The sequence below is a fragment of the Cervus canadensis genome, chromosome 18 (genome assembly GCF_019320065.1).
Source record: "Cervus canadensis isolate Bull #8, Minnesota chromosome 18, ASM1932006v1, whole genome shotgun sequence".
Taxonomy (NCBI): domain Eukaryota; kingdom Metazoa; phylum Chordata; class Mammalia; order Artiodactyla; family Cervidae; genus Cervus; species Cervus canadensis.
The window spans coordinates 7344854-7416786 of NC_057403.1; the positions used below are offsets into that span (position 1 = coordinate 7344854).

Below are 71933 nucleotides of genomic sequence, written 5' to 3' on the forward strand. Positions count from 1 at the left end.
GCTGTGCTCAGTCACTCAGTTTTGTCTGACTCTTCAAAACCCCATGAACTGTAGTCTGCCAGGCTCCTCTTTCCATGGGGTTTCCCAGGCAAGAATGCTAGAGTGGGTTCCCATTTCTTTCTCCATTAATCCCAGAGTTACACGCAGGGTTACTCTTTATTGCAGTGCAAGGATACACGCTAGAATCAGCAAAGGGAAAAGATACATGGGATGAAATTCACAAGAAACCAGGCTTAGATTCCCCATGTGTTTCCAAGGGAAGTGACATGAAGATGATGTGAGTTTGCCCTGCACAACATGAGACAGTACACGTGTTGTTGTTGTTCAGTCTCGAAGTCATGTCAGACTCTTTGTGACCCCATGGACTGCAGTATACCAGGCTTCCTTGTCCTTCACTATCTCCCAGAGTTTGCTCAAACTCATGTCCATTGAGTCGGTGATGCCATCCAACCATCTCATCCTCTGTTGTCCCCTTCTCCTCCAGCCCTCAGTCTTTCCCAGTATCAGGGTCTTTTCCAATGAGTCAGCTCTTTGCATGAGGTGGCCAAAGTATTAAAGCTACACATGAAGTGTTGCCAACCTAGGAAGTTCAGCTGAGTCTAGGTGCAGGGCTGTCCTAGAGGTCAAGAAGGTAGCTTTGAGGACTCATGTGACTGATGTCTGCTACTCAGACCCCAGACCTTGAGAGCAAATGGCTCTTCATCATAAATGGCATCATTAGGATTAACTTCTCTGGTCGCACTGGTCTTGTATGTCCCAATGCCTCAAGTATATCAGAACACTCTGGCTTCTTTTTGTGAACAGAGTTTCTTAAAATTAATAAATCACAATTTATCAGCAAAAAACAAAACAAAACAATATTCTCAGAAGAATATTCCAGAGTTCAAAAGTTATCTTCCAGGAGACAACCAGTGCTGAAGACAGATCTTTCCTTAAAATTTGCAAGGATTAAGCACCAAGATTTGCTGAATTTACCCTTTCCTTCATGGCCATAGTGGATGTTTTTCTTGTTCTTTTTTGTCTAAATGATGTCTGTGAATTTACTGATCAGGTACAGTGGCACCAAGAGAAGCACTATAACCTGAGAACTATGAAAAGCCATGAATATGATGATTTTTGCAAAATATATTGTCTACACTTAAAGCTTGATTCTTTAAGACCCCACAAATCTGCCTCAAAAGAGAAGTTCTTGAGGGAGGGGTACAGAGAGAATGGAATTGGATAGAGCTGACTAAACTAGGGCAAAATATAGATGCACAGGGAGGGGGTAGGCCATGGAGGGCAAGGATTTGCCAGCTGAGGTGCTGGAATTAGTGGGAGTATAGAGTTGTCAAGGGATTCAAAGGGGGCATATAGAGTGGAGGTGAAGTGTGGAAATAGAAGGGCCTGGTGGGGGTTGGAGAGGAAAATGTAGATCATGGGCTTGGAGAGTGATGCCAAAAGCACTGAGAAAGAGATAAAGACGTAAGGAGTCGTGGGGTGAAGGTCGTTGGGTAATATAGATACAGGGGAAGCCAATATGGAAATGAGGCTGCTAAGTCGCTTCAGTCGTGTCCAACTCCATGTGACCCCATAGACGGCAGCCCACCAGGCTCCCCTATCCCTGAGATTCTCCAGGCAAGAATACTGGAGTGGGTTGCCATTTCCTTCTCCAATGCATGAAAGTGAAAAGTGAAATTGAAGTAGCTCAGTCATGTCCGACTCCTAGCGACCCCATGGACTGCAGCCTACCAGGCTCCTCCGTCCATGGGATTTTCCAGGCAAGAGTACTGGAGTGGGGTGCCATATAAGGGGGATGGAGTTATTTAGGGCAGATCTGAGGGTCACTAACTCATGCCCCATTATTAATACCCTCATTTACAGTGGAGTCACAAGTCACTCATAGGCCATTTTTTACAAACAGACCTTGAAGTGATTAAACTGTTCATATCAGATACTCTTGGGACATCCCTAGAAGTTCAGCAGTTAGGACTCCACACTTCCACTCCAAAAGCACCAATTCCATCCCTGGTCTGGTAGCTGAGATCACACATGCCACATGGCCCGGCCAAAAAAAAAAAAAAAAATACTCCTAATAATTTTTTTTTATATTCATTAGGTCCCTAGGTAGAAGTTTGAGTGAATACCAAACCATCACTAATTTACTCATCTTTGGTATTTCGGGCATGGGGAGTGACCAGGATGGGCCTGGCTGGAGCATCTCTCCTGGTCCGGGGTCCTCAGTGTTGGCAGCAGGAGACCTGACTCTTACCCAGTACGATGTCTTCAAGAACGTTTGTGCCTCTAACTGATTTAGTGAGATTCCCCTTATTTACTTTAGTACTTTTAAGATTTAATACAAGCTTTATATAAGAAATAACACGTAACTAAACAGTATTAAAAAAGTGTAAGTAATGTTTGTTTTTTTGTGTGAGACCATCCCAAGAAGTAATCACTGGCAGTAGTTCTATGGATATGATCACAATTGAAGATGTTCTTCATTTAAAAGATTTGTAGTGCTATAGTCATAGTCAGATCTCCTTCCCCTGGTGTTAAGCTTGGTGGCTCATGTCATGTTAGAGGCAGAAGGGTCTTTGCAGATGCACCTAAGGTTACAAGTCATCTGACTTTAACATAAAGAGATTCTCCTGCATTATCTGAGTAGGCTGTTTGTAGTCACACAATACTAAAGAACATAAAAACCACTTAGAAGGAAATGAAGAGGAAGAGATTGAAAACAGGAGTGGGCGATGGGGTTGGTGGTGTTCAGTGTGTTGACGCTGGCTTTCAAGATAGAGGGATTCACATAGAGATTATGAAGAATTCATAAAGATGTGAAACGGCCAGGAAATAATTTTCCCCCGGAAACTCCCATTAACAGCCCAAGAGAGGAGACCACTTGACTTTGACTTTCTGTCTTACCCGTGGGAAAATAAATAAGGGTTATTTTTAGCTGCTAATTTCATGGAAGTTTGTGACAGCAGCCATAAAAACAGAATTATAAGATAAACAATAAATAAAATTAGGTAAAACTCCCATTTAATCTCCCACAGCTGATAGTACTTTACTCTTGGCTGTCACAGTTTTCTTCAGTTTCAAGTTCATTCTATGTTGAAATGTGGTTTTAGAGTGTACTTAGTAGTATACCTGAAATGGCATAAAAATTAATTTTTAAAGTATTATCTTTTGGTTCAGTATTTAAACAAATACTGTCATACTGGACTTGCTTTCCAATCAAATTGCTCCACCTAATCACTGGTCTATGATGAAGATATTTTTAGTACCATAGGAATAGATCTAGAATATTGTTGAAACATCACCATTATTACATGGAGATTATTTTTAATTTTAATTTTTAAATTGAAATATAGTTGATTTATAATAGTGTATTTATTTCAGGTTTACAGCAAAATGACTTAATTATTCATATATGAATATTTTTCAGATTATTTTTCATTGTTTTTTATTACAATGTATTGATTATAGTTCTGTATGCCATATAGTAAATCCTTGTTGCTTCTCTGTTTTGTATCTACTAATTTCCATAGTAGTTTGCTAATTTCGAACTTTTAATTTACTCTTCTCCCTGTACCCTTTGGTAATCACAAGTCTGTTTTCTACGTCTGTGAGTCTTTCCTGTTTCATATATAAATTCATTTGTATTGTCTTTAGATTCCACATATTATCCCAGTTCACACTCTGCATCCGTGGTCTCAGCCCTGTAGTCCTGACCTTTTGTCCTGGGCTCTTGGGCTCCTTCATACCCCTTCATACCCTTCTCCAGGTCTCTCATGTCCTGGTCCAATTATTTCCCCCGAACCCATCCCCTTTCCACACGCTATCTCACTAGGACTGTTATCTCTACCAGGACCTGCCTACTCCACATGAAGTCACCTTCTCCCCATACCATATTTTATAAACCTATCCACCACTGATCTTTGCTCACTTTTGTCCATAATGTCTTATCTCCACTAAAATTTTTCTTCCCATTGCTCTGTGTACCCCATATCTCCCCAGATCACCAAGATCCCCATATGGTAACTTCTTACCCACTCTGTTCACTTGTATATTCATCACGAGGCCTGCACTTGAATACTTAACCAACATTATACTGCCTGTGCCTTTTTTCTCTCTGCCCTCTTTCTTCCCTTGCCCTCTCTTTAACCCTGTGCCCCAGGTTCACTCCACCACCATCTTATCCTTTTTCTTCCTTTTCCCTGTGGCCTATTCCTACTCCATTCTGTCACACACCCACACAGTCACTACCCTAAACACTGCAAGTTGCCTAGAGTGTGTCTTGACATCAGGTGTCAATATTTACCACATATTTTAGGTGCTGTGTATTATAGTAAATATCGTCCTTTTGACTGTTACAGGGTTGATAGGACTGGAAAGTGTAGGAAGGCTCCCATTTTGAGGCATTCAAAAGTTTGCAGATAGAACTGTTCTTCTATGGAAGATCATGTCACTGAGACACACATGTGCATTGTGACTGTGTTTTTAAGAAAGAGGGGTATTCTGAGTTCGTGTATCTATGATTATTTGTATCTATGCATGGGAATTTCCATGAAGTGGGTTGCCACTTCCTTCTCCAGAGGACCTTCCTGACCCAGGAATTGAACCTGTGTCTCTTGCATTGGCAGGAAAATTCTTTACCACTGAGTCCTCTGGGATGCCCAAGATACTCCATACTTGCAACAAAGAGTAGGATGACTATAAGAATCATCTGATCCTGTGCAGTATCAGTCCTGAATATTCATTGGAAAGACTGGTGCTGAAGCTGAAGCTCCAATACTTTGGCCACCTGATGAGAATAACTGACTCATTGGAAAAGAACCTGATGCTGGGAAAGATTGAAGGCTGAGGAGAAGGGGACGACAGAGGATAAGATGGCTGGATGGCATCACTGACTCGATGGATGTGAGTTTGAGCAAGCTCTGGGAATTGTTAACGGAGAGAGAAACCTGGCACACTGCAGTCCATGGGGTCACAAAGAGTCGGATATGACTGAGTGACTGAACTGAGTGACTGACTGAAATTAGAAACCATAGGAAATGAGAACAGGTTTTCAAAGAGATATCTGCAATCTCATGTTTAGTACAGCATAGATATGGAAACAAATTGTTCATGAAAGAATGATTATATATATGTATACACACACACACACATAATGGAATTCTATTCAGTCATGAGAAGGAAGGACATCCTGCCATTTGAGATAAGGATGAATCTTGAGGACATTACACTTAGTGAGATTATTCAGACAGAGAAAGACAAACAGTGTATGAAAGCATTTATACATGGAATGTAAAGAAGCCAGGCTCATGAAAACAGAGGAAAATGGTGGCTACCAAAAGTAGGGAGGTGGAGGATTAGGAAAGTTGTCTAAACTACTTGAAACTAGTAGACAAGTTAAGTTCTGGAGATCCAACACAGTACAGTGAAAGAGGTTCACGCTATTCACCCTATTAAATGTATGTATAATGTTTATGTATATATGTATGCACTGTGTTATACGCAGCCAATGTAATTGTTCTAACAACATAAAAGAAGTGATGGTTATTTGGTCTGGCAGATATGCTAACGCTCCAGTGGTGATTATATTACAACACATAAAAGCATGAAATGAAATGTACAGCTTAACTTTACAGTGTCATATGCTGCGACCAGCGCAGCAGGTAGGGCTTGAAAGTGGTTGACCCACAGTTTGGGAAAAAGAAACTTTAAGGATGGGACCGGGGGACTCAAGACCTCTTGGATCAAGAGTCCTGTTCCTTGGAGCCACATCACTTTTATTTAGTGTCTTGGCAACAGAAAGTATCTGTTGTGCACTGATGAAGTCAGCCCCCTGTGTCCCTGGTCACGTCTCCCATTTTATTGATTACTTTAAATTATCTTTCTTATTTTCTTGTACAAGGGGAATCACCTAGCTGGAGGTCATAGACCTGTATATGCCTTGGGAAGACATCTTGGTGTGTGCACAAGCACCGTTCTGAACTTGCACTGACCCAGCGTTCCAAGGACTGCACTATGCTTTTCCTTAGCTTAGCAGGTCATGACGACCCCAACTAATGAACCTGATGTACTTTTATTTGTGTTATGCTGTATTACTATATTTTGCTTTTATTCTTTTCCTGTAGTGATTTTCTCATGGCTTAGCCAGAGTAACAGCCAGATGAATATTAACCCCTGCATAGACCCCTTTGTGTTTTTGTAGCAGAAGATATGTTGATCTCGCAACTTCTTTCTTCATTAGTTCTCGGAGGGCTTTTCACATGCATCTGAGGACTAAACAGAAGATTATAGTGAAACAGTAAAACATAGCTAGTGTTCCAGTGAGACCACCTCCGATGCCTTTGATCCACTCAAGAGGACTCAATGAGTTAAGGCCCTCTGCTATTCCTTGAAGTGTATCTGTACCTGGTAATAGTCTAAGAGAAGCATGCTGCATGCCAGTGATTTTTGCTTGTAGCTTTCTAATATCTAGAGTAAGGTTGTCGGCCATTTAGCTCTGCAAGTGCTGTCTAACTTTTTCCCAGGAGTGTTCAGATTGGTTATATTCCTAAGTGTTACACAGAAAGTAGTAATGTTACAGTCACACTTTAAATATATTTGGAATTTAAGATTTTGTACTTCTTCTCCTAAGAGTAACACTGCATTTTCTAAATTCACCAACCTGTTGTTAATGTCCTCATCTATATGAACTTAGGCTCCCCAAGTGGAACTGGCATTTTTATGCCACTCCTGCACAAAAATGGTGGTTTGTACCGTCTGATGGAGAGCTATTCCCACCACTGCTGCTGTGGTGGTGATGGCAATAATGCCCATTATGGCAGCAATAAGGAGCCAAATAAAACGTTTGGATCTTTTCGAAATAGAATTTAGTACTATGAGCACAGTATGCATATCAGGGGAGAGTTCCCAAGGCCTATTTTGAGTTAGTGACAGCCAAGCTCCTAAACGTCTGCACAAAATCACATAGGAATGGTTCGAGTTAAATAATGAAGTGTTCAAGCAGGTATGTGGTTTGCAATCCTGGCAGGTCAGGTTTCTTTCTGTCTGATTAATAGTTATAGTGCCAGTCATAATCACATATGGATCCTTAACACAAGCTTGAGTATAAAACGCCCAATTTGTTGATGTATTGAATGACAGAGTATAATTTGTGGAATGAGAATAATTTCCATCCCAAATTTGATACTTTTTCAGGCTTATGGCCAATTTTCACACTTCTGTTTGAACCCTACCTAATTCGAACTGTGGCTGTGGTGGAGATATGCCACTGCCATGTCAGATAATGGGATATTCTGAATGTGCGGTAATATTAGTGTGATGCCAACGCAACTTCTTATAAGGATTTCAGGATGAGTTATGTTGTGAGCAGTTAGAGACTGCATACCCCTTAAGGGACCAGTCCCAGACAATTCCATAGGACCCATTAAGTAAGATCACCCCTTCAATCCCATGACAATTATCCCAGTGTATTTGATCTTGTCGATGAGTCCATGTGTGTCTGCTCTCACACAGGGTCTATCTGGCTTGGTTAGATTAATTTGATCAGTCTCTTGATATCCAAATCTCAATCCAGAAAGTAAATGCAGCTGAGCTTTAGTGTGATTTCTGTTCAAAGAATTTACAGAAAGCCAAGCCTGCATTGATAGATTAAGATTGCCCTGGTCAGCACCCAGACAAACAGGCCAAGTGTTAAAACCTAAAGTGCTATTGAAGGGGATCCCCTCTTCCTTTTTATGAATGGGAAAACGCTTGTCTTCTGGACCAGGGATCCAGGAAAAGTCATTAACATAAACAGGGATAGATCCTTTACCCCAGCTAACAGGCCTTAGCAATGGGAAATGACATACATAGGCCCAATAGATATAATTCTTTGCTTCTGCCAAAGCCAGGGTATACTCACTGCGATGGTTATCAGGGCAAACATAACCATGATCAGGTTGCCTGGAATCACGGATTGTTTCTGCTCGGTTTTACTCTACAAGCTGGAATCCGCACAGGTTCTAGACCTTCTCCTGGGGGGATACAAGCAAACCCTCTTCCCCATGTAATTAACTTCCCCGGTGACCAAGTGCTTGTTAATGGATCTTGCCACCAAATCACAGGCTTACTTGTATTTGCGGATGTAGCCTGAAAATGTCACTCAGCTGCAGTTTGCATAGTTTGTGCCGAGATATTAAAAATATCCAAAGTAAAAAAGCTTTCATCAATATTGTTTACTGTCCTATGGCATCTCTCCGTTTTTGTTTTTGAATGATATGTAGAAGTGATTGATTAGTCCTCTCCATTATAGCCTGTCCTTTTGGGTTATAGGGAATGCCAGTAGAATGTTTTATAGACCAAATTTTAAGAAATTGTTGGAATGCTCTACTGGTATAAGCAGGGCCATTATTAGTTTTTATAGTTTTTGGTAGTTTTATAACAGCAAAACAAGCATATAAATGTCTTTGTATATGTTTTGTAGTCTCACTGGAGTGAGCAGTGGCCCATATAAATTGAGTGAAGTCGCTCAGTCATGTCTGACTCTTTGTGACCCCATGGACTGTAGCCTGCCAGGCTCCTCAGCCCATGGGACTTTCCAGGCAGGAATGCTGGAATGGGTTGGTTTCCTTCTCCAGGGGATCTTCCTGACCCAGGGATCGAACCCGGGTCTCCAGCACTGCAGGCAGACTCTTTACCAACTGAGCCGCCAGGGGAGCCCTGTATAAACTGAGAGAATGTATCAATAGTCACATGTACATGAGAGAGCTTGCCAAAGGAAGATATATGAGTTACATCCGTTATAACTGTGGATTTCATATGGAGCTGTATACCATCATTAAATCAGTGGCTCAGTTTTATATTTGATAACATAAGGGACATTTCTTGAAACAGGCAATACAGAAAATAATATAGTTAGCAATAATAGTAAAATCATAAGTAAGAACTTAAGAACTTTTATAAGATAGAGCCCAGAGACATCTTTAAGTCATCTGACTTAGTTTGTTAAATGACTATAGCTTGTTGTTAGTTTCCTGGTTGCAGATCCTGGAGCATCTGATCTTTATTTAAAGACTGGTTATTGAGATAAACTTTAGAAACAAACTTAGAGTGTCCTTTTTAATGAAGCACCCTTTTAGTTTAACTTAATAAATGTCCTTTTTAATTTAACTTAGTGAAGCCTGTTAGCAGTGTAACATAACCACAAGGAGCTATATTAGAAGTGAGTCTTAGTAAATACAGGCCTTAATTAACAAAACTAGAACTTACTATTCAGTGAAACATATTAGATGTCCTAGGCCTGACATCAGTTGTGCGGATATTTCTTTTAGAGCTCCCCAGTATACTCTGAGATTTTTGTATATGTCTGGAGACAGTCTTTTTTACCTTGACGAGGCTGTTTAGAACTCAAATGTCTCCAATTTCTGGATGGACAAGGCAGAGAGAAAAGAAAAATGTTTTCATTTTACCCACAGGTGTAAATCACTAAATTGTTTTAAACCATCCGTGACTTGAGGAGAACATTTTTATATCTGAAAACAAAGATTAGAAGCCAGTAACATGTCAGACAAAAAGTCATGGAAATTTTAGTCTTACTTATCAGCCTGTTCAATCTCATGTAACCAACCCCTTTGCTTTGTGGTCCTTGCCTGATGACAAAGGACGTCAGTGAAGGTGACAGTCTCTAAGAAGCTCATGAAGTTTTTGCCAGTATCCATACAACTTGCTCAGCAAAGTGGGTGCCCTGATCACTAGAGATCACAGAAAATGATTTTAACCATTTCTTCCCTTGTGATATATTAACCTTGCAGCCTGGAAAGGCTTTATCCTATCAAATAAAAGTGAGGTTTGTCAGGGAGCCGGGAGAAGCTGAACAAGCCGTCTTGGGCTTCCCATAGCCCTGATGTTTGGTTAATAGCCATTATTTATCCATTTTAAATTTTCTTATGAGGGGTTAATTTTGTAGAAGCAGAATGAGCTTTGTCTATGTGTGCCATAGTCTCCACAGATCATTGTGAAATAACACTCATTTATTTTATCAAAGTAACAAGATTTTAAAAGCAAGTATGAGTCATTTAAAGACAAATTTCCATAGCCTGTTATCAAAAGCCTCAATAGTGGAAGAACCAAGTCCTATATAAACACTGTACTACCAGGGAATTCCCATTGGTCTTGAATTGAGTGAGTAGCACTGGCTTATCTGACAGTTACAGAAATAGTAGAATCTCCCTCTTAAACTATCTGCTCCTGGTTCTTTTATTTTTGAGGGACTTTTTAGAACCTTCTCTTTTCTATGGATATTAGTCTGTTTCTGCTTCCTATCACCTAGTGTTTAGTTACTCAGTCATGTCCAGCTCGTTGCGACCTGATGGACTGTAGCCCAATGGACTGTACCCAGTGGACTGTAGGATATTTGGCTCCTCTGTCTATGGGGATTCTCCAGGCAAGAATAATACTACAGTGGGTTGCCATGCCCTACTCCAGGGGATGTTCCCAAACCAGGGATCAAACCCAGGTCTCCTGCACTGCAGGCAGAGTCTTTATCAGCTGAGCTACCATGGTAACCCTCCTATCACCCTAATTAGGGTCAATATCAGTAAAGTTTGGTTTCCTAACAATTTACATATTTATTGATATTGAGTTGTACAAATGGGTGCACTGATATCTAATGTGGATTATTGGCACCACGTCCTTCTTGTTACTTTGATTTGCTTTGAAAGCCTCAGATATTTGGACAAATTCCACTTCTTTGTTCTTAATTTAATTGATCCAGCTCAATATATGAAATTGGGAAAGAATTGTTCTGAGTACAGTTTTTCAGCGAGATGGAACATCCTTTGAGATTCGTACTTGCAACCAGCCCCTTACATGTCAGTCCTAAGTTCTTCCTGCTTACTCCCTGAGGTGAGCCTGTTTGCCTCCTGGGATCATGGAAAAGTGATACTTGATCACAAACACTCCAATGGTTGCTTACAACGTATTAGCTGGAAACTTCTTATTGCTCTTGACAATTAGCAACTGGGGTACAAGGATTTACTGTATGGCACAGGGGAAATATGCAATAACTTATAATAACTGATGATGCAAAATAATAGGAAATATATATATATATATATATATATATATATGTAACTAAATCACTTTGCTGTGAAACTAACACAATAAGTCACCTATACTTAAAAAATAAAAATTAAGTTAAATTGAAAAATAATCTCCAATGAATAAATAGTGATGATTCAGATAAAATTGTAGATCTACTTTTATTGGACTAAATATAGACCCATGACAGAGGAAAACAATTTGATTAGAAAGTAAGTCCACTATGACAGTATTTGTATAAAAATATAACCAAAATGGAATATATTAAACAATTCATTTTTATGCCATTTTAGGTAAATCTAAAATCAGGTACAATCTGAAACCACAATATAAAAAAAGAGTATGTCTAAAACTAAACAAAATTATCACACATCAATAACAAAATGCCATCAGCTGTAGGATGATAAATGAGAATCTTAATTTTATTGTTTGTATATGATTGTGTTTCCATGGGAATCAGATTTCTATTGCTGCTGTAACAAAATGCCATGATATCAGCTGCCTAAAATAACGCTCATTCATTTTCTCACATGTCAGTAAGTCAGAAGTCAAAGTCAAAGTGTCTGCTCCCCTGGACTCTTTTTTTTCAAATTGAAGTATAGTTGATTTACAATCTTGTGCTAGTTTCAGGTGTCCAGCAAAGTGAATCAATTACATATATACATATCTCTTGGCTTTTAATGTGTACTAAAGGACTTCCTTGGTGGTCCAATGGGTAAGACTCCACCCTTTGAGTACTGAGAGTATAGCTTCAATCCCTAGTCAAGGAACTAAGATCCCAGAAGGTGTATTGTGGATTCAAGGGGGAAAAAAAGGTTGCTAAATTTCTAGATAAAAGTTAACACATACTTCAGTTCAGTTCAGTCTCTCAGTCGTGTCTGACTCTTTGCGACCCCATGAACCACAGCACGCCAGGCCCCCTGTCCATCACCAACTCCCGAACTTTACCCAAGCTCATGTCCATTGAGTCGGTGATGCCGTCCAACCATCTCATCCTCTGTTGTCCCCTTCTCCTCCTGCCCTCAATCTTTCCCAGCATCAGGGTCTTTTCAAATAAGTCAGCTCTTCGCATCAGGTGGCCAAAGTATTGGAGTTTCAGCTTCAACATCAGTCCTTCCAATGAACACCAGGACTGATCTCCTTCAGGATGGACTGGTTGGATCTCCTTGCAGTCCAAGCGACTCTCAAGAGTCTTCTCCAACACCACAGTTCAAAAGCATCAATTCTTCGGCGCTCAGCTTTCTTTATAGTTCAACTCTCACATCCATACATGAATACTGGAAAAACTGTAGCCTTGACTAGACAGACCTTTGTTGGCAAAGTAATGTCTCTGCTTTTTAATATGCTGTCTAGGTTGGTCATAACTTTCCTTCCAAGGAATAAGTGTCTTTTAATTTCAAGGCTGCAATCACCATCTGCAGTGATTTTGGAGCCCAGAAAAATAAAGTCAGCCACTGTTTCCACTGTTTCCCCATCTATTTGCCATGAAGTGATGGGACTGGATGCCATGATCTTCGTTTTCTGAATGTTGAGCTTTAAGCCAACTTTTTCACTCTCCTCTTTCACTTTCATCAAGAGGCTTTTTAGTTCCTCTTCACTTTCTGCCATAAGGGTGGTGTCATCTGCCTGTCTAAGGTTATTGATATTTCTCCTGGCAACCTTGATTCCAGCTTGTGCTTCTTCCAGCCCAGCATTTCTCATGATGTATTCTGCATATAAGTTAAATAAGCAGGGTAACAATATACAGCCTTGATGTATTCCTTTTTCTATTTGGAACCAGTCTGTTGTTCCATGTCCAATTCTAACTGTTGCTTCCTGACCTGTATACAGGTTTCTCAAGAGCCAAGTCACATTTTAGGTGCTGTGTTTTGTACTAAATATTGTGATTTTGATTGTTGCAGGGTTGGATGGACTGGAAAGTGTAGGAAGGCTTCCATTTTGAGACATCCAGAAGTTTGCAGATAGAACTCTTCTTTTATGGAAGATCATGTCACTGAGACATGCATGTGCATGGTGACTGTGTTTTTAAGAAAGAGGGGTATTCTGAGTTAGTGTATCTATGAATATTTGTATATATGCATTGGAATTTTCATGTGTTCAGTATGTGTATTAATGCTGTGAATGTCCATTGAGATTTAGGAGGATGTGGGTGTGTATATGCATAAGTATGTGAATGTGTGTGACTATATGTTTGAGTATGTGAATGTCCATGGATGTATTCTTGCATGCCTGTTTAATGACTTTGTATGTGTATGTGTGTGTAGAATGGGTGGTCCACCATTACGGCTCTAACAACTGACTTGGCAATTGGGAGTAATTGTATAGTGAACCTGGGTCAAAGATTTGTTTGTGAATGGGATCCCCTGATAGCTCAATTGGTAAAGAATCTGCCTGCAATGCTGGAGACCTCAGTTCGATTCCTCAGTCAGGGAGATCCTCTGGAGAAGGGTTAGGCTACCCACTCCAGTATTGTTGGGATTCCCTTGTGGCTCAACTGGTGAAGAATCTGCCTGCAATGTGGGAGACCTGGGTTCGATCCCTGGGTTGGGAAGATCCCCTGGGGAAGGGAAAGGCTACCCGCTCCAGTATTCTGGCCTGGTTCTCAAAGAGTAGGACACAACTGAGTGACTTTCATTTTTGGTTTTCAGGGAAAACCTAAATAATTCAACTCAATATATAAATCTTTTTTCTTGACCCATTAGAAATGTGCCTCTTAATTTGAAAAGCAATCATAATGTTCTAAGAAAAATTTTGAACCAAAGAAAGTGTAGAGGACTGTTTTGACATTTAATGGTCTTGAATTAAGTGAATAGCATTGGTTTCTGCTAGTTACAGGAATAGTACAATCTCCTTGTTAATCCATAGATCCTGGTGCTTTTATTTGTATGGGGTCTCTTATAGCTTTCTCTCTTTCTTCTATGGAAGGTATCTCCTTCTGCCTCTAAAACTACTGAAGGTCATTAGCAAGAAAGTTTATTTTCCTAAAAATTTACATATTCATTGATATTGAGTTTTATATATGAGTACAGTGATGTCTAATGTAGATTGTTGAAATCATGTCCTTTTTCTTACTTGTGTCTATTTTGAAAACTTCAGATGTTTGGACCAGTTCCGCTTCTTTGCTCATACTTTAGTGGGTGGTACAGCTCAGTGTATGATTTAGTAAAGAGCTGTCCTGAGTAGAGTTTCACAGTGAGGAAGAATCCCCATTCAGATATATAGGTGCAATGAGTCCCTTACAATCCGAAATTCTTCCTGCTCCCTGCATGTAAGCTCTGTCTGCTTCCAGGGATCATGGAAAAGTAGGCATCTGTCACAAACACTCCAATAGTCTCTTAAGTTATATTAACTAGAAAGTGATCATTGTCCCTGGTAATTAACAAATGGGAAAATATTTTCAAAAATAATCCCAGCCCCCAAGCCTGTTCCTGCCCGTGCTGCTACAGGTGGTGTGATAATTGCAGTTCTGAAGGAAGGTGAGGTCACAGAATCACAAACTCATATCTCAGGGTCTAGCAACCCTCTTGCACACAGACTGATTGCTTTGATCTTGGTGTTGAATGTCCGCCATTCAGTCAGCAGGAAAAACTTGGTGGGTTTTCTCTGTATTCATATGAGAAGCAGAATCTATAAGGGAAGGATTTGTATCATTAATGAGGTAAGTGAGCATATCTGACAAAGAGAATCTTCTGTGTATGAAGCTAGTCCTGCAGGAAGGTGGGATAAATCCTGAGACCTGAACTGAGAGAGAAAAGGGAGATGGGCTCCTAGACCTTTCTCCGATCCCTAATAGCTCCTAATGTAATGTATGTAATCCTGGCTGACTGTGATTTTTGTGGTTTAATGTAAGTGATCATGAAATCTGAAATTTCACATGCTTAATGACTACATTTCCCAAGTTACTTTTCAGGAGTCATAGACATAAATTTCAGGTTTCAGAAGTGAGCACAAAGTACTGCATAGTTTTTGTTGCTTGGCCTCTAAGTCGTGTTGGTCTCTTTTGCGACCTTATGGTTCAGGCCCTTTGAGGCGCCTCTGTCTGTGGGATTTCCCAGGCAAGAATAATGGAGTGGGTTGCCACTTTCTTCTCCAGAGGACCTTCCTGACCCAGGGACTGAACCTGTGTCTCTTGCATTGGCTGGCAGATTCTTTACCACTGAGTCCCCTGGGATGACCAAGATACTCCATACTTGTAATGAAGAGTAGGATGACTGTGAGAATCATGTGATCCTGGGCAGGTGTGTGGGCAGTAATAGTGTGTCTGCCTGCCATTACTGAATATGAATGTGTCCTCTAACTGTGTGTGTGTGAAGTGCTTGTTGTTGTTCAGTCGCTAAGTCACACTGACCATTTTTTGTATAGTTGTTTTATGGATTCTTGCCACCTTTTCTTAATCTCTTCTGCTTCTATTAGGTCTTTACTGTTTGGGTACTTTATTGTGCCCATGAAGTGTTTAGAGGATTTAATATTTGTTTCTCTGTGGATTATAGAGAGACTCTACTCGCATAATGTCAGGGAAGCCACATTTAGGAAAATAGAACTTTTTATATTTCAGCTACCATTTTTAGGCTGAAATGTGTCTTGTTGCATTTCTGAGGGCTTTATATGTCACAACACCCATCCCCAAATGTATGTCATTTATACAGTATGCAAGTTGCTTGCCTTCATATTCTATTTTGCATGTGTTTGTATCTTCATAGCTTTCACAAACCTTGCCTTACTACCAATACTCTCAGATATTGACTCAGATACTAATTATAAATAGATATGTATATGATCTGGAACTAGTAATAATTTTGTTTCTACCATGCACTATTAATCAAGGATCAGAGTTTCCTTTCCCATGGTTCCTGTGACTTGTGTTACAAGTCTCCTGTGGGAGAAATATCAATAACCTCAGATATGCAGGTGACACCACCCTTATGGCAGAAAGTGAAGAGGAACTAAAGAGCCTCTTGATGAAAGTGAAAAAGGAGAGTGAAAAAGTTGGCTTAAAGCTCAACATTCAGAAAACGAAGATCATGGCATCCGGTCCCATCACTTTATGGCAAATAGATGGGGAAACAGTGGAAACAGTGGCCTTAGCCTGGGCTTCTAGACTTGGTAACAGAGCTTATTACCACAGTATGAAATTTCTAAAACTTTTATTGATAGTAGTATTATTATTTTGATCACACTGTAAGGCATATGGGTACTTGGTTTCCCAACCAGGGATTGAGTCCAGGCCCCCACAGTAAAAGCTCTGAGTCCTAACCATTGGACCATTAGGGAATTCTTGGTTTTGTTCTTTAGCATGATTTGGCAGTGGTCTCCAAGGCCATCTTCAAGGTTGATGATTCACAGAAGGACTCCCAAGATTCAGAAGTGTTTCACTCAAGGTTACTCTTTATTGCAGTGATAGGATACAGGCTAGAATCAGCAAAGGGATACGGTACATGGGGCAAGTTTCACAAGATACCAGTCTTAAGTTTCCACATGTCTTTCCCAGGGAAGTGACACGAAGATGATGTGAGTTTGCTCTGAACATGTGACAAGTATACATGAAGAATTGCCAATGTAGGAAGTTCACCTGAGCCTTAGTGCAGGGTTTTCCTGGGATTCATGTAGGTAGCTCTGAGGCCCCATGTGACTGACGTCAGCTACTCAGACCCCAGCCCTCCAGAGCAGAAATAGCTCTTCGTCATAAATGGCATTGTTAGGATTAACTTCTCTGGTCCCGCTGGTCTTGTATGGCCCAATGACTCAAGTATATCAAAAACACTCTTATCAGGAGAATAGTCCAGGGTTCAGAGGTTATTTCCCAAGAGTGAAGCAATGCTGAAGACAAGTCTTTCTTTAAAATTTGCAGAGTTTGATCAGCCTACATCTGCTGGATAAACCCTTTCCTACATGGTCATAGTGTATGATTTCCTTGTTCTTTTTCTAAATGATGTCTGTGAATTTGCTTATCAGGTACTGTGGCACCAAGAGAAGCAAAATAAATTGAGCATATGGAAAGCTGCCATGAATATGATGATTTTGGAAAAATAGATTGTCTCCACATAAAGCTTGATTCTTTATGAGAAAGCCCCACAAATCTGACTCACAGAAAATAAAGAAAAATAGGGGAAAATAAAGATCCATGAGGAACAGGGAGGCCATGGAAGGCAAGGATTAGCCAGCTGCAGTGCAGGGACTGGTTAAGGGTATATAGTTGTCAGACAGAGAGGATTCCAAGGAGGGGTAGAGTGAGGTGGGGTGTGGAAATAAAAGGGTCAGGAGGAGGTTGAATGGGAAAATGTAGATCATGGGCTTTGAGGGTGATGGGACAGGTGCTAGAGATGGATAAGGAGCTAAGGAGTCATGCAGTAAAGGTCTTTGGGAGATGGAGGGGGAGGGGGAGACAATTTGGATTATAAAGGGGATGGAGGTACCAGGGCAGATTGGGGATCACTAATTCGTTCTCTATTATTAATACCCCCATTTACAGTGGAGTCAGAAGTCATTCATGTGTCATTTTTTTATGCTTGACTCATGAAACAAAAATCCTGCTCATGCCAAATACTCCTGCGACTTCCCTGGTGGCCCAGTGATTAGGACTCCACTCTTCTGCTACCAGGGGCATGGGCTGATCCCCGGTTGGGGAACCAAGATCCTACAAGCCACATGGCATGGCCAAAAAAAAAAATCCTCTTAATAATGTTTTAATATATAGTAGGTCCACTGGTAGAAATTGAGAGAATACCACAGCATCAGGACTTTACCCCTCCATGGAAATTTTGGGCATGGATGGTGACTAGTATGAAAGCTGGCAGGAGCAACTCTTTACTGGTCCTGGGCCTCAGTGTTGGCAACAGGAGACCTGACCCCTTCCCCATTTTATGTCTTCAAGAGCTTTTATACCCCAAACTGATTTGATGAAATTCCCCTTATTTTCGTATTTTTAAAATTTAATACATTCTTTATATAAGAAATAAACTGTAACTAAACAGTTTTGAGAAATTGTCAGTGATGTTTGTTTTTTGTGTGAAACCATTCCAAAAAGTAGCCACTTGATATAGCAATAGTTTTTTGGATATGACCACAAATATGTTTTTCACTGAAAACAGTCCACCATTGTCGTAGTGAGGTAGGCAGATCTCTATCCCCTGACATTATCCTTTGGTGGTTCATGTCACATTGCAGGCATAAGGGGCTTTGCAGATGCACCTAAGTTTACAGGTCCTCTGACTGTAAAATAGGGAGATTCTCCTGCATTATCTGGGTAGGCTGTTTGTAGTTACATGACCCTAAAGAACAGAAAGGGTGGTTAGAAGCAAATGAAGTAGAAGAGATTGAAAACAGAGGGTTGGTGGGGGGTGGGGTGGGGTGGGCAGTGTCAGTGTGCTAACACTGGCTTTCCAATAGAGGGAGCCATGTAGAAGAGATTGTGAAGAATTCTTGCAAAGACATGAACCAGCCTGCAAGTAATTCTCCCCCAGAGGCTCCAGTTAAGAGCCCAGGTGAGCAGACTTCTTGATTTTGGCCCTGACTTGACTGACCTATCAAAAAATGAATGAGTGTTGTTTCAGGTGCTATATTTCATGGAAGTTTGTTACAGAGACAATAGAAAGAGAATAATAAAGGAAAAATAAATGAAGTAAAATTCTCATTTATTCTTCTACAGCTGATGCCATTTTAATATTCAAGTGTAACATTTTTTTGTTTTTCATCTATTCTTTTTAAAATGTGGCTTTAAAAAAGTATACCTGATATTATATCATAATTGGTATAAAAATGAATTTTGTAATATGTTGTTTTGCTTCAATGTTTACATAAATATTGTCAGACTTGTTAATTTTTCTCAAGTTGCTTACCTCAATCAGGTTGTTTATGAAGAAGATATTTTTATGTCAGTAGAAATAGCTTTACCATCTTCCGCCAAACACAACAATTTATTCAACGGAGAATATCAGTGAGTCATCTTTATCAAAACAATCCCTGTTTATACCTTTAGAGTGTTGAATCACAGTGATCACACACTTTGTGGGATGTTAAAGTAGGTCTCATGGAACTGTTCATTCGTGGGTTTTCATTGGTAGCTGTGGCTCAGCGGTAAAGAATCCACCTGCAATGCAGGGAACACATGAAATACTGCTTTGATCTGTGCTTTGGGAAGATCCCTTGGAGGAGGAAATGGCAACCCACTCCAGTATTCTTGCCAGGAAAAATCCCACGGACAGAGGGGCCTGGTGGGCTATAGTCACGGGGTCACAAGGAGTTGGACACAACTGAAGTGACTTATCAGGCATGCATACAAAATCCCTCTGGCTTTTCTCTTTCTGCCCTCTCTATAACCCCAGGCCCCCAGGTTCACTCCACCACCATCTTATCCTTATGGCTCCTGTCCACTCTATCACACACCCACACACTGTGACTTGCCGAAACACTCCAAGTTCTAGAGTGTGTATGAACACCAGGTAGCAATATTCGCCACATATTTTAGGTGCTGTGCATTATGGGAAATATTGTCTTTGTGACTGTTGCAGGGTTGGAAGGACTGGGAAGTGTAGGAAGGCTCCTATTTGGAGGCATCCAGAAGTTTAGAGATACAGCTATTCTACTCTGTTCGATCATGTCATTGATGTACATGCATAGTGACTGTACTTTCATGAATCAGTGTAATTGTGAGTTTGTGTGTGTGTTTATATTAATGAGTATTTGTATATTCAAGAGGGAATTTTCATGTGTTCAGTGTGTGCATTCATGGTTGTGAGTGTGCAGTTGAAATTGTATGAGGACATAAGTGATTGTGTATGTGTACAAGTATGTGAATGTGTGCAAGTATATATTTGAGTGTGAATGCCCCTGCATGTGTGTGTAAATGAGCTTGGGTGTTTGTGTGTGTGTAGGATGGGTTGTGGCTCTAACAGACTTGACAACTAGGAGTGAATGCACAATGAACCAATAAAGAGTTAATTTGTAAGGGAAACCTGTAAAATTAAATTCAATTCATAATATATAAACATTTTTCTTGACCCATTGAAAATGTTTCTTAATTAAAAATGCAATCATAATTCCTTAATGAAAAATTTCCACAAAACTGTGTAGAGTACTCTGTTGACCTCACCGTAGTCTTGAATTAATCAGTAGCACTGGCTTATCTGACTGTTACAAGAATAGTAGAGTCTCCCTCTTAAGCCATCTGATCCTGGTTTTTTTATTTGCGTGGGTCTCTTTTAGAGTCTTCTCTCTTTCTTCTATGGATAATATATACTTCTGCTTCTAAAACTACTGAAGGTCCATATCAGTAAAGTTTCTTTTCCTAACAATTTACATATTCATTGATATTGAGTTGCATATATGAGTACCACGATGTCTAATGTAGATTGTTGAAATCATGTCCTTCTTGTTACTTGTATCTGTTTTGAAAACCCCAGATGTTTGGAGAAATTCCGTTTCTTTAATTGATGGTCCAGCTCAGTGTATGAAATTAGGAAAGAGGTTTCCTGGGTAGCATTTCTCAGTGAGGCAGAACCTCCTTTGAGATATATACGTGCAGCCAGTCCCTTACATGTCAATACTAATTTCTTTCTGCTCCCTGCATGTGAGCCCAGTCTGCCTCCAGGGATCATGAAAAAGTAAGCATCTGTCACAAACACTCTGATAGTCTCTTAAGACATATTAACTGGAAACTTATAATTATCATTGGCAATTAGGAACTTGCAAAGTATCATCAAAAACAATCCGAGCTCCCAAGCCTGTTCCTGCCAGCGCTGCTACAGGTGACATGAAAATTGCAGTTCTGAGGGGAGGTGAGGTCACAGGTTCACAAATTCATATCTCAGGGTCCAGCTACCCCTCCTGCACACTTACTGATTGCTTTCACCTTCACACTGAGCCCACCATCCAGGTAGCAGGAAAAAGTCAATGGTTTTCTCTGTAGTCACTTGAGAAGTAGAATCTGCAAGGGATAGATTTGTATCAGCAATCTGGTAAGTGAACATATTGGGCGAAGGGATTCTCCCTTGTGTAAAGCTGGTCCAGCACCAAAGCCCTGCAGGAGGGTGGGGTAAATCCTGAGTCTGAACTGAGACAGAAAAGGGAGATGGGGTCGTAGAACTTTCACCAATCCCTGATGCCCCTAATGTGATGTATGTATGTCTCACTGTCAGAGATTGTTGTGGTTTAATGCCAGTGTGATATTTTATGTACTTAAGGACTGTATTTCCCAAGTTAATATGATGTTCAGTCTACTTTCCAGGAATCACGGACATAAACTTCAGGGTTCAGAGGTGAGCACATAAAAGTCCAGTCTATAACAAAGAGTGTGATGAGTCTGGAGGAATCATCTGACCCAGTGCTGTAACAGTGTGTCTGGCAGCCATTGCTGGAGTAGAAATGTTTCCTGTAACTGGGTGTGTGAAGTGCTGAGAAGATTTAATTATTGTGACTCTATTGATTATGGAGAGACTCTTCCCAATTAAAGTTAGGGAAGCAGCATTTAAGAAAAATAGAACTTTATACATTTCAGATATTATTTTTAGGCTCCAGTTTAATCTGTTATTATTTCTGCCACTTTCAGATATTGTAATACTGATCCAACAAAGTATGTGCTTTGTGCAGTACACAAGTTACTCACCTTAACATTCCATTTACATGTGCCTTATATTTTCATATCTTGCAAATCTTGCTTTACTGGTAATACTTGTATTTGACTCAGGTATTAAAAAATAGGTAGATGATGTGAAATTAGTACTAATTTTGTTTCTACAATGCACTATTAATCAGGCAGCAGTGTTTCCTGTCCCATACGTCCTGAGACCTGGCCATTGTGCTTTTGTCCTGGAATGAGAGTAAATGAGTCTTTCTGTTTCCATCCTAATATTGAGCTGTTCTTGTGTATATTCAGTATCATGGTACAGGTGCCTGCAGTTTATATTGCAGGCAGTGTATTTACATTAAAAAATTTTTTCTTTTGGCTGCTCCTAGTGGCATGTGGGATCTTAGTTCCCTAACCAGGGATCAACCTCATCCTGGGCCATGAAAGCAGGGAGTCCTAACCACTGGACAGCCTGGGAAGTCCTAAGGGCATCTACATATAATTAAGATCTCTTTATTCAAATTTTTTAATTGTGTAAGTGGAGATTTGTATTTGTGTAAGTGGAAATTTGTTAGTACCTAAATTTTTAAATAAAATACCAGCCACCTAAATTGAAATGACAAGGTGAAAAACCAAACTAAATTTAGATGTGCTTTATTTGAAGGACACAGGTGACTGGTATTTGAGTATGTTCTGGATTAAATGCACCATTGTTGTTATTAGCCGAGTCAGGGTCAAATCCCCACTAACCATCTGTCCCCAAACAGTGAGTGAATTTAAACCAAATACTTCATTTCTCTGTGCAGACGTTTGCCTCATTTTTATAAGGAAGATAATAGTGTCTGCCTCATGAATTTGCGAAGAACAAAGACATTAACGCATGTGTGTCTTTCATTGCAGTGATTCATACATTTCAAGTGTTTTTTAATGATTATACATTCAACCCTTGGAAGCCTTGACCTGACAGGAAAATTTTAAGTAATTATTTCTCAGTAGAAGTATTTGTAGGGGCTCCCTTCGTAGCTCAGTCGGTAAAGAATCTGCCTGCAATGCAGGAGACCCGGGTTCAATTCCTGGGTCGGGAAGATCCCCTGGAGAAGGAAATGGCAACCCACTCCAGTATTCTTGCCAGGAGAATCCCATGGACAGAAGAACCCGGCAGGCTTCAGTCCATGGGGTCTCAAGAGTCAGACATGACTTAGCGACTAAACCACAGGAAGTATTTGTAAGCACAGAATGTCGCCTTTCAGTTTACATGGTACCTGTGTTCCACACCTCATGTTCCCATTCAGGACCCTCTAGCTCAGAAGACACCCATCAGTCACCGAGATCTGCCAGCATGGCTGCTGGTGACTTGGCAATAAGAACGGTCTTCTTATCACAGACTCTGTTTGGAATCCTGGGGAATGTCTCTCTTCTTTACCATTATCTCTTCCTTTATTGCACTGGATGCAGGCTGAGGACCATAGATTTGATTGTCAAGAACCTGATTGTCGCCAACATTTTGGTTCTGTTCTCTAATGGATACCACAATACAATGACAAATTATGGGTGGTACCACACTGACAGTGACTTTACATGCAGGTTTTTCCCATATGTTCGTGGAGTGAGCAGGGGGGTGTCCATTGGCACCACTTTCCTCCTGAGTGTCTTCCAGGCCATCACCATCAGTCCCCAGACCTTCAGGTGGGCAGAGCTTAAAGTGAAAGCTCAGCAGCTGGTTTTCCCTTCCATTATCCTGTGCTGGATCATGAACATGCTGGTAAATGTTGTGTATCCTATGTATATGACTGGAAATTTGAGCAACAAAAACTTCACAAACAGAAAACGTTTTGGACACTGTTCTTCTGTTCGTCATGACCAAACCGGAGACTTATTATATGCAGTGTTGATATCATTCCCTGATGTCTTATGTTTTGTGGTCATGATCTTGGCCAGTGGCTCCACGGTTTTTATCCTGTACAGGCACAAGCAGAGGGTCCAAAACTTTCACAGGATCAATGTCTCCTCCATATCCTCTCCTGAGTCCAGAGCCACCAAAACTGTCCTTCTTGTGGTGAGCACCTTTGTCTGTTTTAACACCCTTTCCTCCATCTGTTATATTGTTTTGAGTGTTTTGAAAGATCCTGGTTTGTTCATTATGAACATCTCTGCCATAATCACCGCATGTTTTCCAACTATCAGCCCCTTTCTGCTCATGAGTCGTGACTCCAGAATATCCAGGCTCTGCTTTGCTGGGAAAAGGGATACAAACTCCCTTACCCTTATGAGAAAGATGTAAATGGTATATATTTGCACTGTGGGTCCAAAACAGTCATAGGATCAATGTCTCCTCCATATCCTCCCCTGAGTCCAGAGCCACCAAAACCATCCTCCTGGTGAGCACCTTTATCTATTTCAACAACTTTTCCTTCATCAGTAATATTACCATGGCTTAAAAAAAAAAAACCAGTATTTTTTTTTTGTTTGTGAAAGCCTCTGCAATAATCATTGCATATTTTGCAACTCTCAGCTCTGCTCATGCTCCAGAATATTCAGGATCTGTTTTGCAAGGATAAGTAATAAAACATCCTGTAATCCTGTGAGAAAAATGTAAAATGGATGTATTTGGACTATGTTCATTTCATAGTCACTTCCCCCAGAGTCCTAACTGAGATTATGAGTGGTTGAGCAGAAATAGTATGTCAGCAAAACACGGTGAGCATCTTCTCCAAGTAAACGCAGTTATAATGGTAATTGTAATTAAAGATATATAAGTACTTATGGAAGTTTCACTAGTGCTTGCATTGGAGGAGTTCAGAATTTATGCACTAATAAACAACAGGTCCTAAACAATCTGGATACTATGGAGAATTGTGTGAGTGTGTAATTGTATGAGTGTGTAATTGTATGAGTGTGTCACAGTATATTTCTGAAAAATGAAGTTGACCTGGAATATTAAGAAAAGGTCTGTGGAAATGGAAGAGAATGTGGCAGGCCATGACTGAAACTGAAGATAACAGTGCTGGAGGGGAAATTCAGTGCTTGAGTAAAGCTTTTTGGAACCATTCATGAGGTTTGTCCATTGTGTCCCTAGAGAGATGCCAGTTATGTACTTGAAATGTGATGCTATATAGGGAGATGTGCATGTTTAAACATTTTCAGTTAGAAATGTCCAAATTGAACTGGAGTTGGGCAAATGAGTGCATAAAATGACATTTTACCATAGTTTGAAACAATATCTGGTGATGTGAAAACTGAATAAGATGTGAATTGCATGAAATTGGGGTTTGCAGAGGCACATTTCTGTCTTTTGTGACGATGACTTGGGCAAGTTGTCAAGAAAGACATTTGGAGGTATTGTTCATGTCCCTAAAGTGATGAAATTTATTTCTACTGTTGTTGCTCAGTCACTAAGTCATGTCTGACTCCTTGCGACCCTGTGGACTGCAGCACTCCAGGCTTCCCTATCCTTCCCTATTTCCTGGAGTTTGTTCAAACTCATATCCATTGAATTGATGATGCCATCCAACCATTTCATTTTCTGTCATCCTCTTCTCCTCCTTACCACAATCTTTTCCAGCATCAGGGTCTTTTCCAATGAATTGGCTATCTGCATCAGGTGGCCAAAGTATTGGAGCTTCAGCTTCAACATCAGTCATTCCACTGAATATTCAGGGTTGATTTCCTTAAAGATTGACTGGTTCGATCTCCTTGCTTTCCAAGGGATTCACTCACAAGAGTTTTCTCCAGCATCACAATTTGAAAGTATCAATTTTTCTATGTTCAGCCTTCTTTATGGCCCAGCTCTCACATTGTACATGACTACTGGAAAAACTGTAACTTTGACTGTATGGACCTTTGTTGGCAAAGTGATGTCTCTGCTTTAGAATATGCTATCTAGGTTGGTCATAACTTTTCTTCCAAGGGGCAAGTGTCTTTTAATTTCATGGCTGCAGTCACTGTCCTCAGTGATTTTTGGAGCCCAAGAAAATAAAAATCTGTTACTGTTTTCATTGTCTTCCCATCTATTTGCCATGAAGTGATGGGGCCAGATGCCATGATCTTCATTTTTCTGAATGTTGAGTTTTAAGCCAGCTTTTTCACTCTCCTCTTTCATCCTCATCAAGAGTCTCTTTTGTTCCTCTTCACTTTCTGCCGTTAGAGTGGTATATCTGAGGTTGTTGATATTTTCTCCTGGAAATCTTGATTCCAGCTTGTGATTAATTCAGCCCAGCATTTCATATGATGTACTCTGCATATAAGTTAAATAAGCAGGGTGATAATACACAGCTTTGATGCACTCCCTTCCCAATTTTGAACCAGTCCATGTCTGCTTCTAACTGTTGCTTCTTGACCTGCATACAGATTTCTTAGGAGACAGGTAAGGTGGTCTGGTATTCCCATCTCTTTAAGAATTTTCCACAGGTTGTTGTAATCCACACAGTCAAGGACTTTAGCATAGTCATTCAGAGCATCACATGAAGATCCATTTGAAACGAAAAGACATGAAAGACACACAAAGATCCATTTTGTGTATACAGAGTTTGGAATTTGGGGTTCCTTGATTTTTTTTTTCTCGTCGAGCTGCTCAGTTTCTAGGATCTTAGTTCCCTGACCAGGGATGGAACCTGGGCCGCCTTCAGTGGATGCTCAGAGTCCCAATCACAGGACTGCCAAGGAATTCCCTGGAGCTCCCAGATTTTCAGTGAGCAATGTGGATATTGCCTCAAATTTAGGAGAGATTTTGATGTGGTTTTCTCTGTATTGATGTTCTGAAACCAGTGAAAGTATTGATAATTCAATGGTTTGAAAAACAAAAAAATTATTTTCAACCAATTGATATGTAGATTGAACCTTGTATCCAAATAGAAACCACTATTTCTTTCTCACATGAGACACTTAAATATTTACCAAAAACTGGATTACAACGGAAGAAGAAAAAAATGAAAGAAAAACCTATATATGTGTATATATGTCTGTGTGTGATATGTGTGTATATATGCATAAAGTCTGTCATGTTTGTTATCCATCAGTCAGTATGTTGGAAAGTTGTACAGTAAGAAAAATTGAAAATACCACTAATTACAATAACAAAACTCAAAGTGTATGTTATCTAAGGAGTATGTTGCCATGTTAGCTGCTTCTTAAAACTCCATGAATTTTTTTTTCATTTTCCTACTTTAATTCTATTATGTGGCCATATCTCCTGTAAACTCATTCATGAATAAGGTAAAAAATTTTCAATTAAGAAATTGGTCTATATAAATTTAATGTAATAATTGATATGTTTGCTGTTAGAGTATTTTCTTATTTTATCTATGTTAGCTTCTTTTCTATTAATTTCTAAATATAATTCTATAATATAATTTATATATTTTCTTTGAAAAGTTGTATCCTACGTATTCATTAGCTTTTACCCAGAAATTACAGCATATTTTCCAAAGGTAATCACAGTGTCGTTGTATCTAATACTGTTAAACACCACCTTTGTAATATGAGGACGTTGCAACAGTAATGTTTTCTGTATCCCATCTTTTTTTTTTCTAGAATGCTCCAAAGAAACCTTTATTTATTTACTTGCTTATTTAATTATTTACCTTTGTTTCTGCTTTTTATTTTTAAAATTTAATTTTTAAAGATTGAGGTATATTTTGTTTACAATATTATGTAAGTTTCAGATCTACAATAGTGATTCACAATATTTAAAGTTTATACTCCACTTATTATAAAAGATTAGTTGTATATCCTGTGCTGTACAATATTTCCCTGTACTTTATTTATTTCATACAAGTCATTTGCAGCTCTTATCCCCCTACTCTCTGCTTCCCTTTGGTAGCCTTGTTTTCTATATCTTTAAGTCTGTTCTTTTTGTTATATTCAGTAGTTTGTTCAATACTTTAGATTCCACAAATAAATGTATCATACAGTGTTTGTCTTTCTCTGACATATTTACTAAAGCATAATACCCTCTAAATCCATCTGTATTGTTGCAAGTGGCAGGATTTCATTATTTTTTATTGCTAACTAGCATTCCATTTTGTGTGGTATAGATATATTCCATCTATATGTATCACATATTCTTTATCCATTCATCTGTTGGTAATGCAATTTGCTTTCATATCTGGTTATTGTAAATAATGCTGCTATGAACATTGAGATGCACATATTGTTTTGAATTAGTGTTTTCATTTTCTTCAGATATGTACCCAGGAGTGGTCTTTGATGATGGTCCTTCTCATGACATATCCCAACTTGTTGATTGGTGATATGTATTTTAAAATATTAACTGTATTAACATGCAGTTTATACAATCAGAGCTCAACAGAAATTCACAGAATGAACACATTTCTGTGGTCTGTACCTAGATCAGTAAATGGAATATTGCCAGGCCCCCAGAACCCCCGAACTGTTCCTTCTCATTCATTGCTCCTCAGGATAACCACTGCCCTGACATCCAGCAACATAAATCACTTTAGTCAGTTTGAATTTTATATAAAGTAAATAAACTATTCTTGTATTTGACTTTTGTCATTTCTCATGTTCTTTGTGAATTTATTGCTGGGTGTTGTCATTGATCATTCATTTGCATTGCTGTGTAGGGTTCTATCATGTGAATAGAAAATAATTACTTTAATCATTCCACTGTTGGTTGGCATATGGATTGTTTTCAGTTTGGGACTATTAGGAGTAGTGCTTGGTATGTAAATCGAGAACAAGTTTTGATGAGACACATGCTAGTTTCTGTTGGCTGTATATTTAATAACGGAGTTGTTGGGTGACAGATTTACATTTTTATCATTTTTAAAGGTTGTTTTTGATGTGAACCATTTTTAAAGTCTTTATTGAATTCCTTATAATATCGCTCCTGTTTTATGTTTTGGTTTTTTGGCCATGAGGCATCTTAACTCCCCGACCAGGGACCGAACATGTACTCCCTGCATTGTAAGGCTAAGTCCTAAACACCAGACCACGAGGGAAGCCCCTGCATCTTTACCTTTTAGGGGCAGTGCCAAAGAGGTCTGGAAAATGTTTGGACCAATTTCCACAGTCACAGCAGTGTAGGAGATACTCTTCTTGGCTTACCAACATCCTTGTCAACACTTTCTGTTTATTTTTTTTTCATTTTGGACTTCTAATTGGTGTGTGATGGTTTCAAGTGGTGATTTTATTTTATTACAAAAGTGAAGAATGTTTTCACATATTTATTTATCTTTATTGGGAAACCTCTTTCTGAAGTATGTGTTAATTTATTGTATCCATTTTTTCTATTGTATTGCCTTTTTCTTATTGATTTATAGTAGTTCTATATACCTGCTGGACATGATGTCATTCTTGGTTTCCTTTATCTCATGCTGTCTCTGTCTTCCTGTGTGTGTGTGTGTGTGTGTGTGTGTGTGTGTGTGAGTGTGTGTGTGCGAATGAGGAGGAAGTGTTAATTTTAATGTAAAAATATTTACTTCTCAATAACATTTATTAATCTGCTTAATAAAATTTTCCCCATTCTAAGACTAGAAATGTTTGCCTTTGTTTTATTTTTAAATTTGTATTTAGCTTTAATATTTAGATTAGTAATCCATCCAGAATTGACTTGTTGCATGTGTGAATACTGAATTATATACTTTTCTGATAAGTGAACAAATTTCAATTTATTCAGATATGTGACATTATTCTTTCTTTTCATCTGTTCTCACCTCTCACTGCTCATCCAGGTTAATACCACCTCACCCATGAAGTCTCCTGTTAAATCTGTCTCTTTCTGCCTCCTCCGGCCTTTTAATACCACCACACAGGTGGTGCTAGTGGTAAAGAATCCACCTGCTAATGGAGGAGACAAGAGAGATGCAGGTTTGATCCGCTGGAGGAGGGAATCACAACCCACTCCAGTATTCTCGCCTGGAGAATCCCATGGACAGAGGAGCCTGGTGGGCTACAGTCCATGGGGTCAGAGAGTCAGACACGACTCAAGGGACTTAGCACAGCAGCAGGGCACAACCAAGGTCAGTTTTGGTGTCAGAAATCTTCAATGAATCTTTTTGCTCAGTCACTCCCAAAAGTTGAAGGGAAAGGTGTACCTTATTGGGAGACAGTTCTCCATGACCCTCTCATTTTATTTTTCATGTTGTATACCAGCTTCTGTTCTGGACTACTTTGAAAGGATTTTTCTATAACCTCCTTGGAATATGGCAGTAGTGTCTGTCTTGGGCACAAGGGCAGATTCATTATCTAACTAATATAATAAACAAAATGTCTTCCTTGGAAGAAGAGTTTGATAGATGTACTTACAATCCACACTGGAAGATTAGGATTTCTTAAGCATAATGTTCTCCATCTGTGACACAGACCCCTGCTATGGGTGTGGCATGCCCCTGGACTTCTTTGCACAACCCCTGTGGGGCTTGTGGGAACAAAAGGGACCAGGTATGAACTTGAAGCTCTTGCTGCCTGTTGTGCCACACATAATAATGGCTTCTGTCTCAGGTCTAGGCGTCTCACGTCTCATGCCAGCATCCATGAAACTGGCAAGGTAACTTGGTTTGCAAATGGGATAAAATCTTACACCCTTTACATTTCTTGACAATTTTGGAAATGAGGATGGGGTAGTGACTGAACAAACACAACAAACAGCCTTCATGTATTATCACAAAAGCAGAGGGAAGCTAAATAGATGAGGTAGTTGGGGCCTATCTCAGTCTGTTTGGGCTGCTGTAATGCAATTCCAGACAGCGGGTGGTTCATAAACATCAATTTATTTCTCTCAGTTCACAAGGCTGAAAGTCTGAGATCCGGGTGACAGCACGGTCAGGTGAGGGCCCTCTTCTGGGCTGCAGACTTCTGGCTGTATCTTTCCAAGGCAGAAGAGGGCAAGAGAGCTCGTTCAGGCCTCTTTTGAAAGGTCATTATAATCCCATTCATGACCTAATCTCTTTCCAAAGCTCCATCTCTTAATACCATAACCTTGGGAGTTGAGTTTCAGTGGAATTTTAAATTTTGAATATGAATTTTGAGCGCACACAAACAGACCATAACAGGATCCTTTGGAAAAATTCAGCATCCTGCATCAGAACATATCAGAAATTGTGTGATATGCTTGTGTTTCCACATCCCACAGAGGTGACTGTTCCAGTAAGGGGAGATGCAGGTAGACAAGTGTTAGTGATACATATTACCTTTTTACTTGCCTCCAGCAAGTGGTGAGGATTTTGGTCAAACGCCACTAACATCTGATGTACAAAGTTTTCATTATATAAATTATATTCTCTTTGTTGGCAAGTTAGAGGCCCCAGCCTCCATAGCCTTGTCTAACTTGTCATCACATCTCTGCCAGTTGGGGTAGCTGATATAAGCTGACCAAATTCAAGTCCTATTTTCCAGTGAAAGTTTAATGGGATTCTTTGGGCAGATTACCATGCTCAATCGTTCCATCAGTGAAAAGAAAAACTATTGTCTCTTGGACTCCCCATTAGCCAAAGGAGGCCCAGAACTCACTACACTGCTGGGACATGGGAGACAATGTCCTAATGATTTTGTCAGTTAATACCTCTGGCAAAGGGATGCAGCCTCCACTTAAAAGTCCCCACTGCTTTATGAACTCAGGGCCACTCTGACACTACCAACAGGTGCACTGCTTATAAACAGCAGTAATTAGGTTGCCAATAAATGCACCTCAAAACTGAAGCCTGATCTGTAGAAGCCTTGCGATTCTCGGGCTTGATATTCCAAATTTGGGGATGAATCAACTTGGACTCCACTGCCACCAAGGTACAAAGGGCCCCCAAAGTCCTGCATCTTACGGGAATCACTTATTTGAGAATGAACCCAGACTGGCTCCAGCAGCATCCTGGCTTTATAGGAATAAGTGGCATCTATCCCTTTGGGGGAAATTTTCAGCTCTACACTATTGCCAAAGCCGCTGGCACTTCCAATGCTCAGTCCTCTGAGCCCTCCCTAAATGCATGGTCTGACATACACGGATGCTTTAGGCAAGCTGAAATCTAACGGTGCTCCCTGGGCTGCTGTGGTTCTGCAGTATTAGCGCCAGCTGTGCAGAAACAGAAAACAGACGTGGTCAGACACCTGACGATTGCCAGCGTGTCCAGGTGGCACACAGCGTTTAGTGTGCCTTGGACATCCCTCTTCTAGGATGTGAACTGTGCAAACAAGCTGTTGTGCTGAGAGAACTGTTTGGGTCACTGGCTGAAATACCTTTGGTCAGGGTCTTTTCTGTGAAGAGTCTGACCAGAATCAAGCTGCTGACTGCATCTATGAGCTGCATGCAGAGGCTGTCTCTGCATGGCACACTTGGGACTCTGGTGGGGGGGAGCTTTGTTGAGGTGTAACTGACAAAATTATAAGATATTTATAGAGTGCATCCGTAGCTAAGGAGATTTATAGCCTCCACGAGTTGGCAGAGTAGGGGTTGGGGGAAGATCCTGGGAATAAGATGTTGAAGCTGAAACTCCAATACTTTGGCCACCTGATGCAAAGAGTTGACTCATTTGAAAAGACCCTGATGCTGGCAAAGATTGAGGGGAGGAGAAGAGGACAACAGAGGATGAGATGGTTGGATGGCATCACCGACTCAACGGATATGGGTTTAGGTAGACTCTAGCAGTTGGTGATGGACAGGGAGGCCTGGCGTGCTGCGGTTCATGGGGTCGCAAAGAGTCGGACACGGCTGAGCGACTGAACTGAACTGGGAATAAGGAGGAAAAGACTGAAATATGCAACGTCTCCCCGGCTCAACCCCCGCTCCCTTTTATAAGGAGCAGTTTCCTAACTGGAGTGGGTCTTTAGCAGATTCAGCTAAGGGATACGAATTTTGAGAGAGAGGGAGGGAGGGAGAGAGATTGACTGACTATGAGGCTCTGGGGGCTTGGCCAAGACTGAAGAGAGGACGGGAAGAGGATATACGTAGAGATCTGACGATTTAATAGGAACTGCTTCCCAGATAGAACGTACAGTTTGGGCAAAGGCTTGTTGGCATGAAAAAGCATGATGTGCTCAAGCAGTTAATTTTCCAAAACTGCTGAAGAGTAAAAAGGGGAGGTGGGAGACAGGCGTTCAGGAATCAGATCCACGCCTGAGGGGCGCTGGGTTTTACCCAGAATAAGGCAAGTCGCCACCCTTCTCGGGGCCTCAGCAAAACAAGGCATAAATCAAAGACCCACTCTCTCCTCCTTTCCCACAAAAGTTCAGGAGTCCGCTTGCCAGCAAGAGGAACTACTGCCTCGCAAACCAAAACCTGCAGATAGTTCTAGTAGCCCCGCCAATGACGTCATGCATTCCTAGCAACGCAGGCGCAGAAGAACTCGGAGAGACGCTGGCTTAGCCACCTCCCAATCTTGCTCTTCATTGGCTAGAAACAACCGCTCGTCTAGGCCGATGTTAGCGGCGACGTAGGCGGGCCCAATCTTGGTCGCTAAGATACCACGTACTTCCGTTTCCTCCTCCCCCTCTCCTAGGCTCCGGCAAACTTAATCTCGTCCCTTCGGCCAATGGCAAATGGGCGGTAGGCGGGACCTTATTTGTTCGGACCAAAGAAACGCAGGCTCGGCCCGGAGTATCGCGGCCAATGAATGTGGGATAGCCCCTGTAAAGTGGCTCGGGCGTCCCCACGCCTTTCTTTTCTCCTCCCAGCCCAACCCCTCCCTATCCCGGTTTTAGCACGGCGCTGGCCGCAGTCTTGACAGGAACGGGACGGGCCCAAGATGGCGGCGGCGGACGGCGACGACTCGCTCTACCCCATCGCGGTGCTCATAGACGAGCTCCGCAACGAGGATGTTCAGGTCCGGAAGCAACGGGAACTTGAGGAAGAAGGGAAAGGGGACCTGGGGGCACGGGCGTCCCTCGCGGAGAAGGTTCAGTGTTCGCTGGGAGTGGCGGAAGGGGCGGCGGCCAATCAGCGTTCCGTTTTCATCTGTTATGGTCCCCGGACTCGATGAGACGGCGCCCGGGATTGGGTGTCGGCCCAGCGGAGGGCGGGCGCGAAGGCGAGCTTGGAGGGTCCCGGGCCTGCCAAGTGCGCGCGGGGCCCCGGGCCTACGAGGCCGCGGCTCTGGAGAGGGTCGACCGATTGGGTGGGGGAGAGGCGAAGGAACGGCTCGGTGATTGGCGGCAGCAGCCCTTGAATGGCGCCTTGGGGATGGGGTGGGCGCGTGACTTGCTCCGAGTGGGGGAGGGGCCGCCTGCTTGGTGGGGGTCCGGGTAGTTTTCACCCTTCAAGGTTTCAGCGGCTAAGGCTGCGCTGTGGGGTAAACTTTCCAAATGGAGACTCAGACGTGAAGACTGACTTTCCAATTCCTGCCCGTCCACTCTCTCCAGTTTTGGTGTAGACCCCCGAAGGGGAAGGGGGCAAAAAGCTCCCTCCCAAAGCGGGAACTGGCCAAATTCAGGTACGAATTACGAGGTGAAAACTAGCCCCCTTTCCGGGATCCTCCCGTTGAGTGGAGGGTGGGCAGTGTACTAAACGGACTAACATTTCTAATGTGTGGGAGCGGGGGTCTCAGATATCTGAGCCCAGCAGGCGAAGGGTTGAGAAGAGGTAGGGTTCTAGGGTTTGCCTATCCCAGCCCTGCCTCTCATCCGAATGACCTTGGGCCGATTACTTCACCGATCTGGGCCTTTGTTTTCCATAAACTGGTCTAATAATAGTCCTGGTCTCAGTGGTAGGTGGTAAGGGGCTGAACGAGTTAATAATACGAGTCATATAGAACGGCGCCCGGTCTGTTGTCAGGGCCCAATAAATGTTAGCTGTAATTGTGGGGAGTGGTGATTGAAAAGTTTCGATCCTCCCTGTGGGCCTCAATTTCCCCATTTATAAAATTGTGCGGGTTACACTGGCCCAGCCTCAGTGGTTTGGGCTCTTATGACCGTAGTTCGGGAGTCAGAACAGCAAGGCCAGCGTGGTGGCTGCACACTGAATGTCGAAGTGGTGGCAGATGAGGATTAATCCAGAGCTAGATCAAGTGAGGCCTGTGGACCAGCAAGGCAAAGACTTTGGTGAGGTGGAGGAGCCAGTGCCAGGCTTTGCTTAGAGGAATGACATGCTGTGACTTCTCACCCTCGAATAGGGGCCAGGCAGGATCAGAGAGCCCTATCTGGATGCCACTGCAGAGCAGCACCAGCATTGGCAGGATTAGGGGTATCTTGAAAAGGAGGGTTGTTGAGGTTTGCTGGTGGTTTCCATGCTGCCGTGTGGTGAGTGATGGAGGAGGAGGAGGAGTCAGGATGACTGAGCTTTGAATCCTAGCGCTCCCTGTGTGCCCTGGGCCAGTCAGTGCCTTGCCTGTTCTGGGTCCAGATTCCTCATCTGTAAGGAATAGTGATGAGTGAGGAGGAAGCAGCACCTGTCTGGTTGGGAGGTTGCAGTGGAATTGGCCCTTAAGTGGCTGCCTCAGAGAAGGCATTCAGTGATGACCTCATTCAGTTGTCATAGCAGTTTATGGTTTTCTCTTTGGAAAGTGAGGTTCAAAGAAATTGCTTCCTTAGCCAGTAAGAAACAGTGGCTGGGTTGCATTGTCTCAGGGGTGTTTGGGGCACCACATTTCTTAAAATGTGGTCCACTGGTGGAGAAGCCAGGTTTCTATGTTACTTATACTGTTTGCTTCAGTTTTCTCACCTGTGAAGTGGGAAAAGGGAATTCCCTGGCGGTCCAGTGTCTGGAACTCGGCACTTTCACTGCATTGGGCTGAGTTCAGTCTGTGGTTGGGGAATTAGGGTCCTGCAAGCCGTGCAGTGGAGACTCCCCCCCTCCCCAAAAGTAATACTTAGCACTTCATAGGGATGTTTCAAGGATTAAATAGGTTAGTACAAGGAAAATGCTTAGAACAGTGCACGACATGTTTTAAGTTTTCATTAGTCTGCTGGTTGTGGTAAGGTGAGAGCTTCATCTCTCTCAAAGGTGAGGTGCTTCAGGCATTTAAAAACTGTTCTCTTAATGGTTACTATAGAGCAGTGGGTCTTAACAGGTTGTCACGACTGGTGGTGGGGGAAGCTCCCCAACATCCTGCACTGCCCAGGCCATCCCTTCACAAGGGATGGTCCAGCCCCAGAGGTGGTGCCAAGGCTGAGAAACCCTGCTGTATGCCGGCCTGCTAAGTGCTTTATGTGTGTTTGTTGAGTCCTCACAGAAGACATCTGAGATAGGTGCTGGGTTTTTTTCCAGTAAATGATTTTTGATTGTCAGATCTCAAGCCACAGAGAAAATAGTACCAAATCCAGTTTTTAAAAAAATTTTGTCATGCTTTTTCACCTGTTTCTCTTCCTCCCCCTCCACACTTTTTTTTTTTCTTGAAGTATTTTAAAAATAAAACCCACGCCCCAGATACTTTGTCCTACATACTTCATTATGCACCTCTAAAACCATGGACTTTTTTTATTTGGCTGTGCGGCACAGCATGTGGGATCTTTGTTCCCCTACAAGGGATCAGACTGCAGGGTGCCCCCTGCATTGGAAGCATGGAGTCTTAACCTCTGGACCACTAGGGATGTCCTAAAACCATGGGCATTTTAATAACCACATTGCCATTATCATACATCAGTTCAGTTCAGTCACTCAGTCGTGTCCGACTCTTTGCGACCCCATGGACTGCAGCATGTCAAGCCTCCCTGTCCATCACCAACTCCCAGAGTTTCCTTAAACTCATGTCCATTTTGTCGGTGATGCCATCTAACCATCTCATCCTCTGTTGTCCCCTTCTCCTCCTGCCTTCAATCTTTCCCAGCATCAGGGTCTTTTCCAATGAGTCAGTTCTCCCATCAGGTGGCCAAAGTATTGGAGTTTCAGCTTCAGCATCAGTCCTTCCAATGAATATTAAGGACTGATTTCCTTTAGGATAGAGTGATTGGATCTCCTTGCAGGCCAAGGGACTCTCAAGAGTCTTCTCCGACACCACAGTTCAAAAGCATCATACATAACAAAGTTTTTGTAGTGATCTTTGATGTCATCTAACAGTCGATTCATACACATAATCAGATTTTCCTGATTGTTCCAGAAGTGTCCTTTTACAATTGGCTCCTTTAAATCAGATTCTGAATCTTCAATCTGAATGTTTGGTCGTTGTCACACAACCCAATAAATACTGAAATAGGACTTATCACCACCAAGCTGGGCCCTGTGGAGACAGAGTAGGCCAGAGGTGACACAGAGGTGGCAGTGCCATGAGTGGAGGCAGACGAGGGTTTCGAGTCCTGGTCTGGCAACTTTATGAGTTACTCAACCGTTCTGGGCCTTGATTTTCTTGTTAAGTGAGGAAAAGGGCGGGAGACACACCTGGCAGGGCTGCTGTGAGGATTAAATGAGATAAACTATGTAAAGACAGCAGGTTCTTACATGGTCTAAGACATTTTGGGTGCCCACACCTTAGAAATGTGACATCACAGGGTCCGGCTTCTTTTCTGGAGTGCACAGAGTACACGGGGGTTTGAAGCAGAGCTCAGGAATCAAGTTGTGCTCTGAGAGTTTAGTTGGTGTAGGGTGATGGTGAAGAACATGGGTTCAAGATCCACGCTCTGCCGTGCCTTCTCTGGATGACCTGCATTTTTAAAGACTTGAAAAATATTTATGCTTGTGGTTTTTGATGTGCCCAGCCCTGTACTTGGCTTAGGAATCACCAGCTGGTAATAGTCATGCCCCTTCCTCATCCCAGAGACAAGTCGCCTTCCAAATGGGGGAGCAGGCACCTCCATAATTATAAGGCCAGGTAAACTGCTAGGGAAGAACTCGTTTGTGCTGCGGTTTCCAAGGAGGTGGGGAGAGTACTTTTTTCTTTTCTATTTCAGGTTAGCTATTTATTTTCCCTGCTCAAGAAATAAAAATATGTGAGAAATAATAAGAATAATGGTTAACACTTGAGTGCTTGCTTCGTGCCAGGCCCTGGGTCTTCCTTATTTGATTATCGCAGCAGTCCTGAGAGAGGCATTGTTGTGATAGCCATTTTACAGTGAGGAAACAAGCTCTGAGGTGCCCAGGGTTTACCTGGGCACCTTAGCTAATTGGTGAAGCCAGAATACATACTTGTTCATTCTTTACTTAAAAAAAAAAATCAAATGCTCCAAAAATAGAGATTGTGGTCCTCATTTCACTCTCTGGTGATGCAGAACTTTTCACACCCATCTGCCTGCACACACCCACACACATAATGTGTGTGAAATGAACATTATGTTCATTTAAAAACACAATTCTTCATGGAATGAGGTGGAAGGATGTTAGGATTTTATAGGAGTTGAAGAGGCTCTTGAGTCACTCAGTAGGCGTCTCCGGGGCTGAGGCTTGTTGTTCAAGCAGCCACCTTGCCGCGCCCACCACCCTGCTCATTCCCAGCCACCGGCTCTACCAAAGTAACAGTTTGGAGCAAATCCCCCCAGGTTCTTTTCTTCCCTTCCTGTAGAAATATATGTGTAACCTTAACTTAAAAAAATTAATCCAGCATTTATTGGACTCTTCTTGTTTGCCAGGCCCTGTCCTGGGATTTGGAGGCACAGAGTGCAGAAGACAGAGTCCCTGCCTTGTGAAGCCCATTCTAGTGCGGAAGGAGAAACAGTGAACCAGGAAGTACAGTTGGCCCTTGAACAGCACAGGTGTGAACTGTGTGGGTCCACTTACATGCAGATTATTTCAGTAGGAAATACTATGGTACTCCGTGGTCTGTTGTTGGCTGAGCCCACAGATGGGAAACCTGAGATATGGAGGGTCCACTGTAAGTTATACTCAGGTTTTCAAGTGAGCGGATGGTGGGCTTTGGAAGGTGACTTGTCTCTGGGATGAGGAAGGGGCGTGACTGTTACCAGCTGGTGATTCCTGAACCGAGTACAGGGCTGGGCACATCAAATACCGCAAGCATAAATATTTTTCAAGTCTTTAAAAATGCAGGTCATCCAGAGAAGGCACGGCAGAGCGTGGATCTTGAACCCATGTTCTTCACCATCACCCTACACCAACTAAACTCTCAGAGCACAACCTGATTCCTGAGCTCTGCTTCAAACCCCCGTGTACTCTATGTACTCCAGAAAAGAGGCCGGAGCCTGTGTTGGAAATGATGAGTTAAGATGTGTACAGTGATGGGGGCTTGCTGGTTTACCCAGGGCAGGCATTGGTGAGGACTGAACAGAGGCCTGAATGCAGTGAGGGGAGCCCTGGTGTGTCTTGGGAAAGGCTGAGGAAACAGCACGTCAGCAAGTAAGAAGACCTGACCGTAATGTTTGTGTTCGTTTTAGTTTCTGTCGAGGGAGCTACTGTGACAAGAACCCAGGGAGCAAAGAGAAGGAATGGGAAGTGAGGATGAACCTGTACGCAGGAGTCAGTCGTGTTGGGCCTCGTAGTCCATAGGAGAGCTTTCGGGTGTCACTCAGCATGAAGCAAAGACACACTACATGTGGGATTGGATCTGTGTGGTCATATCAGGGAAACTCTGTGGATTGAATGTGGTGTGGATTTTAAAAAGTGGTAGTGTTTCTGTGTGGATATAGTGGTGAGAAGGGAGTTTTTATTTATTACGTCTCATGTACTAGGGTGAGGGCTGCTGGGGACACAAGCAGCCCCAGCTCATAGTGATACGTGTGGTCGTGGAAGCATGGGTGTGAACAGAGAGGTTCTTTTCCTCCTCCTGTCTCTTGTCAACGAGGAAAATCTTTCCTGTACTTTCCTTGGCCGGCTTGTCCTTATGTCTTTCTGTCCAAAAAGAACTCAGTCACTGATTGGGCTAGTTAGGATTAAGGTTGGCTCTAGTAGTGTTAGTCACTGTCTGACTCTTTGCGACCCCGTAGACTGTAGCCCGCCAGGCTCCTCTGTCCATAGGACTCTCCAGGCAAGAATAGTGGAGTGGGTAGCCATTCCCTTCTCTAGGGAATCTTCCCGACCCAGGGATTGAACCTGGGTCTCCCACATTGTAGGCAGATTCTTTACCGTTTGAGCCACCAGGAAGCCAAGGTTGGCTGTAACTAATAGGAAGACTCTGAATAAATGATACTTAAATGACATCAGTAAGTCGGGCGGTAGTCCAAGCTGGGTGACACTGTAGGTGTTAGAGTCCCAGGCTCTCACACGTTGTTCTGTTTGTTTTCCATCCTGCCCTCCGCAGTCCCAGGTTACCTCAAGGCCCCAAGATGGTTGCTGAAGCCCCAGCTATCATAGGCCCATTCCAGATAGGGAAGGAAGGATGAAGATGTGACCCCCCCATCTCCCCATAAGAGCACTTCTAGAAGTCACACACACTGTTCCCACTTGGATTTCACTGGCCAGACATTAGTCTCATGGTCACATCCAAATGCAAAAGTGATTTTAAAAAATCTTTGCAGGGACTCACATAAACAGTTGGAAACCAGAAGTCCTACATGGCAGTATAGCCCAGTGCAGGAGCTCTTAACCTGGGGTCCCTCGGGCATTCAGGGCATGTCCATGACTGGGTAAGAGAGAGAACATCAGGGAGCACCTGTGTACTTCCCACTCAGATTTCACTGGCAGTTCATGTTACCGTATTTAGTTGTTTATATGTTTCTGTAGGTCTTGCTCTATATACATTTAATGTTTGGCTAAAAAAAAAAGATGCGGGGCTTGTGATACTTAATCTGGAGACCCTTTTGCTGCCAGGCAGGTGAGTGAGTGGACCACTTCAAGCCCAGGTGGTCCAGAGACCCAGTGACACTGTATGAAAAGTGAGATGTTTTTCTGAGGAGAGGCCACCATGGCATTTCTTCAGGCTGTCATCACTGTGGTTCCCAAAGAGAGTCTAAGCTCCTTCAACCAGAGGGGGTGCGGGGTCCCAGGCACTTGCCGCCCTCTTCAGTGCCACATGGCCCGGGGATGAGCAGGCCAAGGGAGCCCTTGCTGCTCCCCCTTGGCCATGCTCCCTTCTTGTTCTGCTCCTCCTCTGGGGAGGAGTCCGGCTTGTGCTTGGGCTGGCGAGGCTGACTGGCTTACTCACCACTGGGGCGTCGCCTTGCACTCTTCACACAGGAGCTCATGGCTGCAGCCCCGCTGTCAGGCTGGAGACACGGAAGGGAGATTCCCAGGTGGCCAGGCCACCCAAGCAGCTGGGGTTGGGTCCTGGCCCACTCAGTGCTCATTCAGGCAGCCGTCAGCACCCCCAAGCCTGCCTCCACGCTTGTGGAAAGCTGCCATTAGTCGTGTTCCCTGGGATGAGGGGATCAGATGAGGTCCTAACACTAACATACTGAGCCTGAGGCCCGCCTTGTGTTAGCAGAGGGTGCGATTTCCCGGGTGGCCACGACAAAGCCCCGCAACTTAGGTGGCTGCAAACAACAGAAAGGGTTCTCTCTCAGCGCTCTGGAGGCCAAAAGTCCGAAATCAGGTGTTAGCTGTATTGGTTCTTTCAGGAGGCTCTGTGCCTCTCCCCACCTTCAGGGGGCTGCCAGCCGTTCTTGACAAATTCCTTGACTTGGGACACAGCCTCAGCTCCCTCCCTTGTCTTCACACTGCCTTCTCCTCTGTGTCTCTTCGTCTTCTTTCCTGTCTCTTGTAAGTCACTACCGTTGGATTTCAGGCTGTGTCTCTCCTTTCCTCTCACACCCCTCCCACACTTGGCACTTCTGACACCAGATGGCCTTCCCCCTTCCTGATCAAGCAGTTCTTGGCAATACCAGCTGGATGTCCTACAATTCACATCAAAGCAGGCCCTCCTCCGTGGATTTGATTATTTGCTAGAACAGCTCACAGAACTTGAGGAAACACTTGCATTTACCAGTTTGTTATATAATAAAGGATGCAATAAAGAGTCTAGATAACAGCCATGTGAAGAGATGCAGAGGGTGAGGTCAAGGGAACTTCTGTCCCCAGAGGTTGGGGTGCATCACCCTCATGGTATTTGGGGGTGCACCCCAAGCCCCATACTCTGAGGTTTCTTACGGAGGCTTCATCACATGCACGTGACTGATCATCCAGTCAGTGTCCCTCTCGGGGGAATGGGGCTTGGGGCTGAAAGTTCCCAGCTTCTGAGCATGGCTTGGTCTTCCTGGTGACCAGCCCCATCCAGGAGCCCACCCACAGTCACCTCATTAGAACAAGAGACATTCCTATCACCCAGGAAATTCCAAGGAATTTTGGGGCTCAGAATCAGGAACCAGAATCGAAAATCAAACATCAGAACAAGAGATGCTCCTTGTGTTCCTGTCACTTAGGAAACTGCAGGGGTTTAGGAGCCAGGAACGGGGGGTAGACACACACTTTCCTAATGTTTCACAGCACCACCACTACCCCCTGCCCCAAATTCAGGACGATCTCGAGATGCTTACTTAATTACATTTGTGTATTTCACATTTACCAGTACTGGGGTTAGGACTGGGACGTACCTTTCTGCAATCACTGTTCAACCCACCGTACTAGTGGAATTACTACTGCTAATGCAGGTCTTGTTTTTATAGCAGTGTCATTATAATATTGTTTGTTCTGTTATCATCACTGGTAGCCGCCGTCTACCATCTAACCCATCACTGGGTTACAACCCCCGCTCCATGCCACAGAGCTCTGTGACTCTTAGAAGGGACTTTCACGCCCTGAGCCTATTTCCTCTTCTGGAGTAGGGCCCATAACCGTCTGCCTTTGGCTTGTTGTGAGAGCTAAATGAGACATGCAAGTGCGAGCTCTGCCTGGGACTGGGCCCTGAGTAAGCTGGGAACGTAGCTGCTGCTGTGAAGAGCACAAGATGGAGTGTGTTAGTGGCACAAGTAGGAGGGTGGGGAGCTTGGGCATGCAGACACAGTGTCAGACAGAGTGATCCTGGAAAGTACTGAAGCGGGTGTTGGCTCAGTGAGACCCATCGGATGCTTTTGCTGAGGCTGCCGCTATAATTTAACAGCTCAAGGTCACAGAGTCACTTGGTAGGCTTGCATTACTCAGTACCCCACACGTGCTTAGCGAGGCTTCCAGCAGCTGACTGAGTCCAAAACTATCACCTTAAGTCTGGGCTTGCTAACTTTTCTCCCTTCCTTTTCTTCTTCCCCTCATTAGCTTCGCCTCAACAGCATCAAGAAGCTGTCTACCATTGCCTTGGCCCTCGGGGTCGAAAGGACCCGCAGTGAGCTTCTGCCCTTTCTTACAGGTACAGTGGAGTCCTGGGGCCCACATTGAGTGGGGGCTTCTTGGGGTGGTTCCTGCCAGATAAGAGAGAAACCTCTCTGTGAGTTTAACAGCTTGTAAGTGCCGTGTGCTGGGCGCTGGGGGCTGGTGCAGGGACTAATGGAAGGGGTCTGAAGGCTGATGGAGCCTGGTTTGAATTGCAGCTCCAGCTGCTGGTGACTTTAGGTAAATTACCTAACTTCTCTGTTCCATAGAGTTTTTATGTATAAAACAGGCATGGTCATCATGTGCTATAGCATTGATGTGAACATTAAATAATAGTAATAATAGCTAATACTTACTATATACCAACCATGTGCCAGCCAGTGTTCTGAACCCTTTCTTGTGAGAATTAAGTTTTTTCACCCAGAGCTTGTGCTCTATGACACTGTTGTTGTCCAGGATTATCTCACAGTAACTTCTTAAGGCAGGTGAGACTCCTGCCCTCATTTTACAGATGAGGAAACTGAAGTATGGAGAGATGAAGTGACTTAATTGGCCATGTAGTTCGAAAGTGACTCAGAGGGGATAATCTATCAAGTCATGCTGGACAGTATTGATGAACTTGACAGTATTGATGGTCTCTCTTCCCTAGCATCCCACACCTAATCACCTATTCCGGCCCCCCCCCCCCCAACCTCTGCCCACCCAGGGGGAGGGTGGCTGCCAAGTTGAGGAAGCAGAGTGGAGCACGCTTGTTCTGGGGAAGTGGGGGATCAGCTGTGGGGCGGAACTGTAACCCTGTCTGTCTTGTTCTGCAGACACCATCTACGATGAGGACGAGGTCCTCTTGGCCCTGGCGGAGCAGCTGGGCACCTTCACCACTCTGGTGGGAGGCCCCGAGTACGTGCACTGCCTGCTGGTGAGTCCGGAATCCGGGGAGGGCCCCTGCCTGCCCCTGGGGGGTCAGAACCAGGGTCCTCGCAGGGAGGGGAGAGTGCAGGCCAGGCCGGGGTCATCTTCTCTGAACAGAGGGGCCTTGATCATTAACTTTAACCCAGCAATCAGCAGTGGCATTTACTATATTTGAACGAAAATGCACCCGTCTTCCTCACTGTTGACTGGGCATGTCTGAGCAGTGCCAGGCCCTGCCTGGCCCTCTATGTGTGAGGTTTTCAGTTGGGAGTCAGGCTCCACTTACTTGCTGTGTGACTGGTAAGTCATCTGACTTCTCTGTGCTGTCCTCTCTTCATCTGTAGACAGGGAGTCCTTAGCACTTACATTGAGGATCATCTCAGGAAGCCTTAGTGCAGTACTCGGCATGTAGTGCGTGCTCACAGATGTCCGCTCCGTTGTCATCCTGCCCGCCCTTCGGGGTAGGGACGGTCACACCGGCTGTGGCCATGCCACCCTGGACGCGCCCGATCTCATCTCATCTCGGATGCTAAGCAGGGGTCGGGCCTGTTTAGTACTTGGATGGGAAGACAGTCACACTGCTAGTGAGTGGCAGAGCTGGGATTCCAGGCTTGTCTCTGTGACTTTTCCTGTGTTCCTGTTCATGTGACCCTGTGTTGGGTGATGGCGGAGGTCAGAGATGGTCAGATACTGAAAGTAACGGCTCTTTGGGAAAAGGGAAGGGAGGAGGCGCTCCAGTCCTGTGGCCTGGGTTGAAAGAAGCTTGGAGGTTCTCAGTTTTCACTGTTCTCAGAACCGCCGTTTTCCCTCTGTAATTCTTTCTTTCATGATCCCTAAAGATGCATCTTCATACTTTGGCATCTGCACTTGATGATGTTTTGTAGTTAGTCTGCAGGCTTGCTTTTAGTGGTATATGAATCATTGCCACCTTTTTAATGAGATTGTAAAAAATTTGTTCTTAATTTTTTTTTATCATGGTGAGTTAGTAATAATTAGTTGCCATTATTAATAGTACCATTATTAGTAATAATTGTAATAAATAGTTACCATTATTAAAAAATAGTTACCATTTTAGCCACTTTTTCCCCATGACATTAAGTACATTCACACTGCGGTGCAGCCATCATTACTATTCATCTCCAGAACTTTCTCACCTTCCCCAAAGAAACTGTACTCATTAAGCAGTAACTCCCCAAGCTCCTCACCCCACCTCCCAGCAACCACCATTCCACTTTCTGTCTCTATGAGTCTGACTACAGACATACCTCAGAAATTGTGGGTTCAGTTCCAAACTACCATAATAAAGAAAGTGAATGTTGTAATAAAATGAGTCACATGAATGTTTTTGTTTCCCAGTACATATAAAAGTTATGATTATACTTTACTGTTGTCTGTTAAATGTGCAATAGCATTCTGTCAAAAAAAGATACATATCTTAGTTAAAAAGTACTTTCTCGTCAAAAAACACTAACCGTCATCTAAGCCTTTAGCAAGTTGTAGTCTTTTTGCAGTAGTAACATCAAAGGTCACTGATCACAGATCATCATACTAAATACATTAATAATGAAAATGTTGGAAATATTTTGAGAATTACCAGAATGTGACCCAGACTGAAAGTGAGCAAATGCTGTTGGAGAAGTTGATGTTGACAGACTTGTTGGACACAAGGTTGCCACACACCTTCAGTTTGTAAAACTCGGCACCTCACATAAGCATACATTCTGTAGTCTTTTGTGAAAGGCTTATTGTATTTAGTATAACGTCTTCAAGGAATTCATCCACGTTGAAGCATGTGTCAAATGAGATTTTATTCACATGTAAGGGCCTGGCCCTTTTGGCTGCTTTTGGAAAACCCCAGATTTGCTTTCCCTGGCCATGTCTGCCCGTGACAGTTGACAGACCTGGACGCGGGAGGCAGCTCTGCTCCCTGGCCTGGACGCTCTCCAGCCAGTCGCTGCCTTTGCTGTCACTGCCCGTCGCTCCCTCTGCCGTCCCCGCCTGTTGCTGCCTCTGCCATCCCCGCCTGTCGCCTTTGGCCCTCGCTGCAGTCAGTGACCTGCCTGGGCCCTGGAAATGTCTCCATTTATGATTTCATTCTGCTTTCTGTCCCTGTCAGGCCAGGTTGGACTTCAGACCGCAAGCCTCCACCCATATCTTTATTTGAACAGATAAGGATAACAATTGAGTCTCGGTTCTTTCAGTCAGTAATTCCTGCTCTGTGCTAGGAGGTCTGCTGGGCTCAAAGGACCCCATGGTGAGGCAGTCACATGTCCCTAAAGGAACATGATCACTCCAGGCCTCACAGTAACAAGAGTCTCGAGCCCCAGGTTCCCCAGTATTGTGAGATCCTGATGTGGTTGCCTGTCAGAAACTGCAGCTCTGCCTTTCAGCCCTTTGGAGGTTCTGGAGCCAGCTGGCCCAGTTTAGATCCTGGCTTATCGCTGTTACATCTCGGGCAAGTTAGCCTGGCTGTGCCTCAGTTTCCCCTTAGTTTATAATGGAGACAGTAACAGGACCTGCTTCATAGGACTCAAGTGAGTTAGAACCAGCACCGCTAGAGCCATGGCCCTGCTAAGAACATGCAGTAAATAGACGCTGCCGTCAACATCAGTGATTATTACTGCACTTGGAGATGCCAGGGACAGCTGTGGCCCTCTCAGAAGGTGACATGTACAGCTTGGGGGTTTGTAGACCCCACTGAAGCACCTCCAAGGACCTGTGCGTGAGGTTCTCTGTTGTGGTTCTTCAGGGAGGAGACATTGTGTGCATGTGGGCCTCTGCTGATCAGGGAAAGCCTGTCGGAGGAGCTGAGTCCCTGAGGGGGTGCAGCCGGGAGCTCGGGGGGGCTGAGGAGGAGCCATGTGCTGACCTGTTCTCCCCACAGCCGCCCCTGGAGTCGCTGGCCACAGTGGAGGAGACGGTGGTGCGGGACAAGGCGGTGGAATCCCTGCGGGCCATCTCCCACGAGCACTCCCCCTCCGACCTCGAGGCCCACTTCGTGCCCCTGGTGAAGCGGCTGGCGGGCGGCGACTGGTTCACCTCCCGCACCTCAGCCTGCGGCCTCTTCTCCGTCTGCTACCCCCGCGTGTCCAGTGCCGTCAAGGCAGAGCTTCGACAGTGAGTCCCCTGGCCTCCGCTGGCCTCTGGGCCCTGGCGAGACCCTGCCTCCCACTCCTGCTTGGTCCCCTTCTCTTGAGCCTCAGACTCCGTTAGGCCCATCCAGCGCCTAGAAGCCCCCGCTCTCTGCCAGCCCTCAGAGAGCTAGTGTCTGGACATAGCCGGGTGTAAGTCCAGGCACTGCCTCCTGCTCATTTAGGAAACGGAGACAATCATGGTTCTTCCTCCCGTTGGTTATGTAAAAGAATTACTGTGTATAAAATGCTTAGGACAGGCTCTGGTACATGCGGATGCTCAGCCAGTGACGTGTGGTGCAGTTGAAGGCCTGTCTCGGTGTGGCAGATGGGAGGCCGCCGCCTCCACCACCTCCACCACCTCCACCACCTCCCTCCCTCTTGGCTGAACCCCAGCAAGTTGCTTGCCCTTGAGATTTGGCCTGTGGAAGAACCAGTATTTTTAATTGGATTAAAATCTCCCATTAATCTATGTTTCTTCCCGTCCCTCTGGACTCCTGTCCTTCCACCGCTGTCCTGAACCAGCCCCTGAGCCGTCACTCCGGCCAGGACAGCAGCGTACAGCTGCTCGTGGGTGCTTGGAGGGCTGTGCTGGGCTCCTCGCGTCTCTTTAACTGAAGGCATTCGGTGCTGCAAAGGAAACGCTCTGAGCAGCTTCAGCGCAGCCTCTTAGCTGAGCAGTTTTATGTGGTCATAATAATAGAATCAGCACCTGCAGTTCGCTGTAGACCTACCTGCAGAGAGACGGCTGGGTGTCTCACACACGTCGTCTCGTTTAAACCTCAGTGGCCCAGTAGGGTGGGTTCTGTTAACCAGTTCCTTTGTGTAGGGTTGGGGAGACTCAGAGGCTGTCACTTGGGTCAGGATCACCCGGGCAAAGCCAGGTGCTGCAGGACTGCCTGGGATTCCAGGGGTTCCTCCTCCTGAGCCCACTCTACGCCCCCCTCCAGGTACTTCCGGAACTTGTGCTCAGATGACACCCCCATGGTGCGGCGGGCCGCAGCCTCCAAGCTGGGGGAGTTTGCCAAGGTCCTGGAGCTGGACAACGTCAAGAGCGAGATCATCCCCATGTTCTCCAACCTAGCCTCTGACGAGCAGGTGGGGCCGCCTGCCCGCCCCTCTCCTGCTTCTCCCCGTGGTGGACCCGAGTCTGGGGAGGAGGCCCGGGGCTGATGGGGCCTCTGCTGACCCCTCCTTGTTCCCACCCTCTCCCCAGGACTCGGTGCGGCTGCTAGCGGTGGAGGCATGTGTGAACATCGCCCAGCTCCTGCCCCAGGAGGACCTAGAGGCCCTGGTGATGCCCACCCTGCGCCAGGCTGCTGAGGACAAGTCCTGGCGTGTCCGTTACATGGTGGCCGACAAGTTCACAGAGGTGCGTGCGGGGGCTGTAGACAGCATCTCACAGATGGGGAGACGGAGGCCTTGGGAAGGAGTGGAGTCACATAGAGGACCCGGGGTTTAGTGAAGCCCAGTGGGTCATCCGGGCATTGAAGCAGGAAGCTCTCTGTTGTCATTTGATTAGCTCACCTGTCAACCCTGGTTGGTTGATAGTGGCAGCTTGAAGTGCTTCCTTGAGGTTTCTGAGGCCAACTTAAGGTTCTGTGGTGGGGAGCCACAGGAGCAGAGAAGGGTGGCATGTGTGTGTTCCCGACCTACGAACCTTGTCTCCTTTCACGGAGACATCTTTCCTCGGCCATGGGCGGCCACCTTCTCCCTGTACCTTGCCTGTGTGTTGTGTTCTCATCTCCTCTTCTTGTAAGCACTTTAGACACTTTAGCTTAGAGCTCACCGTAATGACCTTCTTTTACCCTGTTACCTCTCTGAAGACCCTGTGGCCAAGTACAGTCACAGTCTGAGGTCCTGGGGTGGGGAGTTAGGACGTCAGTGTGTGAATTTCAGGGGTGGAGGGATACAGTCGAGCCCCCAAACACGGCCCAAACGTTTGAATGGTCGGAGTGATGCTGTCAAGCAGGCAGAACAGATGCCACATCTCTGAGGACTGTGCTCTTTCCATGGAGTCTCAGCGGCTCATTGCACAGACATGTTTGTCGGGCTCCAGCTCGTGGCTGGGTGTTGGGGATCCAGTGAATTCAGCACATTCCTGGCCTTCAAGGAGCAGGCAGCCTGAAGAGGGGACAGTCAGCTGAGACAGAGGAGAGGTAGTGAGACCGTGACTGGTGCAGGGCCGGCCGGTGGGGGTGGGTGTGGAAGCGCCGAGACGAGGAGGTGGTGCTGCAGCAGGTTCTGGGGGACGAGAGAGCGCCGGGGCAGGACCTGCGTCCCGTGTGTGCAGAGGGCCTGGGTGGTGAGAGGAGCACAGGCAAGAACGTTGGGCAGTGGCTCTCAGCGGGAGAGGAAGCTGGAGAGCTGGGCAGCAGACCCCTTTCCTCACAGTCAGGAACCACCCTGCTCTCCCAGGTCCTCACAAAGCAACTTCACAGCAGAACCTGTGCGTTTTTCTTTGGTTTCCTGGAGGTGGGGAGGGGATGGTACCCTAACCTGTATTGTTTTGTTTTAATTGCAAAAGTAATACGGACGCTGGTAAACAGTCTTAACACAGAAATAATACAAGTGAGAAAGTGACAGGGGTCATACATCATTAGACTCTTTTGGGATCAGGGACAGAAAACCCAGCCCGAGTAACCTGAACAGTAAGGCGATCTGTCGTTTTAATGCAGACAGCAGTACTTTGCAGTAGGTACCCTCGTGGTTTGAGGAAGCAGAGACTCAGAGAGGTGCAAGCAGTCATCCAAGGTCACACCGATGATAAGCAAGAGTAAGAACTTGAGCCAGGCAGTTGGACTCCGGGGCCACACTCGTGACCACTGCCCTGCCCAGCCCCTCAGCACCATATACAGTTCATCACCGCACAACAGGGAAACCGAGCTTCGGAGAGGCTCTGAGACCTGGCTGAGGCCGCCCCTACAGCACCCACGTTACATCTCAGCAGTGACGCCAAGGGCTGTTGTTGCCTCAGTCCAGGTGCCTTGAACTTTGATTTTGTTCTCATTCACCGAAGGTACCCAGCAAGCCCTCTCACTCCCCCCGCCCTTCCTTCCCTTCCTGTAGCTCCAGAAAGCAGTGGGACCTGAGATCACCAAGACGGACCTGGTCCCTGCCTTCCAGAACCTGATGAAAGACTGTGAGGCCGAGGTGAGGGCCGCTGCCTCCCACAAGGTCAAAGGTTGGTGCTGGCGACCAGAACACAGCAAGCGGGCGTGCGGGTGGTGGGGCGGGTGTCTGAGGGGCTGCAGGCAGAACGGGCACATCAGGTCTCACCTCCCGCCGCCTCCCTCTCGCTGCCCACAGAATTCTGTGAAAATCTCTCCGCTGACTGTCGGGAGAATGTGATCATGACCCAGATCTTGCCCTGCATCAAGGTAACAGGGAGTTTGGTGGGAGGAGTAGAGCATGCCTGAACTTTCTGGAAGGAAGGGTGGAGATAGGGCGTGAGGGGCAGCCCGACGCAGACCGAGTTCCCAGCCTCCTCAGACCAGGCAGTGTCAGCTTTAGAGCAGTCAGGAAGCCTGAGGGAATCTGAGGCTCCGGGCTGAGCGTGGTGGTGGGGCGCTTCCTCCTCAGAGCTCACAGCGTCGCCTCATCCACAGAGCTTCGAGTTTGGGGCAGAGGTTCCTGGGGGCAGGGGTCGTTGAACTCCAGGCACGCCGAACACGTAAGGCGCTCCAGTTCCCCTCGGGTACTCAGCCTGGATCGAGAGGACAAAAGCAAGCAGTGTCTCGGGGCTTCGTAGGAGTGGAGTCTCTCAGCCACTGACCCCATGGCTCCCGTCTTCCTTCTCCCTCCCAGGAGCTGGTGTCTGATGCCAACCAGCATGTCAAGTCGGCGCTGGCCTCCGTCATCATGGGCCTCTCTCCAATCCTGGGCAAAGACAATACCATCGAGCACCTGCTGCCGCTCTTCCTGGCCCAGCTGAAGGATGAGGTATGGGCGCCAGGGGGGGCTCTGCACGCGGCCGTGGCGGGTGGGGCAGCTCCTCTCCAGGTTCACCAGCACCTTCAGCAAATGCCCAGGTCACCAGGGAGTTGAGTGTCTGTGGGTATGGTGGGCTGCCCATTGGTTTATTTGGCATTTGTTTCACATGCCTTTATTCTGTACTAGTTTTTTTCCTGGGCATTAGGGATACTGAGCAAAAAAAGGAACAAGGCACTTGATCCTCCAGCACCTTCAGAGTGGCAGTGGCGAGGGGCAGACGGGTGGTCCCTTGACTCCCTGATCATACAGGTGCATGTCTCTCCCAGTTCAGGCGAAGGTGCTTACTAGGGATCCCAAGGTGCTGTGGATTAAAGAAGGTAGAGAATCGTTTCTCTCAGAACAACCTAGGGGCGGGGTGGACTGACACTGAGGGGCTTGTCCCTGCTGACCCCCGAACCTTGTGGGTCTGAGGTGGCTGCGCTAATTTGTTCTGTCTCAGCCGTTGTGAAGGGAGGGCACCAGCCAGCAGCAGGCCAGTCCTCTCAGTCAGACCCCAGAGGGTGCCCGTCCTATCTGGTGATGGCTGACCTCAGGTTACAGGTCTCCAGCCTCTGTGGAGGTCAAGTTGATGCCACATGGCCCAAGGTCCTCACCACAAGTCACATTATTAGCATGATCTTTTTGGCATGGCCCAGGGCCATTTTTTATTTCAGATACTGAGAGATCATCTCCCAGAAGCTGGTGGGGGGCCAGTCCTCTGGAATGTGTCAAGTTTGAACAACCTAGCCTTGTCCAGTTAATAACCCTTTACTGCACACTTGATTATTTGCTTCATTGATTTATTTCAGCGCATGCCTCTTCACCCCACAGCTCCCAGAGGGAGATGCAGGAAAAACTGACTGTGGTGTCTGCCATCCAGGAATATATGATGTTGGACAAGGAATTGATTGTATTTATGTGCCTTTTCTTAGAAGTTGCTTCAGAGATTTTTGGAAGCAGATGGGGATATAGGTTCCCCCTCTGTGCTAAGATAGAGCACTACTATAAACCTGTCATAGGTCGAAATGGTGTAGAGTGAAGCAGCAGTTTTTTTCTTTTGTAAAAGCAAAAATCCTGTTTGGGTTTCTTTTGGTTAGTGAAAGCAGGAACCAGTGTAGGTCTTTCAGAGTGGTGTAAAGTTAACTTTGGAAAAATGAGGCTAGCTGTGTACATGAGCATGTGTGTTTGTGTGTGTTAGTCACCCAGTCGTGTCCGACTTTGCAACCCCATGGACTGTAGCCCACCAGGCTCCTTTGTCCATGGAATTCTCCAGGCAGGAACACTCGAGTGGGTAGCCATTCCCTTCTCCAGGGGATCTTCCCCACCCGGGGATCAAACCTGGGTCTCCTGCATTGTAGGCGGATTCTTTACCATCGGAGTCACCAGGGAAGCCCATACATACATGTAGTGTAAGTCAGAGCCTTGCCCTGGGCTCCATGTGCAGTGCATCTTCTCAGACCCTCCTGTCCTCTCCTCAGTGCCCGGAGGTGCGACTGAACATCATCTCCAACCTGGACTGCGTGAACGAGGTGATCGGCATCCGGCAGCTGTCGCAGTCCCTGCTCCCTGCCATCGTGGAGCTGGCGGAGGATGCCAAGTGGCGGGTGCGGCTAGCCATCATTGAGTACATGCCTCTGCTGGCGGGACAGCTGGTGAGAGCGCAGGCCTGGGCCGGGCCCGGTGCCTGGGGCCTGGGGGCTGTGCCAGCGGACTTGGGGACCCTGAGGGCCCAGTGGTAGGTGTGAGGGCTGTCGGGGGAGTAGAGGGGAGAGATGGGAAGAAAGCCCGTCAGGTGAAGTGGAACAGTGCCCAGCTTTTTGGGGGGGGTGTGTGGTTTCCCTGGGCTTCCCCAGAATTGCCCAGTCTTGACTCTGATCTTCTGTCTCCTCGTCTCCTGCAGGGGGTGGAGTTCTTTGATGAGAAACTCAACTCCTTGTGCATGGCCTGGCTTGTGGATCATGGTGAGCACCTCCCCAGGACCTCTGGGCAGAGACTGGGGCTCCAGAAGGGTGCTGGGGTGGGTTGATTGGGGCAGGTGGGGGGAGTGGGTGTCACCCCACTGCTGTCAGGTGCATGGAGCAGCTCCCCTGCTTTCTGGATTCCCACAGGAGGGCAGGGTACGAGGTGGATGTATCAGGTCACCCGCGGCTGCCAGGTCCAGTGGAGACTCTGAGGGTCACCCGGCAGACACTCCGAGTTTGAATCCCACTTCCTGGCTGTCAGAGCTTAAGCACGTCACTTGCCAGCTTTGAGCCCACACTCTCTGTGAAACATAGGGTGCCTCATCCCAGTCTTTGAAGGCCATTGTGAGAACTGTGCATTGTTTTCACTAGGAGTGGCAAAAATAAAAGTTAACGTTTGTCTGTAACAGGCTCCATTCCGTGTACTAAGTTGTTCGCTTGGGCAAATTCAGAGCCTCAGCCTGCCTGTCTGTGCCTTGGAGCTGTTGAGAAGGTGCTCCGTGAAAAGAAAACCCTACATCCAGTGCACACGGCCCTCTCTTTCTCTGCGAGTTTATGGGTTCTCGCAGTTTATGTGGCCTGGTACCTGGGGCTGCTCTGCAGGCAGAAGCGAGTGTGACTGTGAGTCCCCACCTGCATCAGCCCTTCACCTCCTGAGTCTCCCTCCCTCCCTCCTCCTTCCACAGTCTACGCCATCCGCGAGGCGGCCACCAGCAACCTGAAGAAGCTGGTGGAGAAGTTCGGGAAGGAGTGGGCCCATGCTACTATAATCCCCAAGGTCTTGGCCATGTCTGGGGACCCCAACTACCTGCACCGCATGACTACGCTCTTCTGTATCAATGTGAGCATGCCACCGTCCCCCACTCTCCCTGGGGGAGAGGAAGTAGGTGGGAGAGGAGGAATGGAGAAGGTCCTTGGGAGAAACCTGGCTTGGGATTTGGGGCTGTAGGGGTGAGTCCTTGGGGAACTGCAGGCCAGAGCATGGGGCTCCTTGGTCAGAGTCACAGGGCCTTTGTGGGTGGGGATCTGCATGGGGGAGACTCGGGACTAGGGAGATTTGCCCGGCAGAACAGTGATGGCCAGGTCTGTCTGAGCACCCCTCTCCTTTCCCACCAAGTGTGTAATATTTATGATATAACGGGTAAATGTACAGTTTCTAGAATGAGACCTACTGTTTAATTCTAGCTCTACCATATATTGATTGTGCACCTTGAGAAAATTACCTTACTTCTTAGTGCCTCAGTTTTCTCACCTGTAAAGGGTTCATACCAGTCATCACAGCCCCAGACTTCTGAGGCTGTGAGATTAATCTGGTTATACAACTTAGAACAGTTGTTAATATGTAATGTATATATAGTGTGTGTGTAATATGTATATGTGTGATAAATACAGTAGAAAGTGCTTGTATCTAGTCAGTTAAATAAACCGTACACATAACTACAAATTAAAGAATGAGATTTAAAAGTTAGCATAAAATTATCTGATAATCCCTTCCTGTGCATCACTCTGGAGACCGTGGCACTAAGGAAGCGCTCCCAGGGTGAGGAGTCCAGTTGCATCCCCAGGGATGAGGGAGAATCTGAGGAGGGAGCCGGGATGGGACAGTGTGGGCTGGGGGTTTTCAGGGCAGGGAGACGGTAGAGTCAGGAGGGTGTTAGGAGACCTGGGAACTTGTGGAGAATCAAGGCCCTCAGGGTGGGCGAGTCTGAGCTCAGAGTCCCCTGATGATCAGCTAGCTTCACCCTCAAGCCTGACGGCCGCTAAGTGTCCTGGTCAGAGGGAGCGAGGACTCTGGGGAGTCACCCTCTGCCACTCCCTGGCCTGCAGGTGCTGTCCGAGGTCTGTGGGCAGGACATCACCACCAAGCACATGCTGCCCACTGTGCTGCGCATGGCTGGGGACCCTGTCGCCAATGTCCGCTTCAACGTGGCCAAGTCCCTGCAGAAGATAGGGCCCATCCTGGACAACAGGTGAGGCCTGCCCCTCCTCCACACACAATTGCATTTGACTCAACTTCAAACATCGATCAAGGGGGACGCAGGTGATAGAAGTGAGAATGGCGGTTATTTTTGGGGGAAGGGCCTTGTGGCACCTGCACCTCTGTCTGTCCAGGACACAGCTTCACCCCTTAGTTTCTCTCTGAAGGCCGCCTTCAGCCCCCAAACAGCTGACTGCCGCTGCAGAAGCATTTCCCTCGGCCCTTACCTCCCTGGGCCCCTGTAGGGCCGAGTCTCTCCCTTGGTCACTCACCTCTCCTGTATTCGTCGGCAGTTTGATCTGCCTTCTCCCAGCCTGGGCTCCATGTGGGTGAGAATCAGGAGGGTTGGGTTTTCCACTATGTCCACACCTGATGGGCCATAGACCTCAGTAGATAATGTTACACAAATGCAAGGCGTCACGTGGCCAAGGCTCAGAGACTTGAAGGTTCTGGGTTCTCTGCCCCACTTTTCCACACCACCTCACCTCCCTGTAGCTATTCTGGGCCCCCGAGGCCTCTGTCCTTGTTTGTGCGACTTCCAGCCTTCCGAGTAATGGTTGCTCTGGCCCCTGAGAGCTTTCATTCATGTGTGTGTCTGCATCTGTGCACAGACACCCAGCAGCCATGCCTGCCTGACCCCTAGCCTTCCCCTTCTCTCCCCAGCACGCTGCAGAGTGAGGTCAAGCCCATCCTCGAGAAGCTGACCCAGGACCAGGATGTGGACGTCAAGTACTTTGCCCAGGAGGCTCTGACTGGTGAGGCGTCAGGAATCCAAGACTCCAGCGGCAGGGGGTGGGGGTCTGCGAGGGCGGCGCTTGGCTTACGAGTGGCCGTGGGCAGCGGGCTGGCTGCCTTCTGACTCCTGCATCTTCCTGTTCCCCTAGTTCTGTCTCTCGCCTGATGCTGGAAGAGGATCCTCCGCCGGCCTCCGGTGTCCACCCTCCCTCGCCAGGCCCCTCCCTTGGGGGGACAGTGGGGGGCCCTTGGCTGTCACTCCCTGTGCATGGTCTGACCCCAGGTCCCTCCCCCGGCACGGTTCCTCCCTCAGCCCGGGACTCCAGCTCCTCATGTCCGCCCCCCACGGGGCTGGGGGTGCACAAGGCAGGACAGAGCAGAGACCCTGGGAGGAAGGGGCCGCTCCCGCCCACTGGGGGAGAGACGCGAGTGTCCCAGGTCGCCGGCTCCTGCTGCTGTTGTGGGGACCCCTCACCCATCTCCACCTCCCTCCCTTCCTCTCGGTGGTTTTTTTGTGTCAGTTGTGCCGTTTTTATTTTATTCCCTTTCCCCCTTTTCACAGAGAAATAAAGGTCTAGAAATAGCTGGTCCTCTGGTCTTCGTCACTAGGTGGAGAAGAGGGCACCACCTCAGGGCCCCAGCCTTGCGCTTCTGTCTGGCGAGGACTGACTGGACTTGCCACACCCCCTGTCCTGTGAGTGAGGAGGATGCTCTGGGAAGCCCATGGGAGTGCCCCTGGCCCCAGGGGCCAGTGGAGTCCTGAGGTGCACTTAGGTTTCACAGAGGTTGGCTGAGTGTGTGGTGGTGGTTAGAGCAGGTGCCTTGGCACCAGACTGCCTGCATCTAGATCCTTGTTCCTTCCGTTAATAGCTGTGTGGGCTTGAGCAGCTTGCCCGGTCTCAGATTGCAAGACTGTAAAATGGGGGGTAAGAGTAGAATCTAGATCGAGCGGAGCAGGAATGAAGACTTAGGTGAGTTAATAACACAGAGTGGGTAATGATGTCTGACACATGAGAGGAGCAGGCCAGGAGCTCTCAGGGTCATCAGGGCTGTGACAGGGAGCAGGCTGGGGACTGTGGCTAGATAGAACCAGTTCTCTCTCAGCATGTTCTTCTATTTCTTTAGTACTGATTAGACATCAGTATTTTTAGTTGGGCATATGGCTGCCTGGATTCAAGGCATTTTCCCAGGGCCTCTTGAAATTTGGTGTGGCATTGCAGCTAAATTCTGACCAGTAATATGTGAACAGAAGTGACATGGGCATCTTCTACAATGCGTTCCTAAGTGGGGAAATAATGTTTCCCCCGTCTTCCTGTGCTCTGGAATGTGGACCTGATGGCAGGAGTGGGTGCAGCCGTCTCAGGCCAGGAAGTGATCTGAGAAGTGCAGGCCCAGCAAGGCAGCAGGACAAGACGGGCGGAGCCCAGGGTTCCTGATGCTGTTGAGGCCCACACGGGTTACCCGTCACCTGGGAGAGTTAAACGTATAGGTTACTTTGGGGTTTCATCACTTGGCAAGTCACCCAGATTTTAACTGATGCAGGTGCCAAAGAGCCCTTGGAAGGAGCAACAGATGATGCAGATGGTATGTGTAAGGTTTCACAGAGGACGTGGCACCCGAGTGAAATCTGGCCTTGCAGGGTGGCGGGGACCTTGGCGTTTGGTGGCAGGTTGCTTTCACCAGCTCAGCTCTCATGTTACTGAGTCCCTGCTGTTTGTTAGAGCAGATCAAACCCTGGGGGGTGAGGGCGAAGGAGACCCTCTTCTTTGTCATGCTAGCTGACATTCATTTCCTAAGGACAGGGCCTGTGGTTTAACCTCAGCCTAATGCTCTCTGCACCCCGCTGCCTCACACACACATACATGTGCCTTCCTAAATGTAAATACTTGAAGAACTGAGTGAGTGAGGAGTTAATGGGGTGGGGACATGGGTAGTGTAATCACTTGCAGCATGATGTTGAATGTTCTGGCTTAGCCAGCAGCCTGCCAATAATGAATGATCCGTGGTGTCCCACTTACATTTTCCTGCCTTTCAACCCATCCCCCAACACTTAGTGACTTCAAACAGTGAAACGTATCATCCCTCATCATTCTGCAGTCTGGTCTTGGCTCATTGGGAAGGTTCTGCTCCGTGTGGTGTCTGCTGGGGCTACAACGTTCAAGGTGACTTCTTCACTCCCGAGTCTGGCCCTCAGCCAAGGCCTGGTGTACCTCTCCCAGCATTTGGCTGCTCCAGGGTGGCTGGACCTCTTTATTCAATGGCTGACGGCTCCAGAGCAGTTTCTAAGAGAACAAGTCGCAGGTTCCAAGTGCCTTTAAACCTCTGCTTGCACCACAGGCCAAGTCAAGTCACATGGCCAAGCCCGACTCAGTGTGGGAGGGGCTGCTCAAGATTCGAGCGCTGAGTGTGGTCCTTTGCAGACTGCTGATGTCACAGTCCTCACATGTGTGGTCCAGAGATAGCTGAGCTCCACTGCTGATGCACAGAGGCATCAAGAGCATAAGGAGATGAGGCTGACTCCAGGGCGAGTATTTTGGAGTGAGCTGAAGATGGAAGCTTTAGCCTGCAAGGCAGAAGAAATCACAGGGGGTTTTGGCAAAGTAGTGACAGCATCCGAATTGAAGGGCAGGATGAGGCTAAGAAACCTGAGAGAATTCGGGTCTAAGTGAGGTGGAGCAGGTGGAGTGAGGGAAGTGGCAGGTAATGAGGGTGACGAGATTCCCAAGGAGGCAGATTGGGACTTGGTGACACCTGGATTAGGGGAGTAAAGGGAAGGATGCAGTCACCTTGGCACCCAGGATTCAGATCTTCCCAGTCTCAGCAGTCCCCACTCCCTGGGAAATGTTCTTGGTTCCTGCAAACCCACACATGCTTCAGCATCTCCAGTCTTTTGCCTGTAACGTGAACCTCTACCTGGAAGGCCTGTCTTCTCATTTGTCAGGGGAACAAGTAACTCAGTGTGCAGAGTGGGAAATTGAGACTGAGCGGAACAGTGAGTGTGGAGGAGTCAGAGTGTAGGGGTCAGATCCTGAGGAGCCTCTAAATAGCAGGGTGAGGGGCTTGAACTTGCCCTGCGGGACGGGGACCAGTAAGACTTGGGGAGATCTTTCCAGGGTCAACAAAGCCCAGAGCCAGGGAAGAGGCTGGGATGATGGTCCTGGAGGTGAAGGCCTCAGCTGGGCAGTGGTCGAGGACAGAGGGCAGAGGGATCGAGGAAGTGGACTTGATGCCACTTCCCCTTTCCAAACCCACAAGAAATTACAGAAAGAGCAGCCGGAAGGAAGGCCCATCTCTCCTGTCCCTGGTTCTCATCAGAATAACCAGAGTCTCAGCACACGCCTGTCATCAGTCCTCCCCTGCCCAGCTGTGTACTCCAGACGGAAGAACAGACCCAGAGTGTGTTGTGGGTGTGATGTGGGCTCTTACAGAGCGACCAGACCAGAACTCCACAAATGTCCCAGAGGAAAGAAAATGCCTCAGTTTCCTCTGGTAGTTTAAGAGCCTCTTCAGCCCAGCCAAAGACAGAAGCTGGCCCTACAAGTTAGATGAGGACCAGTGGGCCATGGCTGGCTTAGTAGCACTGCAGGAGCTGTGATGCACATTGCAGAAATTCTTTTATATGAGTCACTGGGGGTGAACCTGATCTGACCTGAACTACTCTATTGACAAAAGCTAACTGAGACTGCTGTGTAGAGTTTTATCCCTTTTCTGTGGAATAGAAAGTACAGCAGAAATGTCCTTGTGTCTGGAATACATGGAATATACTGAATTAATAGTAAAAACCACCCCCAAAGAGAAGCACAGGCCCCGATGGTTTCACTGAGTTCTACCAAAACGTTTGCAAAATTAATAACCAGTTCTTCTCAAACTCTTCCAAAAACAGAAGGGGAGGAAGCACTTCCCAGCTTACTTTGAGGCCAATAGTGCCCTGATAGCTAAAGCCAGATGAAAACACCAAAATGAAAGAAATCTACAGAGCATTTATCTCTTAGAAACAGATACAAAAAAGCTGACAACCCGAATTCAGCAGCATATAAAAAGAATTGTATACCATGACCAAATGTAATTTATCTCAAACATGAAAGGTTAGTTTAATATCAAGAAAGTCAATGTCATATACCATGTCAGTAGAATAAAATGCAGGGAGAACCACATGATCATCTCAATTGATGCAGAAAAAGCATCTGGCAAAATCTAACCCCTTTTTGTGATTAAAAACACTCAAACTAGGAATAGAAGGGAACCTCCTCCTTAATCTGATAAAAGGCATCTCCCAAACCGCACAGTTAACAATACTTAGAGATGAAAGACTGAGTGTTTTCCACATAAGATCAGGAATAAAACATTCTTGCCTCTTCTGCAGACCATACTGGATGTTCTATCCAGAATATTTAGTCAAGGAAAAGCAAAGGCTTGCAGATTGGAATGGAAGAACTAACACTATTTGCAGGTGACATGATCTTATACATAAGAAATCCTAACAAATCCACTAAGAAAAGAAAGCTACCTCTGTTTGGGCTTCCCAGGTGGTGCTAGTGGTAAAGAATCCACCTACCATTGCAGAAGACTTAAGAGATGCGGGTTTGATCCTGGGTCAGCCAGATCCCCTGGAGAAGGAAATGGCCACCCACTCCAGTATTCTTGCCTGGAAAACTGCACAGGCAGTGTAGCCTGGCGGGCTACATCCCCGGGGCCGCAGAGAGTCGGTCACAACTCAGCACAGCACAGCGGCAAACATGTTTAGCAAGATGGCAGGATACAGGATCAACATGAAAATCATTTGTATTATTGCAGATGATAACAGGTGTTTGGTGAGGGTGTGGGAGTACTGGAATCCTCATACTGCTGATGAGGATGTAAAATGGTGCACCCCACTTCGGAAAACATTACCAAGCCAATTCCACTGCTAGGCATATTCCCGAGGGAACTGCAAACATGACCACGCAAAGGCTCGTACACAAATGTTGGTAAGATTGTTCACAAGTCAAAATGTGGAACCCGTTCAAATGTTTATCAACTGATGAATGGGTAAATGTATCTATATAACTGATATTTCTTAGCTATAAAAATAAGTGAAGTACTGACATGTGTGACAACATGTTGGAACCTGAAAAAAAACAACAAAAAGATTGTGATGGGCAAAAGGAGGCACACACAAAAGGCTGATGTGGTGTGCTTTCATTTACAGGACATGTCCACACAGGTAAATCTCTGGAGACAAAGTAGCTGAGGTCAGGGGTCGGGGGCGGGCAATGGACAGTGACTCCTTAATGGGTATCAGGTTTCTTCTGGAGGTGATGAAATGTCCTGGAGTTAGTGGAGATGGTTCCCCCACTTGATAAATATACTAACACCTATGCAGTTGTGCCCTATAAAAAGGTGAGTTTTATGGTATATGAATTATGTCTCTATGAAAAGCAGTCATCACCAAGCCCTATCTGGCTACCCTGGTCTAGGTAAGTGGATTTGTAAGAATCAAATAGAATTGTTTTCTCTCCTCTCCAGAATGTTATTTACACCCCCGTTGGCCCTCCATACCCTTGGGTCAAAAATATTTGGAAAAAAAATTCCAGAAAGTTTCAAACATCAGAACTTGTACTTGCCGCATTTATTGTTCAGTCGCTCGGTCGTGTCCAACTCTCTGCAACCCCGTGGACTGCAGCACACCAGGCTTCCCTGTACTTCACTGTCTCCTTGGGTTTGCGCAAACTCATATCCATTGAGTCATTTACATTGCAGTAGGTATTATAAGTAATCTAGAGATGATTTAAAGTATACAAGAGGATGTGTGTAGGTTGTGTGCAATTGTTAAACGTAAGGGGCTTGAGCATACATGGATTTTGGTATTCATGGGGCATTCTGGGGTGAACCCGCGTATACTGAGGGATGACTGTTTCAAGTGCTGTTTTCAAGAAGACTTTCTAACACATTCGCTACCAATTTCTATCTTCATTGCACTACAATTAGAGGATATGTTTGGTATTTTAAAAAATCCTTTGATTACAGCGAAGACTTACTTTGGGCCCAATGTGTGGTCGAGTTTTGTAAATCCCTTTGTGTCTTTAAGAGGTGTAGTCAGCAATGGGAGCAACAATCTGCAAAGTCCAAAATGCCAGGTTTATTGTTTGTGGTAGGCAGACCTGCTATTCATTTCTAAATTAATTCAGCTTTTAACAAATTAATACTGAGGAAATTGCTTAACTCCCACTTTTAATTCTATAATTGCCCGCTCTTCCTGTTTTGTTTTTACGTTATATATTTTGAAGCCATGTTTATAGAGGCTTAAAATGAAGACTTTGTATTTTTGGTGAATTCAGTCTTTTATCATTATGAAACTGCTTCTTTATACCGAGCAAGACCTTTTCATGTCAAGCCTTGTTTCTCTGAAATTAATATAGATGCATCAGCTTCTTTTGATTAGTATTTTCATGCCATGCTTTTTCCATCCTTTTACTTTAAAACTTTCTGCATCCTTAGGTTTTATATATAGCAATTATAAATGGCACATTTTTGGAAAATCTAGTCTGACAATCTTTGTTAACTGATAATTCCAGTTATACTTAATATGCTTAATGAATATATTTGCACCTAAATCTGCCGCCTCCCTTTATGCTTTCTGTTTCTTCTATTCTTCTATGTTTCTTTTTCTAATCACCTCTTTGCTGATTGACTTAGGATTTGTTTTACTAATTCATTTCTCCCCTCTTCTGGTTTGGAATCCACTGGCTCTGCTTGCTTTTAGAAGTTCCCCTAGTGCATTATTTCCCCACCTGAGTACTCACTGAGGTTTTCAGCTGGATAGTTTCTTGTGGAGGCTGTGCTTTATGAAGTTTCTCAGCATCCCTAGCATCCACTCACTAGTCAGCAGTCACAGCACCACCCCTTCTCCGTGAACAGAAATGTCTCCAGCATGGCATACACAGTGGAAGGCAAAATCCCTCCTGGCTGAGAACCTCTGCCCTAGAAATTACCACACGCATAACCAACACATTAAAGTCTAACATCAAGACCTTCATCTTCATGGTTAATGTGAGAACCTTAGAATCTTGATACTCAGAGCCCACAATGGACCAACAGCCTCAGCTGCCCCCAGAAGCTTGCTTGTCAGAAGTGCAGAATGTCTGACCACAACCCAGACCTGTTCGATTTTATATTTAGAATACTTCTTTTGTATGCTGGAAATCTTAGTTTTTAATGAAATATAAGATATAAAAGTGTCACAAGTAGATTATATGTTAGTTACACATTCCATATATCAGGAACACACATACAACAACTGTAATAGTTCCAGAATGACTAACAAATTTACAAATAGTCTACTGAATGTAGCTTCACATATTCTTTATGGCTCATTTTTTGGAAGAAATTTCCCACTTAATGTGACCTGAGGTTGGTCACATGGCCCTTCTCACCCACCCACTCACACTTGAGAAGTGCTTCAGCCATGGGTTATGTGGAAAAGGTCACTGGCTGAGGGGCCCACCCTCCAAGTTCTCCAGTCCTATCTTTTCCACCTGGAGGGTGACTTGGCTTCTGTGAACTTCATGTTGGGAGAATAAAGTGATGAATGCATGGTGATAAGTGTATTGCTATGAGCAGCACCCCAGCCCACAGGTTTGCTTGCTGTGTAAGCCTGACCCTTTCTTTAAAAGGTGCAGTTTGCTGCTCCAGGTCCTCGATCCCGTCAGAGTGAAGAGAGCAGGGTGGAACTGGGATGAGCTACATGGCCCTAATTTCTCATTCCCTGCAGGCCCAAACCAGCAATGGTGTGTCGCTCATCTCTTCCATGACACTGTTCATGAGAACCGCCGCACTAACATTGTCTCCCTATTTGATGACTCCACTTTGGCTGGAATTTTTTTTTTTTTTAACCACCAGCTTCTCCATTCAGCCCTCCAAATGCTTCAACCTAGATGACCTGAAAGTGGATGAGTTTGGGGAGCCATTTGATACCTTTGGCTGCTTTAACTTGAATGGTCAGAGTAGAGGTTCTAGCAGAGCCCCAGAATCACTGTGCTCTGAGGAGGTCTGCCTGTGGTGCATGAGATGCAGTTATCGCGCGTGGCTCAGTGGGTAAATAATCCACCTGCAAGGCAGGAGACACAGGAGACGCAGTTTTGATCCCTGGGTCAGGAAGATCCCCTGGAGATGGGCATGGGAAGCCACTCCAGTATTCTTGCCTGGAGAATCCCATGGACAGAGGAGACTTGACGGGCTACAGTCCATGGTATCTCAGACATGACTGAAGTGACTGAGCCCACAGGCGCTGGAGAATTACCATGGCTGCCCAAGCAGATAAGGGCCACACGAGGACACTGTGTTCCTGATGTGCAAATTGTCCAGGTGAAGGACAAGCTCTTGCATACTATCATCAAGTATGGATGGAAGGCACCAGGTTCATCTTCCCAAATGAGTGATGACAGGCCTGAAGACATCTCTCACATCTTTGTGCTCAAAGACAAGTTCCACACACAGTCTGGCAGGGATGCATCAGTGTGGTCTGGAGTTTATTGTGGAGCCACAAGGACCTGGCACTTGGATCCTTTAGTGTGTGTGAGTGGATGGTGAATATGAAGATGATGGGGGTGTTTCCATTCATTACCACCTGGCTGGCCGTTCTTTGCCACCCCCCCCCCCGCCCTTTGTTCATTTCCTAGGCATTCTGCCTCAGCCTCTTTCTCACTGTCTGCCTCATTTTCCCCTAAGGCAGCATGTGCTTACCTCATGAACACTCCCACCACTACTGGAGGATTTCTTTACCCCACAAGGAAATCATCATGACAGGCATGTAGTCTGCACAGGGAGGGTCTCCTTTTTCCCATGGTGCCCCCAAGGGGGAGATGTCAGGGTCAAGTTCATATTGTCTCCAGACAGGGTAACATCAGAAGACAGATCCTGATGTATACTTAGGCTTTACTTGCTCTTCCTGGGATCTACCTTAAAAATATAAATATTTATATATATAAATAATACACAGACACACACTTATATATCTCCAGATCATACCTCCATCTAATACCCTTCCAATATTACCTCTCCTGGACAATGATGACATTTTCTAAACTTCAGCCACAACAGTGCCTCTGATTCTGGGAAAACACCCCTGACCCTGGGCCTCTTTGGAGTTGCACTGCCTTGTAGAGAGAGGGCAAGTGGAGAACTTGCCCATGTCAGGGCTGAACTTTGATGTCCCTAGCTTGGAAGCCACTTCTATCCAGTGGCTGGAGAGAGACCTGGGTGCTGCTCAAACACAGGAAAAGATCTCTTGTCCAAGTCCGCAAAAAGCACATCTCCTTTACCCTCCAGTTTTTAAACGCCTGCCCTGTGCTCCTTCTTCTGGCCGGGGTCCAACAGTCAAACAGCGGGGCTACTGCAGACTCGTGAATGCATCGTTACCCTTCTCACAGAACTGTTTGCCCAGACTCTAGGTTGAGACAGGAAGGAAGGGCAGTAACCTCTCAACACTTTTCATCTGGGACAAGGAGCTGAAGAAGGCCCTCGGTGGGGTTCTTAATAGCTCTCCTGCTTCCCCACACTTGGAGCTGGAAGGTCTCTTTTCACCAATACTCTAAGTTATATACGCACAGGGTAGGGGAACAGCAGAATGGGAACAGCTCTTCATTTCCTTTAAGACTAAGCTCTAGGGTGGGGAGTAGATTCCAGTCCTCAGCCTCCACTGGGGCAGGGGGCAGCTACTCACCATGAAGAATATCAGGGTCACAGGTTTCCCTCCACCCTTCTGAAGTCAGAGTCTAGCCAACTCAAACTTCTAGTTTCTAATTTTGCAACACATGGAGCTCCTTTTCTCTTCTGGAGGCTCGGGGGGTGGGGGTGGGGGACCCAGCTCTACAAAGCCTGTAACCCCACACACCCACAAATATGTGATGTTTAAAATCTTCAGGGAGCAGAGGGAAGGGTCTCTGGAGCCAGGTCCTGGGGGTGGGTCTTTAGGGTTGTTCAGTTTCTCAGTTGTGTCTGACTCTTTGCGACCCCATGGACTTCAGCATGCCAGGCTTCCCTATCCTTCACTATCTCCCAGAGTTTGCTCAGATTCATGTCTTTACTAGATTTTCTTTTTTTTTTGACAAGCCCCTGGATTTTTTTTTTTGAGGTTTGAAAAATCATAGTAAAAATACTCATAAAATTTACCATCTTAACGATTTAAATTGTACAGATAAGTGGTATTAAATATATCCATAATGTTATGCAAACATCACCATATCCAGCTCCATAATTCATTTCATCTTGTAAAACTGAAACTCTATGCCCATTAAACAACAATTCATTAACTTTTCATTTTCCTCTTCCCCCAGTCCCCGGAAACTACTACTCTACTTTCTGTCTCTAATGATTTTGACTGCTGATAAGTATCTCACATACGTGGAATCATACAGTATTTGTCCTTTTGTGAGTGGTCTATTTCTCCTAGCTTAATGCCCTTGTTAACCGAAAACAACAGAACAGCATTTTACCAGACAAGTGGGTTTATGCAGGAGCAGCAGAGAATTGCAATTTGGGACAAGCAAACTCTGGTGAAACATATCGAAGTCCAGTGAAGCAAGTAAGAGGAAACTTTTATAGAGAAGAAGAGGCAGTTGGGAGGGGCTGTTATAAACAAACAGTCCTTTGGAGGAAACTGAGAGTTCAAAGTGCAGTGGCTTTTCATTGCGTTGTGACAGTCTCTCATTGGTTGAGCTGTTGTCTGGCTTCCTGTTGCTAGTGGTAGTAGTCAAGCAGTGTCACTTCCTGCCAGAAAATGCAAGGTAACAAGCATCTCTTTCTTGCTGGGATCTGTATTGCGATCCAGCGGTACATGTGTGAGTGCTCCCCCTGCTGGTCACCCAACAACATTTTAGTGAGATTTTCCTTTATTGTTCACATTTCTCAAGTTTCATTCACATTGCATTATATTGCAGAATTTCCTTTCTTTAGATTTTATGTCTATACTGTATTTTACTTATCTGTCCATCTGTTGATGAACTGTTGCATTGTTTCCATGTTTTAGCTATCAAACATCTGTTTGGGACCCTGCTTCTGATTCTTTTGTATAGATACCCAGAAGTAGAGTTGCTCGATCATGTAGTTATTCTGTTTTTGATTTCCCGAGGAGCTACCATCCTGTTTTCCAATGACTGTGCCATCTTACCTTTCTGCCCAACAGTGCATAGAATTCCAATTTCTCCACATTCTTGTCATCACTTGTTGTCCTCTATTGCTTTGACAGTACCTATCTTAATGGCTGCAAGATGGCATTTCACTGTAGTTTTGATCTGCATTCCCCTAATGGATCGTGATGTTGATCATCTTTTCATGTGCTTATTTGTCATTTGTATATCTTCTATGGAGAAACGGCCTTTCCCAAGTCCTGAATTGGGTTATTTCTCGGTTGGTTTTTTGTTTAAGAATTTTCTGCATATTTTGGATATTAATGTCTTATCAGGTATATGACTTGCAAATATTTTCTCTTATTCAGTGAATTCTTTTTTTACTCTGATGATTCTGTCTTTGATACACAAAAGCTTTTTAAATCTTAGGAGGTCCAGTGTGTGTTACCTGTCACCTGATTTAGTGTCAAATCCAAAGAAATCATTGCCAAGTCTAATGTTGCGAATTTTTCCTGTATTTTCTTCTAAGAATTTTATTGTTTGAGGTCTTACATTTAGGTCTTTGATCCATTTTGAGTTAATTTTTGTATGTAGTGTTAAGTAAGGGTCCAACTTCCTTCTTTTGCATGTGCATATCCAATTTTCCCAGCCTCATTTGTTGAAAGAACTGTCCTTTTCCCACATTGCCCAGAACTTGGGTAAGAAGATTTCCACTTGTTCCAGGAAGCATTCTCATATCCCCTAACCAGGATTGTGTAAGATCTTTGTAATTTTCTCTTTGAGAAAGTCATGTCTGTCTCAGCATCACATCCTTATCATCATGACTATTAAAGAATGTGAAGAAATGTTTTAGATTTTATCCTACATGCAAGGTAACAAATTACCCTGTCAACTTCATGGATGCTGTCAGAAGGCATGAGACTCCTGGGTCTGAGAAGAAAGACTTTATTATTCATGACACAAGAACAGCAAGAGCTTTGTGTTTTCATTTGTTCTTCTTGTCTGTATCAGCCTTCTCAGAGGTGATAAAAGAGGCCCAGGTGGATATAATACACATAATGGGTTTACATCACAAGTGCAGGTGTGAAGGTTAAGAAATCCAAATATTTTAATGTTGGTCACGAACAAACCTGCCCAAATTTTGCCTCAGATGAAGGCATTATTTTTATTATGTGGATCAAGTAATTAACCTGTCCTTTTCCCTGGAGAATACACTGTAGACATTATCTGAAGCTGATTGTTGTATGAGAAGTTCTTGATAATTTAGGACAGAAGCTGACACAAGCTGTGAAGAAACTTAAGAGAGCAAAACTTGTCTCTCAGCACCGTGCAACATTCCCTTTAAAACATGAGCCTAATTAACCTTCTACACAAAAAGGCCCCCTGGAGCTTTCTGGTCCCAAGACTAAACTTGACTGTGTGGCACACTGGAGTTGTAAATATTGGAAGAGACAAGAACAGATGGGGTCACCAGGAACTTTGACAGAAAACCAGCTCCAAGGGTGAGGCGATGTCAAACTGGATGAGGCAACAATAGATGACAGCAAATAAAAAGCAAGGGAAGCACAGCATTTTCAGAAGAAATGGAAGTGGGTTATCTTGAACCGCAAAGAGACAAGTTACTACTGACATATATCACAAATTATTCTGAATAGTTTGCTGATGTAAATTTTAAAGATATAAAATGATGCTTTTAGAGGAAAACAGAGAACATTTCTGAGCTCTCATAGGAAAAGACGGTTCTTAAACAGAGCAAAAATACCAACTCTAAAGGAGGATATGACAAATGAGCTTGTGTTGAAGTTAAGTGCTCCTACTCATGAAAAGAGAAGATAGAAAACAACATAGAGAATTTGTTTCAGCTTGCAAAACTGAAACTGTAACTACCCATCTCTCCTTCCTCAGTACCCTAACAACTCCCTTCCTGCTTTTATTGCTGTGATTTTTACTATGATAAATATCTCATAAAAGTGGAATCATACTGTGTTTGTCTTTTTGTGACTGGCTTATTTCACTTTATATAGTATTCTCAAAGTTTATCCATGTTCTGGCATATATAATTATTTCCTCCTCTTTAACCCTAAATAATATTCCATTGTATGTATATACCAGTTTATTTTTGTATATGATATAAGAAACGATTCCAGTCTGATTGTTTTGCATGTAGCTGTCCAGTTTCCCAACACCATCTATTGAAGAGGCTGTCTTTACCTTATTGTATCTGCTTGTCTCCTTTGTCATAGAGAAATTGACCATTAAGTGTAGATTCACTTCTGTTCTTTTTATTCTGTTCCATTGATCTATGTGTCCATTGATCTTGTATCAGTACCACACTGTTTTGATGCCTATAGTTTTATTTATAGTGTAGTTTGAAATTGGGAGCAAGATAGCTACAGCTTTGTTTTTCCTTCTCAAGATTGTTTTGGCTATTCAGGGTCTTCTGTGTTTCCATACAGACTTTATGCCTTCACTCCAGGCTTTCCCCACCATGGTTTTATTTGGGTATGAATACATACCTGTTCACTGTTATGCCCTGAAACACGCTATCTTTCTTACCCCCTGACCTGTGAGCAGGTAATGCTCACATGGACTATAAAGTCCATGGAATTCTCCAGGCCGGAATACTGGAGTGGGTAGCTGTTCCCTTCTCCAGGGGATTTTCCCAACCCAGGGATGAAACCCAGGTCTCCCACACCCAGGCATATTCTTCACCAGCTGAGCCACCAGGGAAGCCCAATTTTAAGGCAGCTTATAGCAAATATTGTCTGTGGATTGTTGCAGGGTGAAAGGATTACAAGCAGAGGAAAGGATGCCATTTTCCTGCATCCAGAAGTCTGGAGATACACCTGTTCTTCTGTTTATGAAATCATCATCCAGAGATACACAGAGACCATGTAAGTTGATTTTATGAAGGTGAACGTGACCGTGTGAGTTCATATGAATATGTGTCATGTGTTTAGGAATATGATGTGAGTTTGTGTGTGGTGACCATGTGCACAAATGTTTGTGAGTTTTAAACTATAATTGTGTAAGTACTATATACATAAGTATGTGAGTATTAATGCACATGGGTGTTTGCATCTGCCTGTAAGTATTTAAATGAGTTTGTGTGCAGACTTGGTTGCCCACCAAGTGTGGCTCCAAACCCCTGACTTGAAAATCGGCAGTGATTACATCATGACACTGCATCAAATGTAAATGTATTTGTATGAAAAGCCAGATCTCTTGCAACTCCTAATTTATATTTCTTAATTATCAAGGTATCAAGTGCTCATTCTGGAAAAATAGCATAATTAATTAATTAATGTAGAGCACTGTGGTAACTATTTTATCTCTTTGAATGAAGTAATTGAGCATTGGTTCATTTGATATTTACAAGAATGGTAGAATCTGTCTGTTGAGCCATCAGAACTAAGTGCTTATTTGTGAGACACTCATTTTGAACTTTCTCATTTTTCCCCATATATATTGTTCTGTTGTGTGTCAGTTGCTCAGTCATGTCTGACTCTTTGCGACCCCATGGACTGTAGCCCACCAGGCTCCTCTGCTCATGGAGTTCTCAAGGCAAGAATACTGGAGTGGGTTGCCATTTCCATCTCCAGGGGATCTTCCCAACCCAGGGATGGAACCTGCATTTCAGGCAGATGCTTTGCCGTTTAAGCTACTAGGGAAGCCTCATATGGTTCTGTGTCTGATTCTAATTGCTAATGGAGGTCAATAATCATAAAGTAAATTTCCCTACAACATCTCCATATTGATTGGCATTGATTTATGCAAGTCATCCAATTAACTGGCTCTGATTTGTGCCGACATTTTCTATCATGAGTGATGTGTCCTGTTCTTCCTTTTACTTGTATCTCTTTGAATGTTTTTCCCAGGTATTTTGTCCCATTCCATTTCTCTAACAACATTTTAATTGATCATTCAGTTTAATGGTCTGAAGATTAGGAGAGCACTAGTTTCAAGGTAGAGAAATATCTCAGGGAAATACAGAATGTAGAGGGACACACAGTTTATGCCAGTCCTTTATGTGTGTGACTTCAGAAAGTCCAGCTTTCCTCAATGTGAGACCCTGTCTGCCTTCAGGCATCATGGAAATTAAGAAGGCTCTTGGAAACCCTCTTTTAGTTTCCTAAGGATGCTAACTAGAAACTTGTAATTGTTTCCAGTAATTAACAACTGAGAGAGAAGTTTCCAGAAGTGTTCTCAGATCCCAGGCCTGCACTCCCATTACTGCTGCAGGTGAAATGATAATTGCAGCTTTGATGGGAGAGGGGGGAGGACACAGCATCTCAAACCCATAAATCAGGATCTAGTTGCCTCCCTCCCACACAGACACTGGGTATAATGACCACCAGGAAGCCCCCTCTTCTGACAGCAGGAAGGTGTCAGGTAAGTGTTTTCCATCTCATTCTGAGCAGCAGCGTCTGTAAGAGAAAGTCAGATCAAGAGTCTGGAGAAGAGATCATATCAGACAAAGGCAATCTTCTGTGTAGTAACTTGATTCAGTGCCAACAGCAGGCAGAAAAGTGGAGTAAGTCTGAGGTGCGAGCTGAGCTAATATTGAGAGATGGGTTTCTAGAACCCACAGCAATCTCTAAAGACCCTTCATGCAATCAAATGTAATCCTCTGACAGTTTCTGTTGTGACTCAACCCAAGTTACAGCAAAACCTGATTTTTAAGGTGCTTAAAAATATTTGTGATGAGAAGGATGCTAGTCCACATTGGGGAAATGTCATTTGTAAATAAGTGTATGGTCTATCATTTGGTAATATTTAAGCTATTTGATAACTCTACTGAAAAAAGCTTTGCTTCTCACTGAGTTCAAGCTCTTGGATTTAACTCATTCATGTCCATCAAAGCCTTTTCTAGACAAAGAATGAAACTGCACACGTGACACAATTCCCATAAAGATATTTTTCTCAACTTAAAAAAATTGTATTTTAAGTGGCAAACTACATTTGTAAAATCGATCTGCTGTTGAGTCTACCTTACAGGAATTATAGACTCCATGTTCAGGATGGCTAGAAGTTCACCACTAATCCATACAGGTTTGCAATAAAATGTATGATGGATCTGAAGAAATCATCTAATCCCATGCAGAAAGTGTGTCTAAATGGAAACAACTTGAATAGAAAGGGTTGCTTCAATCCTGGATGTCTGATGCAATTAGTGTAGACAGTAACTTTGCCTCTACTGTAAACCTCTGTAGTGTGTTAATTCTGGTGAGGTTATTGTTATTCTTAGATTTAAAGAACAGTTGACATGGTAACTGCAAGTTAGAGGCAGCAGCTGGTGGTCTCCTAGCATGCTGATTCTTTTTTGTTTTTAAATAGGCTACTATCAATCCAAAAGTCCAGTCTCTGAATTTATAAAATGTACAAGAATACATGCCTTGCAGATGCTATTTTACATATATGTCTGGTATGTCAGTGGCATGCACAAATCTTATTTCTTTGTTGCTATTTTTGTTTAGCTCTGGAATTAACAAATAGATAGGTATATGAATTGA

At 44.9% G+C, this 71933-nt stretch overlaps 1 protein-coding gene across 2 annotated transcripts; it reads left to right on the forward strand.

Annotated features, from left to right (window-relative positions):
* The first annotated feature begins 33076 nt into the window (after positions 1 to 33076).
* Positions 33077 to 55898, forward strand: PPP2R1A (protein phosphatase 2 scaffold subunit Aalpha). Of its 2 annotated transcripts, none has more exons than XM_043435924.1 (15): positions 33077 to 33399; positions 42576 to 42666; positions 43445 to 43545; positions 46423 to 46655; positions 47620 to 47767; positions 47886 to 48041; positions 49739 to 49853; positions 49979 to 50049; positions 50477 to 50611; positions 52120 to 52293; positions 52542 to 52602; positions 53289 to 53443; positions 54430 to 54572; positions 55244 to 55335; positions 55465 to 55898. In XM_043435924.1, exons 1-15 carry the CDS (start codon positions 33322 to 33324, stop codon positions 55479 to 55481), a joined length of 1770 nt encoding a protein of 589 aa, XP_043291859.1. In that variant the 5' UTR covers positions 33077 to 33321; the 3' UTR covers positions 55482 to 55898. The 2 variants fall into 2 exon arrangements, with proteins under 2 accessions (XP_043291859.1, XP_043291861.1); XM_043435926.1 differs by lacking the exon at positions 33077 to 33399 and adding an exon at positions 33860 to 34005.
* Positions 55899 to 71933: the final 16035 nt, after the last annotated feature.

Excerpts from the sequence above, each read along its gene's own strand:
- PPP2R1A (XM_043435924.1), top strand. The coding sequence starts at position 33,322 with ATGGCGGCGGCGGACGGCGACGACTCGCTCTACCCCATCGCGGTGCTC. Across the intron at positions 33,400-42,575 it reads TCCGCAACGAGGATGTTCAG|CTTCGCCTCAACAGCATCAA; the intron begins GTCCGGAAGCAA and ends TCCCCTCATTAG. Across the intron at positions 50,612-52,119 it reads TGGCCCAGCTGAAGGATGAG|TGCCCGGAGGTGCGACTGAA; the intron begins GTATGGGCGCCA and ends TCCTCTCCTCAG.